Raw genomic sequence first — 72,089 nt, forward strand, 5'->3', positions numbered from 1 at the left:
TATTTTCTATTGGTGGAACCTTCTAATTAAAAGCCAATACAGATTCTAGTAACTCAGACTGGGTTGCAAGGCTTCAGACAAAAAAAATCCCTGTATTCAGAAATCCCTGCTAGCTGTCTGCAAGAACTTGTTTTGTGCAGAGGAGTAGCAAGTGTGCATCTTGAACTACAGACTGAAGTGACAGAGCCCAGACACAAGTTTACCAGCTTCAGGGAAAGAGCCAAGTGAAAAAGTTCACCAGAGATACTTGCCATTTATAAGCAATATCAGCTTGAGTTGCTGTTATTCTTATTCTTATATGATATTATCACAGTCCAACAGATGTCTGAGCTGGAATTTTTTGGTACTTCACTGAAAGATTTTTTTCCGAGAATAAAGGAGTCAGTGAAACATCACCTTATTATGTTGCATGTTCAAAGGAGGACAGCTGTTTGCAATTGTCCATCTGTTATCCTGTCGGACTTCCGGTTTGGGATTCATGGAGGTCTAACACAGCTCAGGGAGCTGAGCTGTCCGTGCCGCTGTTTGTAGGGGCGGGAGGGGCGCAAACTGCCCATAGCCCCCTGTTCTCAGGCGGAGAACAGGCAAGTATGCTCAAGACCTCGAGAGTGCATTGATCTCGGGTGTGAGGGGGGGTCCTACGCAACAAGCCCCCATCCACCCTTGAGGTCCCACTCGAAGAAAGGTAGCCAAGATCTCTGCAGCAGCTCTGGAGTCAATTTTTTGCACAAGACCTTCATGCCCAAGCTTCAACAAACCAAGAAGGGATTTTGAATCGATTGGACAATCGAAGCAGTGATTACAACCCAAGAGAAACATCTAAGAAGGTAAAGATTGCTATCTCTCAGTACAGGACAGATTACAATAAGAAATAAAGTGATAAAGAGAATTAGAAAACTGCGAGAGACTTGATATATAATTGAGAAAACTCTGGCAAATAAATTACTAAAAAGTGACATTTTAAAGAGAAGTTAGCACGGAAAAATGATTATTGTTTACATACCTGCGGCTAGGAAGAGATAGCGGACTGTGAGAAAGTTTTAATATCGCGAGAACTGCTGTGAAACGGAGAGGAACAGGAAGTGCGTCAGAACCATAAAGAGACTGGCGAGAAGCAGCTTGTAAACAACGGAAGTGGAATATCGCCATTTTGAAGAAGGGCAAAGCTGCGACTTCAAGGAAAACAGAAGTAGGCCATCTTTGACAAGGGTAAGGGTGGTTGCCTCAAAATAAAACCATAGAGAAAAGACGCCTGACATTTTGGATTGCGTAAATACTAGCTTTTGGAAAAACAACCTAAATTTGGACTTTTAAAAAATAAAAGAAAATAATAAAGTAGCGCCACTGAGTTAAGGAAAAGAGCAGACTCGTGGGAGCGAAGTAAAGCTAGCCCCACGATGTCGAAAAAGGATTGGCAAGCGGCGCTGGAAAATTTAGATTAAAAAGTTACAGAAGGGAATAAATAGATGGAGAAAAAAGTTACGGAAGGAAATAAAGAGCTTAAAGATATGATGCAAGAGATGGCGAAAAATTTGAAAGATTTTAAAGAGGCATTTAAATCGGAGATGGCAGAACTAGCTAAGAACATGGATCAAGTTCAAAAAGACTTGCAAGTCACACAGCAGAGAGTTAATGCAGTAGAAAATGCGGCTGACACCTTGGCAGACGTGCAGAGAATGATGAGAGGAGTGAAGGGAAGAATGGCCATAGCTGGATGTAAACAAATGGAAAAACAACTTAGATTTCGTGGAATCCCGGAAGTTTTGGAAAAATCAGCCCAAGAGCAGATTACAGAAATTTTGGCGGGTTACCTGGGTAAAGAAGAAGAGGAAATAGCAGCGCTTCTGGACGTGGCATACAGAATTAATTCAAAATTTGCAGCTCAAAAGAAGTTACCAAGAGATATGATTGTGCAATTTACAACTAGAAATACAAGAGAGTCAATTGTGAGTAAACAATTCCAGGATCCATTAGAAGTCGATGGGAAAGCAGTGAGAATCATGAAAGAACTGCCCAGATCGGTGTTGTTGGAGAGGAAAAAATACAGAGAGTTGGTCCAGATGTTAAAAGATTTGAAAATCAGATACAGATGGGAAATACCTGAAGGACTGGCTTTTGAATTTGGAGGAGCTAGGAGAAACATCAGATCTGGCCAGGAGATGGAAGCATTTATTAAAGACAATGAAAAAGACTTACCAAAAAGAGCAAAAATTTGATCATGGAGTGTAAAATTATATCTTGGAATGTAAACGGACTAAATTTAACTTGTAAACGTAAGACTATTTTCCACTGGCTTTTAAAACAAAAATGTAATATAGTGTGCTTGCAAGAGACACATATTAAAAAGCAGGTTGTAAAATATTTGAAATTTGCAAAACTTGGAAATGAATTTGCAGCAGCTTCCAAAAAGAAGAAGAGAGGAGTTGTATTGTATATAAAGGAAGAGCTGCAGCCAAAATTAGTTTTAAGTGATGTAGAAGCCAGATATATAGCAGTGGAAATAATTTGGAATTCAAAGAAAACCTTGGTGATTGGAATTTATGCACCTAATGGGGCAAAAGAAAACTTTTTCAAGGATTTACAGAAACAGCTAGATGAACTGACCTATGATCAAATAATTCTGGCAGGTGACTTCAATGGAGTTACAAACTTGGAAGAAGACAAGAAAACTAAAAGTGCACAGAAAAAAAGAGGACTTTTGCCAAAATCTTTTTTTGCGATCAAGGAACAAGAAAGTCTGGAAGATGTATGGAGGAGACAAAATCCTAAAAATAGACAATACACATTTTACTCTGCAAGACATTTTACATTATCAAGAATTGACATGATCTGGGCCTCCAAGGAACTAGTGGTATGGACTAGAGATGTGGAGATAATGCCTAAGGTAGGCTAAAATCACAATCCAATTATGTGGAGATTTGGAAAAAATACTAAAAGAAGAGGATGGAGGATAAATGAAGGTTTGCTGCAGACGGAAGAAAATATGGCGTTGTTACGAAGAGAAACCAAATTCTTTTTACAATACAATTTGAATAAGGATGTATCAACTTATAAGGTATGGGACACATATAAAGAGGTGATTAGAGGAATACTAATGGATCTGAATGCAAGAGATAGGAAGAGAAAGGAAGAAAAGAGACATGAAATTATGGAAAAAATTAAAGCCAAAGAGATTGTGAGGCCCCGCCCTACCCGCCGCCGCCCCCCCCTGCTCTGCCGTACCCTTGGACCCCGGTTGGGGTGGTGGCAAAGGAGTTCCCTCGGCCTCAGACTGGGCAGGGGCAGCAGTTGAGCCACTGGCTTCTGCCTCCTATCAGCTGCCTGGAGAGCCTATGGCCGTTTCCCCTCTCTCTCTCGCTTCCTCGCTCTGGCCGTATGCGCTCTCCCCGCCAACTTCTCCTCCTCGGCGTACTCGGGCTCTTCCCTTTTGTGCCACCGCCTCAACCCGCTTCTCCCCTCTCCCCCAATCCGCCACCGTGCTCCCTCCTTTCCCTGCCCCGTGCTCTGCTGTCTGTCCTGTCACTGGTGCCTTCCCTTGTCTGTTCCCACCCCTTTCCTCTCAGCTCGCCTGCCTCCTCCGTCTTCCTCCCTTCCCTGCGCTCCGCCGACCCCCTCTCCTTCCCCCTTCTCGTGCCAGTCTCTTCATACTGGGGAGCCCTCCCAACCTTCTGCTCCCCAATCTGGCTCCGCACTGCCCCGGGTGCCCGCCTCCCTTCCGCTGCTCGCACCCGCACCCTCCCCCTTCCCAGCCTGGGCCTGGCCCGCCCAGCCGCCATGTCTCCACTCAGCCGCCTCCTCGGCAGAGGCCTCTCCAGGTTTTCCCCGCCCGCCGCCGCCCGCGTTGTCGGGGGCGCCGGTCTGGTGCCCATCTGTGGGGGTGGCGGTGGTGGCGGCGGCAGCCCGGCATTCCCCGGCCCGGCCACTTCCTCCAGCCTGCGCCGCTCCCGGGCGCTGCTCCGCCGCCGCGCCCGTCGGCGCTCCTTTGAGCCGGCTTCCCCCGGGTCTTGAGGTGAGCGCTGGGGGTCTGGCGAGCGGGGGGGCCTTGGCGGGGCCTGGCCTCGGTCCGGGGGGGCCCTGGGAGGGCCCAGTCCACGGCGGGAAGGTTCCGCTCCGGACACACCCCCTCCCTGGGCCCAGCCTTCTGGTCTTCCGGGGCCTCTTCGGGGATCCGCGACATATAGTCCGCATTCACATGCAGCTGGCCTGGTCGATGCCTCAAGGTGAAGCTGAAAGGGAGCAGAGAGAGGTACCACCTAAGAATGCGAGCATTGTGGTCCTTCATCCGGGCCATCCATAGTAGGGGGGCATGGTCCGTGACCAAGGTGAAGGGGTTGTTCGAGAGGTAGAACTGCAGGGCGCCCACGGCCCACTTGACGGCGAGGGCTTCTTTCTCCACTGTAGCGTATCTGGTTTCGGCTGGCTGCAGCTTCCGGCTGATGAACAGGATGGGCCGTTCTTGCCCCTCTACCTCCTGGGACAACACCGCTCCGAGCCCCACGTCCGAGGCGTCAGTCTGGACGATGAAAGGACGCCTGAAGTCCGGGTTGTGGAGGACAGGGACGGTGGACAGGGCCCCTCGGAGAGTCTCGAAGGCCTGTTCCCGGGTCGGGTCCCACCGGACGGCGGTGGGTTGGCCTTTGCGGAGGCAGTCGGAAAGGGGGCTGGCCAGGCTCGCGAAGCTTGGTATGAACTTGCTGTAATAGCCAACCAGCCCCAGGAACTGTCACAGCTGCCGTTTTGTCCGTGGGCGGGCGCTCTGTTCTAGGGTGACCACCTTGTCGGGGACAGGACGTAACACCCCGTGGCCTACCCGATATCCGAGGTTGGTCAGCTCTCGGAACCCGATGCGGCTCTTGCGGGGGTTGGCCCGGAGGCCAGCTTGCTGGAGGGCGTCCAGGACTATGCGTAGGTGCCTTAGGTGTGAGGGCCAATCGGGGCTGAAGATAATTATATCGTCAATGTAGGCCCGGGCGAACTCTTGGCAGTGGGCGAGGATGTGGTCGACGAGCCGCTGGAAGGTGGCCGCAGCCCCGTGGAGCCCGAAGGGCATTACCTTGAATTGGAAGAGGCCCTGAGGCGTCGCGAAGGCCGTCTTTTCGCAGTCCTCGAGTGCCATGGGGATCTGCCAGTACCCCTTTGTGAGGTCCAGGGCCGAGAGGTACTGGGCTGTTCCTAGCTGGCCTATGAGGACATCGGCCCGGGGCATGGGGTAGGCATCGAAAGTGGCGATGGCATTTATCTGCCAGTAATCCACGCAGAAGCGCACCGAGCCATCGGGTTTCCCTACCAACACTATGGGGCTCCTCCACGCGCTGCGGGACGGTTCGATCACGTTCAGGCGTAACATTTCCTCCACCTCCCGGGCTACGACCTCCCATTTCTTCCACGGCAGAGGCCGCCACGGGGCCCGGGCCACCTGCCCTGGCGGGGTGGGGATGGGATGAGAGATGACCGCTGTCCTCCCCGGGCGGCGCGAGAAGACCCCTGGGACTTGGCAGAACACGGCTCGCACCTGCTCCTGCTGTTCCGCCCGGAGGTTGGGGTCCAGCTCAGGCTCTTCCACCACTGACACGTCGGCCGCCCAGGGTAGGTCTCCTTCTGAGAGTTCCAGGGGCTCCGGGGCCAGGTTGCGCTGTAGGGTCGCGGGGTTGTGCCACGCTTTTAGGTCGTTTACGTGGAGCCGCTTCCGATGCTGGGGTTCGGGGCCGCACTGGACCTCGTAGGACAAGGGCCCCTTGACCTTGGTGACCGGGTAAGGGCCCCTCCACGGATCCCCTGGTCCTGGCCCCATGACTCGGTGATGGATGAGAACCTTATCGCCGACCCAGAACTCTCGCGCTCGGGCCCCTCGGTCGTAGTAAGCCTTTTGGACTTCCTGGGCTGCCTGGAGGTGTTCCCGCGCCTCAGCTCGACAGGTCGCTAGGCGAGCCTGTAGTTCCTGGACGTAGGTGGGGATGGGCCGAGCTTCCGCCGCCGGCGCTGGTCTCCATCGTTCCTCCACCAGCCCCAGAATGCCCCGACGGCGGCGTCCGTAGAGGAGCTCGAATGGGGCAAACCCCGTCGAAGCCTGGGGAGTCTCCCGGACCGTGAAGAGCAGGGGGTCTAGGTATAAGTCCCACTGCTGGGGGCGGTCGTGGGCCAGCTTCCGCAGCATAGATTTCAGGGTCTGATTAAACCTTTCCACGAGCCCATCCGTCTGGGGGTGGTAGACGCTGGTGAAAATTTGGCGGACCTGCAGAGTCCGACACAGGTGCCGCGTGAGCTGAGCTGTGAAAGGCTTCCCGCAATTGGACAGGAGCTCCCGCGGCAGGCCCACATGGGCAAAGAAATGCAGTAGCGCACGTGCCACCCCGGGGGCTTTCATGTCTCTCATTGGGAGGGCCTCGGGGTACCGGGTGGCATAATCCATAAGGACCAGGATGTAGCGGGCCCCCCGCGGCGTCCGGGGTAGAGGTCCTACGAAGTCCATTGCCACTCTGGTGAAGGGCTCCTCGATGACCGGCAACGGGGCAAGGGGGGCCTTAACCGGGCGACAATGGGACAGCCGCTGGCAAAGGGTGCAGGCCCGACAGTTTCGTCGTACGTCCCTGGCCAAGCCGGGCCAGTAGAAGTGGGCTTCGATCCGGGCCATTGTGCTCTTGGCGCCTTGGTGTCCCACCCAGGGGTGATCGTGGGCGGTCTTCAGGATCTCGGGTCGGTAGGCCGCAGGCGCCAACAGTTGGGAAACCTCCCCCCGGGCTCCCTTCACCTTCCGGTACCAACGCCCCCCCTCCCGGACGACTTGGGGCCATCTTCCCGCCCGACGGGGGTCAAGGACGGCCCCTTCGCTTACCGCCACCATCCGGCGTAGATCCTCTAGGGTGGGGTCGTTGGCTTGGTCTGCCGCGAACCGAGGCTCCCCCCCCCCACTCCTGGCGGAGCTGCTCAGGGGCACCTGCCACCTCGGTCTCTGCGGGGTTGGCCTCGAGTTCGTCCACCTCTTCTCCGGCCAGGGCTTCTTCGTCCTCCTCCCCCTCGACCACCGGAAGCACCTCTCGCATGGCGTGCCGGAAGTGAGGGCCATCCCTTCCAAGTAGGACCGGGTATGGGAGAGCCTGCACCCGCGCCAAGGGGGTGTCCCAGGTGCGCCCCTGGTAAGTGACGGGTACCAGGACGACGGGGCACTCCTCGATATGGTTGTGGAAGCAGGCAATGGTGGCTTGCTGGACCACGGGGAGGTCCGGGGGCAGGAGATGGGACCGGATCATGGACACTGAGCTCCCGCTGTCGAGTAGGGCCGTCAGCCGCCGCCCTGCCACCCGGACATGTACCAGCATGGGTGGGGGCTGCGAGGTTCTGAGCAAGACCGGCAGGGCGGTGTCCCAGCCAAGGTCGCATTCCATGAGGGGGCATTCACGCTTCCAATGTCCCCACTGTCCGCAGGTGAAGCAGGGGCCTTTCTCGCTGGTTTCCTTCCCGGCTCCCCCTCCTGGTCGGGCTGCAGGGGCTGGGGTTGGTGTCGGCAGCGCCGGCCAGGGTGCCTGGGGCCCCACCGGTGCTCCCGGTGGGTTCCGCCCCCTGGCGCCGGGCAGGGGCCCTCGCACCCCGGGTCTCGCCGGCCGCCTCGAGTCCCTGTGGCGGAGCCCCCTTCCCCGCTGGGCCGGGTCTCCCCCCGGGGAGGCTCCCGGGTCTCCGCCACTATCACGTTCTCCCACAATACGGTGGCCTCCTTCAGGGTGCCCGGCTTGTTGTAGGCCACCCAGTTCCTAGCTCGGGTAGGGATCACTTGGAGGAGTTGCTCCAGGACCACCTGGTCGGTGATTCGTCGCCCCTCATCTGTGGTCGGCTTGAGCCAGCGGTAGGCGGCGTCCTGCAGGTTGGCCACAAGAGTGCGGGGGCGGTCCGTCTTTTGCAGGGTCAGGGCCCGGAACTTATGGCGATATGTATCCGGCGTTATCTCGTACCGGTCCAAGATGGCCTCCTTCAACTTGGCATAGTCAGCGCCCTCGGCCTTGGGCAGGGCCTTCAAGGCGGCCTGAGCCTCCCCTGTCAGGTACAGACCCAGTATGAAGGCCCACTGGGCCGGGGCCCATCCGGCGGCTTCGGCCGTTCGCTCAAAGGCCTCTAGGAAGGCATCAACGTCATCTTCCGGGCCCAGCTTGGCTAGTTGGAACGGTGGACGGGGGGCAGGGGCGCCGCCTCCTGCTCCGGCTACACCCGCTCCCGCCCCCGCCTGGGCAAGGACCTGTTGTAGGTCTCGCACCAGGGTTGCTTGGGTGTCCTGCTGCTGCCAGGCGAGGGCGGCTTGGGCGTCCAACTGCTGCTGGGCTACCTCGCGTAACAGCTGCCCTTGATGCTCTGTCAGCCATTGCCCAAACTGGGTGAGGTCCATGCCGGGGTTGGCGCTGCTGGACAGCGCGGTTGTCCCTGGGGCGCTTAAGGTGGCGGGCTTCAACAGCGAGCGAGGGCTGCGCCAACCTGCGGGGGTGGGCAGGTAAGGGCGGGGGGGCCTCACGGGGCTGCCAGCGCCTGCCTTCTCCACCAGTTTGTGAGGCCCCGCCCTACCCGCCGCCAGCCCCCCCTGCTCTGCCGTACCCTTGGACCCCGGTTGGGGTGGTGGCAAAGGAGTTCCCTCGGCCTCAGACTGGGCAGGGGCAGCAGTTGAGCCACTGGCTTCTGCCTCCTACCAGCTGCCTGGAGAGCCTATGGCCGTTTCCCCTCTCTCTCTCGCTTCCTCGCTCTGGCCGTATGCGCTCTCCCCACCAACTTCTCCTCCTCGGAGTCCTCGGGCTCTTCCCTTTTGTGCCACCGCCTCAACCCGCTTCTCCCCTCTCCCCCAATCCGCCACCGTGCTCCCTCCTTTCCCCGCCCCGTGCTCTGCTGTCTGTCCTGTCACTGGTGCCTTCCCTTGTCTGTTCCCACCCCTTTCCTCTCAGCTCGCCTGCCTCCTCCGTCTTCCTCCCTTCCCTGCGCTCCGCCGACCCCCTCTCCTTCCCCCTTCTCGTGCCAGTCTCTTCATACTGGGGAGCCCTCCCAACCTTCTGCTCCCCAATCTGGCTCCGCACTGCCCCGAGTGCCCACCTCCCTTCTGCTGCTCGCACCCACGCCCTCCCCCTTCCCGGCCCGGGCCTGGCCCGCCCGGCCGCCATGTCTCCACCCAGCCGCCTCCTCGGCGGAGGCCTCTCCAGGTTTTCCCCGCCCGCCGCCGCCCGCGTTGTCGGGGGCGCCGGTCTGGTGCCCATCTGCGGGGGTGGTGGCAGTGGCGGCGGCAGCCCGGCATTCCCCGGCCCGGCCGCTTCCTCCAGCCTGCGCCGTGCCCGGGCGCTGCTCCGCTGCCGCGCCCATCGGTGCTCCTTCGAGCCGGCTTCCCCCGGGTCTTGAGGTGAGCGCTGGGGGTCTGGCAAGTGGGGGGGGCGTTGGCGGGGCCTGGCCTCGGTCCGGGGGGGGCCCTGGGTGGGCCCAGTCCAGGGCGGGAAGGTCCCGCTCCGGACAGAGATACAACTTAAGAAAAGACCAGGGAAAAAGAAAATATATCAGGATATAAAAATCTTGCAGGAACAATTGACGGCAATGAATAATAAAGAATTGGAGTGGAATTTGAAAAAAATGAAGCAGAAGTCGTTTGAGGGTGCAAATAAACCTGGGAAATATTTACCGTAGCAGTTAAAGAAAAAAAAGGAGAAGAAAACCATAACTAAGATTCGAGAAGAGGATAAAACATTGATGGATCAATCAGCCATTAGTAGAGCCATTTTTAAATTTTATGCAAAACTGTACCAAAAAAAGGAGGTGAATAGAGATTCAATAGCGGAATATTTGGAGAAAATGAAGCTTCCAACAATTTCAGAGAAATGGAAAGAGAAGTTAAATAGGGAAGTGACAGAGGAAGAAATAAAAGAAGCCATACAATCAACCAAATTAGGGAAAGCGCCAGGTCCGGATGGAATAACAGCAAAGTTCTATAGAATGATGGCCAACGACCTGACACCGTTTCTAAGAGAGGTAATGAATGGAATTTTGCAAGGCCAAAAGATTCCTGATTCATGGAACGAAGCTAATATATCACTGATTTCGAAAGATGGACAAGATTTGACTAATGTTAAGAATTATCGGCCAATTTCGTTGCTGAATAATGACTATAAAATTTTTGCGAAAATTATGGCGGAAAGGTTAAAGGGATGGATGTCAGAATTTATTGCAGAAGAACAGGCTGGATTCCTACCTAATAGACAAATTAAGGATAATTTAAGGACAGTAATAAACGCTATTGAATATTACGATAAGCATTGTGATAAGGAAGTTGGTTTCTTTTTTGTGGATGCTGAAAAAGCATTTGACAATTTGAACTGGGACTTCATGTTTGCCACTATGGAAAAGCTGCAAATGGGAGAAAAGTTCATACAAGCAGTCAAAGGAATTTACAAAGACCAGTGTGCAGCGATTGTAGTTAATGACGATTTGACCAAAAAACTGAAAATAAGTAAAGGTACAAGACAAGGTTGCCCATTGTCTCCATTGTTGTTTATTTTGATCCTGGAAATTTTGTTGATCAAAATACGAGAGGATGATACAATTCGTGGCATAAAAATAAAGGAATTTTCCTACAAAGTCAGAGCATTTGCGGATGATGTAATGCTGATAGTTGAAGATCCAATATATAACATGCCAAAAATAATAGATAAAATAAAGGAATTTAGAGATTTGGCTGGATTTTATGTGAATAAAAAGAAGTCGAAGATATTGTGTAAGAATATGTCGAAGCAAAAACAGCAAGAATTAATGGAGATAACAGATTGCAAGGTAACTAATAAAGTGAAATATTTAGGGATTGAGCTGACTGCGAAAAATATAGACTTATTTAAAAATAACTATGAGAAACTGTGGCAACAAATAAAAAGAGATCTGATAAAATGGAATAAATTAAATTTGTCATGGTTGGGAAGAATAGCAGCAGTGAAGATGAATGTGCTACCACGTGTGATGTTTTTGCTGCAAACTATTCCAATTATCCGAGACTTCAAACAATTTGATAAATGGCAAAGAAAAATTTCAGACTTTGTGTGGGCAGGCAAGAAACCCTGTGTGAAAATGAAAGTATTACAAGATTCGAAAGAAAGAGGTGGACTGCAACTGCCAAACATAAGACTATATTATGAAGCAATTTGTCTGGCCTGGTTAAAAGATTGGATAACGCTAAAAGATCATAAATTGCTGGCTTTGGAGGGGCATAAAAAACTGTTTGGATGGCATGCCTATTTGTGGTATGATAAAGTTAAAGCGGACTCTATGTTTTTGCATCACTATATCAGAAGAAGCCTCTTCACAATCTGGAAGAAATATAAGGATTACATGGAAGATGGTATCCCCTCATGGGTGGTACCATATGAAGTAATAGATCCGAGAGCCATATATAATGAACAATGTCTAACGTATAAAGAGATAATGTCGATGGAATATAAAACGTTAAAAATAAAAACACAAGAAGAATTATCTTCCTACTATGGATGGTTTCAATATAGGCAAATTAGGGACCTTTATAATTCGGATTGTTTAAAAGGAGGAATAAGACTGAAAAATTCGGAATTAGAAGAAGTGATTTTACAAGAAGGTAAAAAAAGACATTTCAAAAATATACAAAATACTCTTAAAATGGCATATGGAAGATGAGACAGTTAAAGTCCAGATGGTGAAATGGGCAATAAACTTTCATAAAGAAATAACAATGGAATCATGGGAACATTTGTGGAAAAACACTTTGAAGATTTCAACTTGTACCAATATTAAAGAGAATGTATATAAAATGATGTATAGATGGTATTTAACGCCTAAGAAGATTGCGCTTGGAAATGCTAAAATGTCAGATAAATGCTGGAAATGTAAAAAACATGAAGGATCATTGTATCATATGTGGTGGACTTGTGAGGTAGCTAAGCAATACTGGGGAGATATAATCGAAATAATTAGGTTTTGCAAACCCAAATAAATAAGAACCCAGAATTGCTGCTACTGAACTTGGGAATGGAAGATGTTCCAATGCAGTATAGAACATTGTTATTTTACATGACTACAGCAGCAAGACTTCTATATGCGCAGAAATGGAAAGTGCATGAAATACCAACTATACAAGATTAGATTTACAAATTGTTTTACATGACAGAAATTGACAAAATGACAAGAAAACTGAAAGATCTGGATCCAGGAGAATACTTTGCAGGCTGGGGGAAATTGAAACAATATTTAGAAAAAAAATGGGATGTGAAAGGAGGACTGTGGCAGTTTGAGAACTATTAATGTGTGATTATATAAAGGGGAGAGAGAAGTAACTTTACCACTAATGGGGAAACTTAGTTATTAATTAATCTAAGCTAATATTATTATAATGAAGATTGCATTAAAAATAGATAGGTTAAACAGTGAGGTATAGATTGGATATATTAGAGAATTTGAGATATAGAAGAATTTGAATATGCTTAGAATAAAGGATATAATATATATAAGATTTAGAAGAATATAGTTAAAAGCAATTTAAATAATATGATGGGTTAAGGGTTGGAAAGCTGTTGGAAGTCTATAAGGAGGGGGGAAAGGGGGGGGTTGATATAATTTAGGTAATATGGGGAATTAGTGTAAAATTTATATAATCACCAATAAAATTTTTTCAAAAGCATCTGTTATCCTGTCTATGCCAGTATCACCTAAATGTTTAATTAGTCCTTTTGGAATCGCACCCAGTGCTGCTATCATTACTGGAGTAACCATTGTATCTTTCTTCCATAGATGCTGAACTTGATAGTTTGTTGTCTTTCCAATTTATTTTTCTTCAATTCAGCTGTTGCCTGGGATTGCTGCATCAATCAGGTTGATGGTCTTACTTTCAACCACAGTAATATCCAGAGTCTTATGTTCTAACATCTTATCTGTTCAGATTTTGAAATTTTCATCCTCATCCTCATCATCTGCATTTATAGCCTGCTTTTCTCATTGAGACTCAAGGCAGAGTTGGGTATGGACCTCATCTTAGAGAAAGAGGAATGGTCTCAAAAGGCCATCTTGGCAACCAAGGCAGTGGACTTCTGGCCATGGAAAATCTCATCTTTACAACAGTGTGTTTGAAGTCCTAATGCTCCTTTGCATCTGAATATGTAGCATAAATAGGCACAGGCTGGTGCAGCAGCTACAGTCCTAACAGCGCTTCACGTTTTTGCTCCTCCCCCATGGGGCCCCATTGATCAGATATGCTCACATATCACTTCCCAGGCACATATGCGCTTCAGATTAGAACTGAGGCACGCATGGAGATGGGGCTTAAGCTACAGTCCAGTACTGTTTTTTCAATCTGGAACGGTCCTAAGGTCCTAAGTGTTTGCCCTATTTGGGAAACTTACATGAAGCCTATTGGTACACACGGTTGCCTATCAGTACATGATTTCCTCAGTGGGGCAAATCGCAGCTCTCCAGTGTTTCAAGTCAGGAAAATGGTAGGGGAGGAAGACTGCAGCTCCCATTCCCCACATGCTGTAGTTCTGGTCTAGACTGGGCCCCTGCACACCTGGTAATTGAATTCTGTGCAAAGATCTTGCAGTGCCATCTGATCAACAAGGCCAGGTGGGATGAGAGAGGAAAATGATACATGTAGTTAGATGTCCTGTTTACCTGCCCAGCATAGGAATTACTAACCCCTAATTTCCTGCCCCCAAGGAACAGGGGAGGAAATGGCCTCCAGACAGTGATGAATTTCTCCTGATCTCTATGCTTAAAAACCATACAGACTAGGAGAAACAGTCTAGAGCATAACCCAGAAATGACATCATATCCTCATCAAACTCTGCCTTTCCTGGTACTGCTCCACAAACCTCCCAGCATTGGCTGAGGTAGTGTTGGGAACCCTACATGTAGTTAAGACCTAAGAATAAGAGCTGTGAGCCAGGAAGACCCCTAGAGATCTGTATGGAAAATGCAGGAGGGCCACTTAGTATCAATAAGTTTTGGACATGTTATAGTCCACCGGCAGTGTGGTAATACATCCAATAGTGGCTTAACAAAGGATTCCACAGGAGGCTTCGCATCGAAGCCTTCAGAGATGGATGCCTATTGAGAGAGCTCTGTCTCTCCTGAACTTAAAATCGTCTCAAAAAGACCTATAATGTCCAATTTAACCTACATATTATGGGCAAACAAGATACTGCTAAGAAGATTCCACCAAAAGCAGTGAAAAAACTTCCAAGATTTCTTTCCTGCTGCATCTCAAGTTGCATTGCAAGAAAACAACATTGAGCAGCTTAAAATGGCAGATGCACAAAAGAATGAAGTGCAGCTGACTAGATTGCAGCAAAGTATCTTAAAACAAATGGCTTTATTAATCCAGCCTTTAGCTGATCAACTAGCCAAAATTAAACTAGAGCTGAATAAAACGAATCAAAAAGCTGAAACTGCCTTAGACCTTGGCATTACGATCCAAAATGAAGTGAGAGACCTTCAAATATCTAACAAAACTCATCAAGAAAGAATCCTCAACCTGGAAACTGGAGCTCGTTAGCGAAATCTCAAGTTTAGGGGCCTTGATGAATCCCTAACACAGAATGAAGATCTTTTGACATTTATAGCAATGTAGCTGGCAACGCATTTTAACTTAGAAGACAGAGTGGATGAAAATAATGAAAGCATAGGCTCAAAAAAGAGTCAAAAAAATAACACCCCAAGAGACATTTTGGTAGAATTTCCAGATCAAAGAACCTGGAGAAAAATACTTGAAGAAGCTAGAAACAAGGGCTCAATCCCGTTTAAAGGAGTACCCATTTTCATCTATACAAACCTTCCTAGTGAGGTACTTACCAAAAGGAAGGAGGTCAAGTCTACAACAGAGGCACTAAAGGCAAGCAAATATCCAATATAAATGGATAAACTATACCAAGCTCCTTGTGATCCATCAGGGAAAACATCACTTAGCCTCTGCTATGACTCTCTTGCAAAACTTAAATTAAGAGACTCCAATGGAATTTGACAGTTCCACACAAAAAAGGAAAATGCCTCGACCTCCTTCCCCTCACAAAGGGAGCAAGATTCCTATGCACAACAACTAAGACTAAGACTGTTTTCAATATTTTCTCAATCAAGGGTAACATTACAATTTGTTGCTCCTGTAAAATCCCTGTCGCTGGGATTTGGGGGGAAGGGAGAGAATGGTCCTCTCAATACTGTTCTCCTGTTTTTTCTTTCACAGTTCTTTAGTATTGGTATTAACCAGTAACTGGTGTGTGAGAACAACACATCAGTCTTACTGTGTTATTATAACTAGTTAATCTGTGTTTGCATTATATCCCTCATCCATTATAGGGTAGGGGGAGTAGGGTGGAAAAAGTAAGTGGGGAAAGGTTGGGAGGGGAATAGGGGAAGGGATTAGAGGGCAAACAATCTAATTTAATAATTTTCAGTTTAATTGGTATATAAATATATAGCTTTAGCATTCTTAGTCAAGGGGGGGTTAATGGGGGAAAGTTGAGATAGAGTTTGTAATTTAATTAATTAATAATACTCTTTGAACACAGCTTTATATTTTATATCTCTTCTTAAATAGTAGTTATTATCACTGAAGTGTTAAACCTGTTCTACATTAAAAAGGGCGGGGGTTTTAAGTGAAAGGGAGGAGGGGAAAGGGGAGAAATTTATATAACAATTCTTTTTGTAATATAGTTTTTTAAAAAAATTATATTTTTTATTTTGTGTTAACATAAACTACATACAGAGGTTCAGCTTTCTTACTTTTTAACAATGACATCTATGGTGTTAGAAAAAATATGCAGTTAACAGTTACAAGCAGAGAATAAATCAGTTATATAAACAAGATGTTCAGTAGCAAGTAAAAAACATAAAGTAATCCTTGGATGAACTGTTCATAACCACTGGATCTTTGCTTAAGAAATGATCTAGGACAGGTAACCATTGTTCAGTGAATGTAGATTTAAAATATGGATTTTCTAAACATTGTATGTGATTCGTAAGTTTGGCCATAATAAAACAATCCCAAACACGTCTTAGCCAATTAGAGATTGTTGGAAGTCTTTTGTCTCTCCAGAGGGAGGCAATTGTATTTTTAGCTGCATGCAACAAAGTTGCTATCAAATTTTTTTGAGAAAATGGGAGAGCCACATCTTGCCAGTCATTGAGCAGGATGATCTCTAGTTTTAGAGGAACATGATTACCTGTTAGAAGTTTGATATAATCGGTTACATCAGACCAAAATTGAAAAATATATGGACATTCCCACCAACAATGTAGAAATGTGCCCTTATTACCACAATTTTTCCAGCATTGCAGGGAGCTATCTGGATGCATATGATGAAGTCTAGAAGGAGTGAAATACCATCTTGTCAGTAACTTTATGGATTGCATTCTCATGTCTTCTATGTTAGTAGTAAAAATGTAAGCGTGCCAGATATTTTTCCAAGTTTCATCAGAGGTGTCTATGTTACAGTCTTTCTTCCATGCATTTTGGTATGGCATAGTGCCAAGCCATTTAGATATAGAGATATAGATATAGTGTTTTGAGATGGTACCTCTGTTTGTTTTACTCCCATTTTTAACCATAATTTCAAAATCTGTTAAGGGCTGAAACATAGAAGAAGTGAAATCTGCATTATTGAGAAGATGTTGGATCTGAAGATATTCATACCACGTTACGTTTATATTAGCTTTTTCTTCTAGTTTTCTTTTCTCTAGTAATTTTTTGTTTTTGATTATGTCTATGAATCTTGTCAAGTTTCCTGACTTCCAATTTAGGAAAGTATTTTTGGGTTCTGCAGGTTTGAACCACTGTTGACCGGTGAAAGAAGAGAGAATAGAAATGGGAGGTAATAATTTGGACCTATGTTTGTCCCAAATACATAGCGTCGTTGTAAGAAAAGGATTAGTTTTTACAGGTATTGATCTAGCAGCTGGAGAATTCCAAATTATTTCCTGACAGGTTCTTGGAAAAGAGTAGTTTTGCTCTATGTTTTTCCAATCTAAACATACTGAGTTATCTAGCATTACAAGGATATTCCGCAGTTGAGCTGCTTCGTAATATGTTCTAAGGTCAGGTAAATTAAAACCTCCCAGATTTAGAGGTCTGCTTAGAATTTTGTGGGCAATTCTGGGTTTTTTGTTGCTCCAAATAAAGTTGGACAATTTTTTTGTCAAGTATTTAATGTATTGTTTGAGATAAAGATCGATATTGCCCTCAAATAAAACAAACATTTTGGAAGAACCATTGTCTTAATAACACCTATTCTTTCCTGTAGTGTTAGACTCTTCTCATTCCAGTTCCTGAATGTGTTTGAAAGAGTATGGAGCAATTCATCGTAATTACATTTTGAGATACCATCTATATCAAGCGGTATCTTGACCCCTAAATGCCTCCATGGTTTTGACCCACCTATATGGGTATTGCTTTTTAATAGTGTCAATTTGTGGTAGCGTGAGATTGATTGGGTAGATTTCACATTTTGATTGGTTTATGGATAAGCCTAATGCCAAACCAAAGTTCACAAGGATTGAAGAGAGAGCACTAAGAGAGGTGCTAGGTTGCGTTAGGTAAAGAACTAAATCATCCACAAATAAACTGATGTTGTACACAGCATTTCCTATTGGAATTCCATTAACTAGAGGGTGCCTTCTAATTAGAATTGCTAAGGGTTCTATCACCAAAGCAAATAAGAGGGGCAGCAAAGGGCACCCTGCCTAGTTCCACATGTTAGATTAAGTTCTGCAGATTGTAGCAGATTTGTTGATTCTCAACAAATGTCAGACTATGGAATCCCAGTTATCTAGAGTTCGTCTCCCCCCTTCTGCAAGAAGCACAAGGTTTCTTGGTTTCAAAAGGTTTATTGGAAGAATATGCTCAGGATACAGGTGTCCAAATTCCAAGGGCTTGAGGCCCTTGGCTGAATGAAAGGTTTGTTGAGAATGACACATGAAATGAAAGTAATGTTTCAAACACCCATTCCCAGCCTCCCCCCTTAGTCCTGTCTGCGAAGGCATGGGAAGACGAGGACATCAAGGTCATCGGCCGGAATGGGCTGATAAGGACTCTTCACTCCCATGGATATATGCGGCCTGGGCAGCACCTGGGCCTAGATGGAGAAACCTAAATAACTATGGATTATAGCATGTTAATATGGCCTGACTCTGGCTAGAGAACTGACAATTGAACTGAGACTCTGACACTATTGATTTTTAGTTGGGCTTTTGGGGAGTCATAAATTGTGTGGATGGCTGTTAAAAATTTTGGCCCAAAGTCCATGAGCTGTAGCAGAGTTTGTAAATAAGACGGTTCCAGTCTATCAAAGGCTTTTTCAATATCTAAAGCCAGAATAACTGCTTCTTCTTGTGTTATTTTACGATTGATAATATTTAATGATTTTCTTATATTGTCCATCATTTGTCTATTAGGCATAAAACCCGTTTGATCTTGATGTACATAATCAGTAATTATTTTATTAAGTCTAGACGTCAGAACTGCCGTAAATATTTTGGTGTCTTGGTTTAAGAGAGCTATAGGCCTATAAAAACTAGGGCTGGTAGGATCCCTATCCTGTTTTGGAATGACTATGATGTTCGAGTCTCTCCAGGAAGGCAGCATTATTCCACTTTCTAATATATAATTGCATGTTTTCATTAGTGGGGGTACTAGAATATCATTGTACTTTTTGTAAAATTCCGCAGGGAGACCATCTCACCCGGGAGTTTTGTTAGTTTTTAAGGATTTAATCACTGATATAATTTCTTGTGTGGTTATAGGCTGATCCATAAATTCCATATGGGCTATAGAGAGTTTATTAAAAAATATCATTAGATACTAAATAAGAAAAAATAGCAGATTGGGACGGGTAATCTGAACTATATAACTGCCTATAAAATTTTGAAAAGATGTCTATAATTTTCTGGGATTTGGTTTGAATGTTACCTTCTGGATCTCTAATGAAATTAATAAATTTTGATGTTAATTTTTGCTTTACTTTCAATGACAGTAAACGTAGAGTTTTGGGGAATTTCTTCCAATATTTTTGCATAAGAAATAATATATTTGTTTGAATTTTTGAGATTTCTAATGCCTCTAGTTTTTTCCTTTCTTCCATTAGTAATCTGTATGTTTTTTTAATTACATGTTTTCTTGTGTTGAGTTTCCAATTCTGTAATTCTTTTTATTAGCTAATTTCTAATACGTTCTTTCTTTTCTTGTAGGCCGAAGATTATGGCCTTTGTAGCATCCCAAACAAAATTGGCTGCAGTTCCACAATTTTCATTAAGCTCAAAATAGGACTGAAGACTATGCTCTATTATCTCATAGGCATTTTGCTCAAAGAAAAAAAATTATTTAACAACCATTGGGTATTTTTCAAGTTATTTTTTCTAGAGTTAGAATGCATTCATTCCAGAAATGATCTGACCATTATTTCATTCCGATTTTGGAACAGGTAATATATTCTGATAAACTTTCTGTAGTTAGTATGTAATCAATTCTAGTAAAAGAATTATGACGTTCCGAAAAATAAGAGTAAACTTGTTCACCAGGGTGTTGGAGCCTCCAAAGATCTATTAAGTTGAATTGTTCTAGTAAGATTAAAAAATCTGATTTTGATTTCCTGAAGTTTTTGGTGGTATGTCTGTGGTCTTTCTTTGAAGAGCTCCTATCTAATTTGTTATCTGCTATAATATTGAGATCCCCACCAATTAAAATTTCTCCTGCTTAAAATGATTGCAGTTTAGTTAAGGTCTCTGAGATAAAAGAAAGTTGATTTTGATTTGGGGCATAGACTGAGGCTAGAGTAAATTTCTTTGTGTATTGTACCCCCAACGAAAATATATCTGCCTAAGGGGTCTATTTCAGTAGCTTCACAATTAAAATGGACATTATTCAATATGAGTATGGCTACCCACCTCGATTTTGAGTTACCTGAAGCCTGAAATTGGTGAGCCCACCAAGTTGAGTTAAATACAAGAAAAGTTGTAGATTTGAGGTGAGTTTCCTGAATATGATGTCTGGTTATTGCTTCTTTAAAGAAGTTTGCACTCTTTTGCATTTAATCTTATTATTCAAGCCTCTGCATTTAAAAGAAATTATTTTAAGTGACATATATAAAAAGAAGTGTGGAATTATTACAAGCCAAACCACAACATTAATAACAACAGTAAATAGCCAACACTGTACAATATTTCTCCTAAAACTTTGAGCAGATGCAACAACCATTGCACCACGTCTCCTAGTAAACAATGTGGTAACCATTTTAAAAGGAAATGTCCGACTTTAAACTTTGTAATTCTTAGTGCTTAATTCAACTTTGAAAGGTATGAGGAAAGTATCAAGTATATAGTATAAGAGAGGTAGAGAAAAGAGAGAGAAGAGAAAAATAGAAAAGGAAAGAGAGGAAAAGACGAGAGAAGCACACACAAACTATGTAACTTTTGTGAGCTGCACGCTCACAAATCATCCTGGCCTACTGGACTAAATACTGGTAAGTTAGGGCAAAAATAACCCTATACCTGGGGACTGAAACCTCCAAAGGGGGCAAAAGAAACCAGGTATTCCACCCCACATCCTGCTCCCCTTATCCAGAATAATAGTTGAGAAAGGCTTATAAAGTGACTGTCAAGTAATTGAATAAATTCACTTTAAGTAACTCTCATTAAAAAAAAGTATTAAGTGTTCAAGCTGAATGCTTCTCTGGCATTTTGCTCCAGCATCCCAAAGTGGATTGCTTGAGGATTTTCTCTTTGCTGGATTCTTGTTACTGCATCTTCTGAGCATATAAGCTGAGGGCATGCAGGAGTTTGTAGCCACTTTCCAGGTCCAAAGCTTGATAGGTTTAACCCTGGTGTCGGATGGGAATTTTGCTGGAAGAAATCCATCGATAATGAATGTTTGCTTCCTGTAGTTTGCTTATTATCGGTTTAAGCTCTTTCCTGGCTTCCAAAGTCTCCCTAGAAAGATCTTGGAATATCTGGATATTTTTGGAGTGAAAATTTAAGGATCGACGTTTTCTGGCTTCTTGTAGAATTCTCAATTTTGAACAATGATCTAGAAATTTAACTCTAATGTCTCTACTGTTGCTAGTTGGGGGGTTGATCATTGTTCCAATTCTATAGGCTTTGATTATTCAATTCAATTCAATTCAAATACCTTTAACGGCATACAAAGATCTAAGATAGCAAACAAGTCACTATAAAATTACATAAAATATCAGAAGTCAATATATTTATACAAAACTTGTATGAATCTTAAGCACACCCACTAAAACTCTGCAAACACTTAAGAAATCGCTGTATCATTATCCTTTAACAGAAAACGACAAAGGGATCAATTGTCCTGGTGTTCAATACGTTTTGGCAACCTCTCAAACAGCATTCTCCGCAACTTATCATATAAATGGCATTCCAAAATTATATGCTAGATGGTATCTGAGCAGTTGGCTCCACACAAACAATGTCTTTCTGAAAAGGGGACTCGCTGATATCTCCCCTGAAGGACACTGGAGGGAAAGGCATTTAGTCTGGCCAACATAAAGGCCCTACGACAGCCTGGGGTCTCAAGATCATAAAAGTACTGTGGAATTCTGCCAACATATGTAGTCAATCCTAATGCAGCTGAGGAGCAAACAAAAGGTTGGGCTGGAAATAACTTCTGTTGCTCCTGATCTAGTAGATGCTGCTTAACACCATTCAGGATATAGGCCTCATCAGACATAAATAGGTCCTCCACTGCTAGTCCCATATACTTAAGTTTACTCAGTATTCCCACTGACCACGCCCAGGAATACTGATCCCTTTTCAAATATGTTAAAAGACTAGAAGGCTCGGCTCTAAAATAAATTTTGAGCCAAAATTTAAAGGTAGTGATCCAAGCCCTTGTCTCAATCAAAGATTGACCCAGTTCCGCACACAAAGCAAAATAGGAAACACAATTTGGGACACCCAAAATTTGCCTAAAGAGTGTTGCTTGGATATCCTCCACCTTTCTGTTAAAAGCTGAAATCCATATAGGTATACCATAGAGCATTTGAGCTAAAATTTTTGCTTTAAAAACTTTTATGGCTGCCGGGACACATTGGTTACCCCTAGAAAAATAAAATTGTTTAATTTGGGAGGCTGTGCACTTAGCCAACTTTATTGACCTCTCGCGATGAAACACCCAACTAAGATTGTAGTTAAAAGTAATGCCCAAATATTTAAAAAAAATTGTTTGCTCAATCGACCATTTCTGAGGGCACCAGCTTTTTGAAAAAACAACAACTTTTGATTTGGAATAGTTAATAGATAGAGAGTTAAGTTGACAATAATCATAAAAAGCATCCAAATATCTTTATAAACCAATTCTTGTACATGATAAGATGGTTGTATCATCCGTATACAGCAACAGCGGTACAGCAAGGTGTCCTAATTTAGGAGGATGGCCATTGATGAGTCCAAGGCATTGCGCCAAATCATTTATAAAAAGATTGAAGAGGTGTGGGGTCAGTAAAAAAAGGAAACGAGGGTCAATACCCATATTACTTAGCTTAGACCACAATTTGTCTCGAACAACAGAATCAAATGCACTTTTTAAATCTATAAAAGCCACATAAAGTTTCCTTTTCCCTGAGTTCATATATTTTTATGCAAGAAAAGCTAATAAACTAACGTGATCTAAGGTGGCCTTTCCCTTAGAGAAACCTATTTGTTCGATACCCACAATATTATTTGACTGTATCTATCCTTTTAGACACAATTCCAGATGTTTTGCATATACTTTGCCCAAAATTAATAATAGACTAATGGGGCGAAAATTCTCAGGCAAATCCATTCCTCCCTTCTTATAGATTGGAACTATTATAGAATTGAGCCAAGCGTCTGGGAGGATACCGTACAGATTAATCAGGGTAAAACATTTGGCTAGTGGTGGAGATCACCAATCAGCAAACTTCTTAATGACCTCCAGAGGAAGGCCATCTGGTCCTGGAGCTTTGCCCATTTTCAAATTCCTCAGCAATTCACTGACTTCATCCGGTGTCACTGGAGCCCAAACTGGTACATCGATAAGGCTGATGACTTCAGTACAGGGGGAGGGAGTAGATGGGTCCTCAAAGGTCTTAGAGAAATGTTCAACCCATAGCTGAGGTGGAATAGTTAGTTCACTAGTAAAATTATATTTATCATTAGCTGCTATTAATCTCCAGAAGGTTTTGTTATCTTTCCTTTTAATCAAGTTATACAATTGATCCCATTTGTTCTGGAAATAGGCTTTCTTTTTATTTATAATTAAGTCTAAATAGACTTTTTTATGTTCAAGATAAGTAATTATTTTCCCTTTTCCCCCTGACTGTTGACCTGCTCTAAACCTAGCCCTTAGTTTTCTTTGCTGGGTTAGGCAGTCCGAATCAAACCAGCTGGTTGCAGTTACCACCTGACTTTAGCTTTAGAATTACAACAATTAATCAGAGCGGAAAATTCTGAAAAAACAACCTCATAGTCATCAGAGTTCATAATCTGTTGTCTTAACCCAAGTATCTTCTCCATATCCAGAAGGTCAGCAATTTCCCTTTCCTGCCCTATGGACCACCTAATCTTTTTCAAGATGTTAGCGGAGCCTAATTCCCTTTGTGGTGACAGAGCCTCATTTGCCGCAAGGTCCAATCTTAGGAGCACTACTACAGGCAGATGGTCACTTTCAGCACGCAACGCTACTGCCACATTTTCGATTCTTGACAATAGTGTGGGAGTACCCAGGCAATAATCTTTCACGCTACATCCACGAGTTGAGATGAAGGTAAATTCAATCGCGGCAGGGAAATTTGAGAGGCCATTAAATGCTATAACATTATGAGTTACACAAAAGTCAATCAATCTATCACCAGTTCTGTTGATTACAGTATCCTTGGATAAGCGGGGTAAAGATAACTGGAGAGGGAGAACTTCTTCATCTTCAAAGCCAAATGATGAAATCCACTTCTGGTTGTTGTTTCCAATCCAAGCATTAAAGTCCCCAAAAATCATAAGCTAGGTTGTTTGGAACTGCCTTGTTAAAATAGACACATAATCAGAAAATTCCTCCCAAAAAACAAGGTGTTCAGCAACATCAGTGCTTGGGGGTAAGTACACATTGATCACAATTAAGGTCAAAGCAGAAGCAGTTACCAACAGGGCCTGGGCTATTAAAGAACAGGCGTCCAAAGGTCGTATCTTTAATGGGATATTGGATTTCATCAAAATTGCTAGGCCCGCCCTACAACGGCCTTTAGAATGAAGTTTAAAAGCTGGCAAATTATACACTTTAAAAGAATTTTGCTCTAGCCTGTCTTCTATCCTATCTTCCAGCCATGTTTCTTGAAGGAGTACACAGTCAAAGAGCTTTAAAAATTTAATAAAATCTGGGTCATACATTTTGCTCTTCCATCCAGCAATATTCCAAGAAATGAAGCGAATCATTCTCTCCTCCTCTTTGGTTGATAGTCAAACAATACTTGATATCATTTCCAGCATCTGACAATCATCATTAAATACACATCCATTCTGGCGCCTCAGGTATGGGACAGATTCTTGTAAAATTTGACTTGACTCCAACACCAACTCATCTTGGGAAAGGGGCACACATGAAGATCCCAACTGATCCTTTAGCTCCAAATTAGAGCAGTTGGCAGCGACCACTTTGGCAGGACTTGCCCTGACCTTGGCCCTTGAGTTTGCTGATATACCCTGCTCACCCGAGGCTGTGGGCCTTTGTAGCCAGTTCTTTGCAGCATTAGATCTTTCATTGGGCACCTGTTGTTCTGCAGCAGCGGGCCCTCCAAAAAACTGTGAGTGATCATTGGCCCTTGAGATTTCATGCTTGCCATACATTGAAGCAAGAGCAGGCTGGATAATCTGATCCTCCTTGCTCTCACTAACCAGCTGGGAGCCTCCAGTGCAAACAGGTTGTTCAGTTACAGCATTCAAATCCCTCTGCACCTCTTTCGAATCAGGGGCTTCTTCCTGACAGAGCATATTTCTCCCTTTAGAGGATGACTCTGCCAGCAGGGCTACAGTTCTTACATTAAGGAACGAATGTGCCGGAAAAAAACCCTTTAGCCACAAGAGTTCCTTAGCTCTTAAAATTAAAGCTAGAATGTTCAAAGACCCAAAGGTAAGTAGAATTTTTTTGCGATTGCGACATGCCATTAAGATGTTCAACAAGCTCTAAGTCAATTTCATGGTAATGTAACTGAAGAAGCTCCTTAAGGTGCATCTTCACCAAATGCTTGGTTCCCCAGCTTATACGCCTCCCTCTGTAGGGGCAAATTGTCAGGCACACCTTGTTTGATTGGAAGACCAATTGTTGGGTATTCTTCTTGCGCATCGCCCCGCTGTCTGAACCCAGACACTTCCCCTGGGGCTTTAAACTCTTGCCATCGGGCGGACAAGCCCATTGCTGGCTTGATCGTTCCAGGGAAACATTTCCCAACCGTGCTTGTTGCCACTTATCAAACCTCTCAGATAATAACTTTATTTCTGAGATGAGATCATTAATTCTCTCTTCCATGCTGTTCATATTCTTAAACAGACATTCAACAGTTCTAGCAATTAGATTAAGAAGATGTTCAGCAGATGGAGATATTCTTTCTTCATTCAAACTATTCAATTGCTGGCTACGCTGTAACTTTAAAACCCCTGCCCCTATTGGAGGCTCGGCGTCTTCTTCACTCCCTTTATCAAACAAACGTATTGGATCCCCATCCCCTTCAGGGATATCTTTTTCTAGGGGGGAGAAGCGATTTGATGTTTCAAAAGCAAATTCTGGGTAGGTCTGCTCAGGTTTGTTATTTTTTAAGGGGGGGAAATCTCCCATCTTCATTTGCTTGCTAGTAGGCAAATGGGATGACTCCCCCATGTCTCTTGGCCACTTGCCCGAAGCCATTAAGCACAGGAGTTCTTTAGAGCACAGAATAACACCGTTCAGACACAAAGACTGTGAGGGAGAGTTGTTAAAAGAAAGTTTAAAAAACCAAAACCTTAGAATCTAGCAGTCTTCAGAGCTCCTAAGCAGCCAGTTCGACAGAAAACTATCCAAGCTCTCAGGTTTAGTAAGAGTAGCCTCCTGAGCTCTCTTGCAGCTCCTGCTGCTTGAATGAGATGCTGTTAAGTTAAAAATGGCTTTGATTATCACAGGTACTACTCCTTCATCAAGCTTGAGTTCTGTTGCTAGCCATTGGGCCAGGAAAATTGATAATTCAGTTGTCTCCTCATCATTCTCACCAAACCTGTGGAATTTCACATTATTTTCACACATTCAGATCAATCAATTTATCTCTAGCCCATTTTTCTTCTGCTTGCAACACTTGGACTTCGGATTGAAGCGATTTGCCAATCTCAAATGCTGCATCAGCAGTTTGGGCTACGTGTTGAATAGATTCTTTAATCTCTATTTGTTGTTGTAGCAGCAATTTTGTCTTCAAGATGATCAATGTTAGTATTAATGTCACTCTCGATTACCTGCAGCTCTGTTGTAGCATGGTCTTTAATGACGGCCGCCATTTTAGGATCGTCCCCGTGGCACATGCAGGAGCAGTTCTTATTTTCTCCCATTGAGAAAAGGAGCATTGGGGTAGCTGGGGCTGGCGTTGAGAGTTTTCTCTTTGTCCCTCAGGTTTTCCCCATTATTCAAAGAGTTCAGACAGTCAGCTGAGGGTTGATTTCAGATCAGGGGGGAATGGATAGTTAGAGCTCCGACTTCAGACATCCACCATTACTGAGCACTGCGCCCGCTCCCCTTTGTAATATAGTTAATTAATTTTTTTAGAATTGTTGAATTGAATCAGAGGTATTAATAACTTGTTCAAAAAGAAAGAATCCTGGGGGCGTGGCGTCGGCGCAGAGGAAAATGGACGCTTGTTGCTAGAGCTCCATTCCTCCCCAGCACAAATCCCTGCTTTAAAGCGTCACAACTAAACGAAAATCACTCAGAGTATGAAAAAACAGTCGAATGAAAAGAAGAAGCAAAAGGTAAAAGCTGTTAAAAACTTACAGAAGTTTTTTTTCGAGTCAGGAGGCAGCAACAAAGCTGGTTAAGAAACAGGAAGGGGGAGACAAAATGGCTGCCGCAACTAAATGCACAGAAAATAATCAACTCTCCCAACAGCAGAATGTTGTTACAAGCTTAATCCAGCAGATGGAGCAAAATCTCCTTGAGAGAATGTCAATGCTATCACAGCAATTCAAAGACCAATTTGCTGAAATGAAAATCGAACTGAGTAAAGCAGTGCAGGATGCTAAATCTGCTATTGATATCAGCAGTACTGTACAGACTGAAGTTAAAGAAATACAAAAAACAAATGTAAATTTTCAGGAAAGAATAATAAGGCTGGAAATGGCAGCGAGAAAGAGGAATATCAAATTTAGGGGTTTCCAAGAAAATATAAATGCCAATGAAGACCTGTCTGATTTTTTAGCTTCATGGCTACAGACGCAGCTTCAGATGGAGGAGGAGGAAGATATGAAAATAGAAAATGCATACAGAGTGGGGATAAGAAATAATGCAAAGAGAAAATTTCCTAGGGACATAATAGCTACAATCCCGAATGGAAATATCAGAAAAAAGATTTTTGAAACAGCCAGAGCCAGGGGAGGGCTGGACTTTAAAGGTACTCAAATATTAGCTCTTACAGACTTATCCCCAGAAGTACTGAACAAAAGGAGAGACTTAAAAGGCATTACTGAAGCTTTAAGAAATGCTAAAATCAACTACAATTGGAGCAACTTAACTACACTACAGGTCAAACATAAAGACAAAATCTACAGAATATCAGACCAAGAATCAGGAACAGCATTTTTAAATGAAGTGGGAATTGAAACCTCAATGGACGTAGAGAAGAATTCACAAAAAAGAAGAATGCCAGTAGATTTATCACCGCATAAGAACAGTAAAATTCCAGTCCGCTGGAACTAACTGATGGAACTTTATATGGAAGAAATGAAACACAGGTTGTGAGAAAATGGAACAACAAAAAGAATTTCTAACAGGGATTTGGGAGGGGGAGGAATAGGATGGTATAGCATCCAGCTCTTATAGTTATTTTCTGTTCTCGGGTTGGTAAAATACCAATAACCTGTGAGGTGTGTAATCACAGGTTAGAGAGAACAGGATTGTGTGTATGTTAAATAAGAGGGGAGGGAGGGGGAGGAGAAGGGAAGAGGGAACAGAGGGGGAGGGGGAGGGGAACAAAGAAAAGGGGAAAGGGAGGAGGGAGATTTAATAGGAGGGAAGGGTAAATTGTAAATAAAAAAGAGAAAACTAAATACATATACAGAACTATAAGTACTAGTCTATAACTGTAAAGGAAAGTTTGGATAATATACTAGGTGTTAATAAGTGTTTAAATATAGATACTGTTTTTGAGATAAGTATAGTTTGGAAAACTCAGTTGGTGTTATAAAGTGGTTTAATACAAATATTTTTTTTGCGCTATAAGTGGTACTTAGTTACAAAATAGGAAAAGTAGTGGTGAAAACATAATTAAACGCAAGAATGAGTCATAACATTAAAGTTATATCTTATAATGCACGAGGACTAAACAATCCAATTAAGAAAAAACGTATCATGGCAAATCTAACAAAATTAAAACCAAATATAGTTCTTTTTCAAGAGACACACTTTAGATATAATGACAGACAAGAATTTAAAGAAAAATGGATACAACAGCAAATACATGCAAAAGGTACATCGAAGGCAAGAGGAGTCTCGATACTTATATCAAAAAATACAAAGTTTACAATAAAAGCAATATATCGAGACCAACTAGGGAGATATCTCTTTATTAAAGGGCTTATAGAAGAGAAGATGTACACAATAGTTTCATTATATGCTCCAAACACAAATCAATTGGCATTCTTGGAGGCAACATTTCATAGTCTCAATAAATTTCAGGAAGGGGATCTGATAATCGGGGGAGATTTTAACTACATAATTAACCACGCACTAGATAGATCACATCTTAACAATAAACATTGCAAAAGAAATAAAAATAAAACTTATATGGAAAAACTTATAAATAAATTTCAGCTAGTAGACATTTGGAGACAGTTACATGACCAAGAAAGAGATTACACTTATTATTCACCACGACATAAAGTACATACTAGAATAGATTACATATTAATATCACATGGACTAGTTAAAAAGGCAGTAAATCCAGAAATAGGAAATATTGTGTGGTCAGATCATGCTTGGACAAGCTGCATGTTTTCCATTAGAAGTGACACTATAACTACAAAACTTTGGACACTTAATAAAGTCTTACTCAACAAAGACCAAACTAGCAAAAAGATAGAGCAATTTATAGCCCAATATTTAAAAGATAACAATGAAAAGGATACATTGGCTCATATGAGATGGGACGCACTCAAAGTAGTTTTAAGGGGCCAAATTATCTCTTTGACAGCTCATTTAAATAAACAACAGAAAGAACAAAAAACAGCAATTATAGATAGGATAGGACAATTGGAAGCGCAACATAAAAAAACAGGGAGTAAAAAAACTTATCAGGCACTACTTCATGAACGTAAATTATTAGAAATCATAGAATCCGATCAAATAAAAAGAAATCTTTTATATTTAAAGCAAAAATACTGGTATAATACACCCAAAAATTTAAAGATTTTATCATGGAAGGTAAAAGAAAAACAAATGTCAAAACAAATAATAGCAATAAAAAACACGAACGGAAAAATAGAACACAAGCCCAAAGACATAACACATGCCTTTAAAGAATACTATAAAAAACTCTACACATCAAAGAATCCAACTGAAGACCTGATTAAACAGTATTTTCAGAATCATAAACATTTAAAAAAACTTGCAGAAACGCACAGACAAATATTAGAAAATCCAATTACAACACAGGAAGTTAGAGAAACAATACAAAGACTAAAAAACAACAAGGCAGCAGGACCGGATGGTTACCCTCCGGAATTTTATAAGAAATTTCTTAATAACATTCTAAATTCTTTAACAGAGGCATGCAATGCACTATTAAACTTGGGACAGCAACCTCCGTCTTGGAAAGAAGCATCGATTATAGTAATTCATAAGCAAGGAAGAGACCCAAAGGATCCAGCTTCATACCGTCCAATATCATTGCTTAATCAAGATTATAAAATTTATACAGCAATAATGGCAAAAAGGGTAAACACATTTATTACAGAATATATACACCAAGACCAAACAGGTTTTATCCCTGGAAGGGACCTAACGGAAAACATATACAAAACACTTAACATTATATCAGCCTGCAAACAACAACATTCAGCAACATTACTGGTATCATTAGATGTAGAGAAAGCGTTTGATTCCTTAGAAATAACATACTTAATTGAATTACTGAAAATTATGGAATTTGGCACAAAATTTATAAATTCAATCAGAACAATCTACACCCAAGCTAAAGCACAAATTAAAATAAATGAAATGACTTCAGAGACATTCATACTTTCAAGAGGGACAAGACAGGGATGTCCTTTATCTCCAACCCTGTTTGCACTTGCTCTGGAACCTCTGGCAATTTCAATTCGGCAACAGGAGAAAATACAAGGAATAGAGATAGCATCTAAAACATATAAACTTAATATGTTTGCAGATGATATGTTAGTTTTCCTTATTAACCCTGAGAGTTCATTGACTTACCTACATGAGGTATTAAAGGAATTTGCACAAGTGTCTGGCTTAAGAATAAATACGTCCAAATCCACTATACTGCCTTTAAACATTTCATTACAAATGAAGGATTTCTTATCCTCTAAATTTAGCTATCGATGGGCAGACAAGTCATTATCATATTTAGGCATAAATATTCCAGCTGACTTAGATCAGCTAATGCAATACAATCATTATCAAAAGATCAAAGAAATTAAACAAGAACTGGAGCAAAGAAATAGACAACAGTACACTTGGATAGATAGATTCCATATTATAAAATCTTTTATTCTCCCCAAAATACTTTTTCTTTTACGAGCAATTCCTATAACGCCACCACAAGCAATTATTAAACAATGGCAAACAATATTAAACAAGTTCTTATGGAATAAAAAGAAATCAAGAATCTCGTTTGCCACTTTAAGACAAAAAGTACATCAAGGGGGTTTTAGTTACCCTGACTTAAAGATATATGCAGTTGCATCTAGATTAGTTAATGCTCTACAGTTGCTGCAAGATAAAAAAGAACTGGATTGGATACAAATATTGATCCCACTGTACTATCCCTACACGACTCAGGAAATAATATGGAATAAAAAAAGAAACCAATGGACAAATATAAAGCAAAATAAATTCTTAGTAGACATCCTCAAAACATGGGATACCCAAAAGGGAAGACTTCTCCCTAATATCTCTCGATATGCTTCATTTACAATGCAAGATTGGTTTCCCCCAGGTAAAAAGCAGCAGATAAACAAATTCTGGAAACAAATTAAACTAACAAGATTGATAGATATAACAACAAATAAGAGAATTTTGACAAGGACAGAACTTGAAGAAAAAACAAACCAACAAATCCCATGGTTTACATATTTTCAAATTAATCATATGGCATCTCAAATACATCTTGTAGAGATCCTTAAAGGAAAAAAACTGATTTAGAGATATTATTAGAACAAAAAGATTATAAACAGAAAGGACTCTTATCTAAGATTTATAACATCTTATTAGAATCAGGAAACATAAAAAGACATATGTATCAAAAAAAGTGGGAACAAGAATGGGAATTAACAATCTCATCAGAACAATGGGGGAAAATCTGGTCATCGAAATTATTCAATTCGTCGATAATATCTACTAAATTACAAACATTTAAAATAATATCCTATTGGTACTACACACCAAAGAAATTAGCACAGCTAACAGCAAAGTACTCGCCATTGTGTTGGAGGGAATGTGGGGGTACAGGGACCTATAGCCATTGTTGGTGGACGTGTCCAAAAATAATGGCCTTTTGGGAAGAAGTAATAGAGATCATACATAAAATAACTACCTATTCAATACAACTGCAACCAACAATAATATTTCTAGACTTATGGCAAGACAATAAAGTTCCACAAATTAGAAAAGAACTCATAAGTAGTCTATTTGTAGCAGCAAAAACAATAATCACAATAAAATGGAATGCTAAGGCAGCACCAAATATAGACCAATGGCTTAGTAAGGTGTGGGACCAAATGATTATGGAAAAAATTACAGAAAGAATTCAACAATCCTCAGAAAAAGAAAAGACCACAGAATTTTACAGTAAGTGGAAGCCATTTCTTGACTACATTACAACAAGCAACATACAGTCTACGAACACAATCTACCAGTCATTAATAGAAATATAAGTAATTGAAAAACAACAAAACTTTCATGGATCTATATGAGGAAAACCATTTAAAGAAAAAAAAACTTTAAATGTTAATAGTAAACTTGTAAATAAGTTATTGTTATGTGAATGTAAAAGTAAGACTTGAATTGGACTATGTGCTTGATAACCTTTAATAAAATTTAATTAAAAAAGAAAAAAGAAAAAAGAAAATCCTGTTAAATTTTGCAAAACTAAAACCAGACATAGTTCTTTTACAAGAGACACACATTCACCAAGACAAAATGAACAAAAAGCTACGTAGATACAACACCAATTCCATGCCAAAGGCTCCTCCAAGGCAAGTGGTATGGCAGTTATAATAGCCAAAAATGTAAATTTTTCATACAAAGCAATATTAAAAGATCCCAAAGGGAGACATATCTTTGTTAAAGGGAATATAGAAAATCAGACCTATACACTTGCATCAATATAGGCACCTAATTCCAACCAACTGGAATTTATAGAGGAAGTTTTGAAAGCTCTAACAAAATTCCATGAAGAAGCAGTTATTGCAGTGGGAGATCTTAATTATATTGCAAATTATAGCTTGGACAGAATCTGCTTTAATGCAAATAGACCAAAGACATTTGCAAATTTGATAGGAATAGAGATGGGTATGTGATGTATCATTGAGAAAATAGAACTAGAAGACAAATTACATCAAACAATTTCATGGTATGCATATTTCAGCTAACCCACTTCACATATCAGATAAAAGCTAAAAATATAATGAGTAGTCATAAAACAGACTTTGAGGAAATATTAGGTGCAGAAAAACTCACCCAGAAAAGATTAATTGCTAAAGTATACAACATTCTTATCCAAGCAAATAATTTAAAAAACTTACCATCACACCCAAAATGGCAGCAAGATAATTATACCCTAATATCAAATAAAGATTGGGAAATGATCTGGGCATCAAACCTACTCAATTCTCACAGAATCAGTACAAGAATACAGACTTACAAAATAATCCATCGATGGTACCTAACCTAACCTCACAAAAATTGTCCAGAATATTTTCAACCAAATCTCCATTATGCTGGAAAAAATGCAGCAAAGTAGGAACATTTGCTCACTGTTGGTGGCAATGTGACTACACAGAGGAATTTTGGAAAAAAGTACTACACCTTATTACCTTAATAACAAACTATAAAATACCTCTTAAACCTGAGCTTATTTTCTTAGACCTATGACGTAAACACTGCACCGACCGACCTCTTCCTGGCTTATCAGATGCCAGCAGCTCAGCCTATCAGAGAATGAAAGTCCTCAGTGTCTCCCCCCACTTCCCGCAGACATTCATGGGCCACAGTTCAATTCCCACCCCTCTGCCTGAAGTTACATTGGGGGGAGGAAGGGGGCAGGGAGGCTGAACGGGGTCTGCTTGATACATTTGTGGGAATGTGTGAGTGGAAATGTGTGGCAGGGTGTAGAGGGAGGGGCTAATGATGACAATGTCAGTCAGGCATGCAAACACAGGAGTTTGTTTTTCAACTCATTTTATTGAACTGGAAAATGTGCCATTGTTTCTAGGTTGGAAAGGGAGCCAAGGCATTTCGCACAGCCCTCCTTGCTTCCAGGGGCAAGGCTGAGATGCAGACTGCTGTGAGATATTGGTTCCTGGGCTGGATTCGGCTGTCACTTGCAGAGGATTGTGGGTGGAGAAGCAGACATGCTCAAGACGTGCCTGCAAGAGAAAGACACATGTGGGCTTTGCCTCGGTCCATGGCCGAGGCAAAGCCCACACTCCAACATCTGAGAAGATACACATAGTAGAGAGCAGCAGCAGCGGCAGCGGCAGTGACCAGCTGATGTGAGACCCTCTGGCGAGGAAGCGCTCTGTCTTGGGGTGATTTTACCTTTAAGGGAGAAAATTAACAGATAGTTAAAAACACCTGGTCAAGAGTAGTTTTCGGGGCAACTGCCTCTGGGGCAGGCCGGGGCTGCTGCAACCGTCCTCTCCCCCACCCCAGCTAGTGGTCAGGCAGATTCAGGTGATGGGGAGGCCAGCACAAATCACCGAGCCGGCTTAGCCACCGCCCCATTTCCTTCTTACCAGTAAATGCTACCTCGCCCCTTACTGAGATGGAACCAGAGTTGGATAACCTGCAAGGAAACATGAGTGGCTATTGTTAGTTAGCAAGACATTCTGGACTTTGCCCTTCTTCCCTTCAGCGAGTGCAAACTTCTCCCACTTTTCTCGCAAAGTCCCCAAAGTGCACTCAGTGCCTGCTACCGTGGGCACCCTCTCTCCCGCCTTGTGTTCAAAGTGCCCAGGGCACACGGCAAACGAGCAGAGCTTTCAGCCATGTGCTCACTTACCTGAGAGCGCGGGCAGCGCTGGCCGGATGTTTTGTAGGTTGCGTCTCCACGTGATTGGGTGTGAGGAGGAGGGCTCGTCCGTGCTGGAAGTGCACGTGGATTGGCACTCATGATAGTTCCCATCCTATGCTCCTTCGGGCCACAGGGGCAGGGCGGGGTGCTCGGAGAGGGGGCCGAGTTTTCGCCATTCAATGGGCGCCTATGGGCTATGCCTTGTTTTTTCATGGCGAAGCTTTTTTGTGCCACTGTGAGTATTCCTACTTCTGGAAGGGCTTAGGGAGTGAACTATGGCCCCACCCTCTGCCCCGCCCCCTCCTGCACCGACACAGGGCCCTACACCGCTTCTCCACCTCCGCCCTGATGCCTCTTGCTCGCGCCAGCGCCAGCCCAACAGCGGTAGTGCGCCTCGTGCCACTGCCGACGGAAGGGCATTTACACTCATGTAGGAGCCAGTTCCGCCATCGCAAGCCTTAGTTCGGTTCCTATTCACTTTCTACGCCCCCCTTAGGATTGCACTGGCCATGTATGTTGTATGCTGTTTAGAATTAAATAAAGTTAAAAGTTTTTTTAAAAAAAGGATTCCATCTGAGGCCGACACCTCCTCTTGCCTTACCCTGTGTCCAAGAGCCAGAGCAACTAATACTCCTTACCTCCCTGTTTCCCAGTGCATGCATGCCTAGTGGTAGGTGCTTCCTGAATTTGCGCACTTCACAACAGGGCAATGTGGCAGTGGTGGCAGCAAGACAATGCCGTGGTGGCAACAGAGGCTGCCATTTCCCAAAATCTACTCTCTGAGGCCACTACCTCACCCTGCTTCATTGCAGAGCCAGCCACGAGCATTCTCACCAGAGAGCTGACAGGATGATGGTCTGTGTTTAGGACAATGTCCTCCTGCATCATGCACAGTTTTGTACGGAGGACATAAGCTTAGCCATGTTTCAGTAAGTATACAGTGTTTTAGAAGTCAATTGCAAGGATACATGTAATGAATCCAATGTAAGTCCTCCATTGCGGCTAATATAAATGTTGGTGAGGAAAGAGGGTAGCTATTAAAAAGCATGCCTGTCAACACACCAGGCTGGAACAAATGGGGACAGGCATGCTTTTTAATAGCTACCCTCTTTCCTCACCAACATTTATATTAGCCGCAATGGAAGTCTTACATTTTCATTCATTACATGTATCCTTGCAAAACCTTTGCAGAACATTGTTTCCCCCATTTGTTTTATGAATGCCCTCAGTGGCAAATTGAATTTTTAATAGATGTCTTCAGCAAAAGAACTCTTGCTCTTTTCCTTGTGTTCGGTCTTGTGCCAAACTTGCACTTTCATACCATTTCCTTGCTTCAGACCACAACCTCTTGGGCCTCCTAAGCACTTTGTTAATCAACTACCTTCCATTTGAGCAATTCAAAAATAATTAAAACAATGTCTGTGAAATGAATTGCATTGTGGGGTTGTTCCTTTCCAGCCAGTGCAAATCCAAGGTCTAATTACTCTTTCATTGAATATATGGCTTTCCATGTTTGAAAGGCAAGAAGCTAGGACCATTTGCCCAACTCCAGGGCCTCTCACTTTAACTGCAGAAATCCAGTTTAACTCTGTCCACAGCACTCTTCATATTATGGATCAAAGAATTCATGCAATGGGACCAGCCACAACTATAATTTCAGGTTCTGCAAAGGTTTTCTGCAAGAACAATCCAATTTGTTACTACTCTACAAATAGAAAGAAGAATTCCCAACCAGAAAAAATTGAGAAGACAAAATGTCAGAATATGCAGTAATGGCAAAATTGATTAACTATATAAACAGAAGACCGATTAAAGAATTCGAAGAGAAACAGAAAACTTATTTAGCCTATAATAGGAAAAAATGAAATAAAACAAACTAGCTCTGTAAATCTCATTATGACAATGAGTTCTGATTATTAGAGGCCTTAGAGATGTTGTTTGCTTTAAGCTTTACATTTTTGAGATGGAGGATAAACATATTAAATAATGCAAAAGATAAGTATATATGTTTTTTAATTTGATTAATATAACTATTATATTAAGCCTGCTTGCGGGGAGGGTGGAATATAAATATGATAAAATAAATAAAAAATAAATCATAGCCAGTACAGAAATATTGTTAGGATAAATATCTTAATAAATATAAAGGTAGTGATAAGATAAGAGTAAGAATTAACATTGGTAAAATATACGTATTATTAATCATTAGTTGTTTTCATAATGAGGTTTTCCAAGATGAAGAGAGAAAGTATGTTTGAGTTTTATATGCATTGTTTATCTGAAAAAAATATTTTAAATTTTATATGATTTTTAACTGTTAGCCCTTGTTTTGTAATTTGTAGCCATGGTTTTGTAATTTTTTCTTTTTAAATCTTGCTCCCCTTCCCTTTTCTTTTCTGTACCCCTTTATCTGTTTTAAAAAGAAAAAATAGATTATTAAAGAAAAAAAGAAAAAGAAAAAAAGAAAAATCCAATTTGTTAAGAAAAATATTGGTGGGAGGATAAGTCCTCCTCAGATTGTTAAGAGTGATGGCTGAAGCTCCCTCTCCTTCCTACACTGTGGTCCTCATCCAAGTCAGGCCCTGGCATATCTGAAAGCTCAGCACTCCTGGGTCACATCAGCTGAGGATAGACCTGAGGAAAATGTTATGTATAGTTAGGACCTGAATGTGAAAGCATCACCTGATGGGCTCATGCATGTAGGTGCTTGCTGCTGGGCACAAAATGCTTCACACACCGCTCTATGATCAGATAGTAAATGTTGCTGAAAGTCTGAGTGGCACTTATCCTACTATATAAAAGGCTGTGTATTCAAGACAACTCACTTCCTAACCTGATGTGCTACCAGAGGGCGCTGCTGTGGAGGGAAGCCCAAATGAGGCAGCCAGACCTCCGGAGACTATGCCATGGCAGGAAGCCCATGCTGAAATCAGGCACAGAGCAGGTAGCAATGCCTTGTCATGTTCAAATGTACCCGTTTGCCCATGCCAGTATTAAGTGCATGGTCCAGAGATGCTTTAGTGTTGTACTGTATCTTATGTAGTAACTGATAAGAACATTCCTTAGCTAGAAATAACCACTTTCATTTTCTCAGCCTCTCAGCTGTGGACAATCTGTTCTTTTGATATTGTTGAGACTGGCTTTGGATGTTGCATTACCCGGTGCTGCTTAGTGTGGGAACTCCAGAAATATTTCCCAGACTGTTTCTATACTTGTGATCTAGGGGGGAGGAGGTTAGGTGATTATATTGTCTTGCAATCGACTGAAGCTTTATTCCTTTCAATAAGAAGTTAACAGGCAACTGCTTTTTTACTTCATGTACTCCTATGGACCTGTGCATGTGTACAAGACTGAATTCCTGAATAAAGATCATTTAGCTAAGGACATGTGTAGTGCTGAAGTGATCCAGCAATTTTCCTGCCACAACCTGACATCCATAGTCTGACATGCCCCCCCCCCCGCCTTTACTCAGCTGGGGTTTGGAGCAGGTGGCAATGACTGCCCCAGCCTTCACCCAGCTGGAATCAGGAGCAGTGAAAAAAGACAAAGCACCCTTGGAATGGATACAAGCAAGGAAGTGAACAACACAACCAAGGGACAAAGCAACAATTTACCAATTTATACTAGAAAGAAACAATGTAATAGGCACACCTACAAACAAGCTTATTAAAGTGAGTAGGTGCAAAGCAGCAATAGATTCTTTGCGAGTACATTGAAAACATACACAAAGCTATAAACCACTAAGGCAAACAGCCAAGTGCAAACATAGTAACTCCAATGCATATTCATGTGGAATTAGGTGCAAAACAGTCTGAATAATCCAACAAGGTAACTGGAAGTAACAATAAAGTCCAATAATGTATAATATTTTCACTAGGCTTAACTTGTTGTCCTTTCTTTTTCATAGAAGAAATTAAAGATGGCAAGCTTCCAAAGCCTGAGGACCCAACAAGGAACCAGTCCTCAAGATGCTTATTTCCGAGGAGCTTGCTTCATCAGGGGTCAAACAGACCTTGCCATCAACAACCACGCTGGCACATTGCTATTTTCTAGCAGCAGCCGGACGTGCCCTTTCCTGACCGTGCGCACAAATCTAGGTTTTCCACTAAGTAAATAAAGTCGAAATTGAGTTGGATAGTTCTTTATGATTATATTTTATAAGATCTTTAAGGTTTAGTGGGATTTTAATGCCTAGGTAACTTAAATATTCCTTTACCCAATTATATGGGTAATTTTTTAAAATATCACTTTCTTGTTCCTTGGTCAGATTGATAGGATATATCTCACACTTTGATTGGTTTATTGTAAGTCCTGAGACAAGTTCAAATTCATGTAGCACTTTATTCAAAGCAGCCAGAGAGTTTTGGGGATCAGAAAGAAACAAAATCATGTTCATCTGAAAATAACAATAGTATATATTCCCATATTTATACCTTTAATTTCTAAGTTTTGCCTAATTTTGATCACTGAAGGTTCTATCGCAATGGCGAATAATAAGGGAGATAATGGGCATCCTTTTTTTAAAAAAAAAATTATTGATTTCGATAAGAATACATACATATACCAAATGGAAAGACAAATTACCACCAACCCTAGAATTATGGATGACAAAAGTTTGGAACCATATGATAATGGAGAAAGTCACTGATACACTATATCAAAGAGAACATTTTCCTTTAGGTACAGACTTTTGGGGAAAATGGTTCCCATTCTATGAATACTTAGAATCCAAAAACTTAAAACCTACTTCTCCTTACCTTTACTCATAGTTGTATTAATTGTTATTACCCATAATTGTGCATAGCTGAATTGACTTGTCTTGTTAATGCTGTTTCTATTGTATATATTTTAGTTTTGTTACTGTTCTGGTTGAAATGTAATAAAAGGTTGTTGTTTTTTAAAGAATACATACATATACACATAGACATCACATCAGGGGATATCAAACACAACCTCATAAGAAATCAAAGACGCTAATAACAACAAACTATATATTATATTCATTTTCCATCTCTACAGTTCCTTCCTCTTTATGTCTTGTTTTCCTTATTCAAAACCTAGTTTTCCTGCAAGGCTACCTACTTGATTCTAGTAAGTATTCTCTCCTATCTTCATATCCTATACTTAATTTCTTGTTCCATATTTTGATTTAACACATCTATAAAAGGGTGTCCATCTCTTCTGCAGATCACCCCTACTTTGTTCTTTTATCAGATCTGTTAAGACCTCCATTTCTGCTGTTTCTAGGATTTTTTCTATCATTTCTCCTTTCAATGGTATCTCTAGCTTCTTTCAATACCTCGCATATATTATTCTTGCTGCCGTAATTACATGAAGCATCAAATACCAGTTTTCCTTCTCTACCCCCTCCGACATAATATTCAATGAGAACAATTCAGGTTTGAAAGGTATGGTCATGCCTAATACTTCTTGAAGTAACCCATGTATCATCTTCCAATATTTCGCTGACTTTTTACCTGACCACCACATGTGATAGTACGTACCTAACTTATCTTTACATTTCCAACATTTATTGGATGTATCCACATACATTTTAGCCAGTTTCTCCGGTGTCACATACCACCTATAATACATTTTATACAAATTTTCTTTGAGTGGAACAGCGGAGCCCAGCAAGTTTTAGCTTGCTGGGTCACTGTTTTCTCCTTCACCCAATGAAGGGGAGATGGGGAAATTGCCCGTCTCCTCTCCATCAGGTGAAGGAGAAAAGGGCCGGCCAGCAAGTTTAATCTTGCCACGCTGCAACTCCTTGACCTGATGGAGGGGAGATGGGGAAATTTCCCCATCTCCCCTCCATCGGGTCAAGGAGTTGCAGCACAGCAAGTTTCAGCTTGGTGGGCCTCTCTTTTCTCCTTCACCCGATGGAGGGGAGAGGGGGAAATTCCCCCTCTCCCCTACATTGGGTGAAAAAGGCAGCGGCACCCAGCAGCTTTAAACTTGCCGCACTGCAACTCATTCACCCAATGGAGGGGAGGATTGGGGAAACATTTCCCATCTTCCCTCCATTGGATGAAAGAGGCAGTGGAGCCCAGCAAGTTTCAGTTTGCTGGGTCTCCCTTTTCTCCTTCAACAGATGCCGCCACCCCACGCAGAGGGTAGGACCCAAAGCAATGGGCTTAAATTACATGCACAAAGGTACTGGCTGGATATTAGGAAAAACTTTTTCATGGTCAGAGTAGTTCAAAAGTGGAATCAGCTGCCTAGGGAGGTGGTGAGCTCACCCTCACTTGCAGTTTTCAAAAAGATGCTGGATGAATACTTGTCAGAGATGCTTTAGGCTGATCCTGCACTGGGCAGGGGGTTGGACTAGATGGTCTGTATGGCCCCTTCCAACTCTATGATTCTATGATTCTATCTGCCTGCGTCTGTCCCACTTCTCTGTTGGCAATGGCGGGTGCTGGTGCCTGTGTCTCGGGCGGGTCTCCCGTTCCTCTCCCTGCCGGGCTGTCGCCGGGACCACTGCCTCTGGGCTGGTCTGCGGTGGTCTCCTGCCCCTCTTCTGCCGGGGGGGTTGTGGGCGAGTCGGGAATGGCGGGAGCATCTGTACCCCAACATATAGTTTGTTCCAACTCTGGATTAATAAATTCAATTTTGTTATCCAGTTTGTATAGTTGTGTTTGAAAAGGTCCTCAAGGTCTTCTGGGATTAAAACTCCTAAGTGGCGCCAAGGTTTTTCTAACCATTTGAAAGTAAATGAGGTTTTAATGGCCTTGCAGGAGGAGGCATTAATATAAATAGTGTATATTTCAGTTTCAGCTGCATTAACATTTAGACCTGAAATAGTGGCAAAAAGCTGTAAAATATTGTTTAAAGTTTTGAGAGAGTCTAGAGGATTTGTTAAATAGATTGCTGTGTCATCTGTGTATAGACAGGTTTTATGGAGTTTTGTCACTATTTTAACACCCTGAATTCCAGGGTCAGCTCTAATAGCTTCTGTTAGTCGTTCTATGGAGAAAGCAAAAAGCAAGGGTGACAATGGGCAGCCTTGCCTACTGCCTCTTGTGAGTGGGAAGTCTGATGAATTGTAGCCAATAATTCTGACTTGTACCTTGGGATCTTCATATACTGCATCTATGGCTGTAAGAAAGCAGTCCCCAAACTCCATATGTGTTAATATTGTTATTAAAAATGGTATTTCTAAGTGATCAAATGCTTTTCTAATATCCACTGCCAATATTATAGATTCACAGCGCAATCCTAAGAGGGGGGGAGTGAATAGGGACCAAACTAAGGCTTGCGCCAGCAAAACTAGCTCCTACATGGGCATAAATGCCCTTCCAGCAGCAGCGGCATGAGACGTACCACCGCTGCTGGGCCGCCACCGCCAGGAGTAAGAGGCATCAGGGCGGAGGTGGAGAAGCGGTGTAGGGCCCTGTGTCGGTGCAGGAGGGGGCGGGGCAGAGGGTGGGGCCATAGTTCACTCCCTAAGCCCTTCCAGAAGTAGGAATACTCACAGTGGCGCAAAAAAGCTTCGCCATGAAAAAACAAGGCATAGCCCATAGGCGCCCATTGAATGGTGAAAACTCGGCCCCCTCTCCGAGCACCCCGCCCTGCCCCTGTGGCCCGAAGGAGCATAGGATGGGAACTATCATGAGTGCCAATCCACGTGCACTTCCAGCACGGACGAGCCCTCCTCCTCACACCCAATCACGTGGAGACGCAACCTACAAAACATCCGGCCAGCGCTGCCCGCGCTCTCAGGTAAGTGAGCACATGGCTGAAAGCTCTGCTCGTTTGCCGTGTGCCCTGGGCACTTTGAACACAAGGCGGGAGAGAGGGTGCCCACGGTAGCAGGCACTGAGTGCGCTTTGGGGACTTTGCGAGAAAAGTGGGAGAGGTTTGCACTCGCTGAAGGGAAGAAAGGCAAAGTCCAGACTGTCTGGCTAACTAACATTAGCCACTCAAGTTGCCTTGCAGGTTATCCGACTCTGAAGTTCCATCTCAGTAAGGGGTGAGGTAGCACTTACTGGTAAGAAGGAGATGGGGCGGTGGCTAAGCCAGCTGGCTGATTTGTGCTGGCTACCCCATCACCTGAACCCACCTGACCGCTAGCTGTGGTGGGGGAGAGGATGGTGGTGGCAGCCCCTGCCTGCCCCAGAGGCAGTTGCCCAGAAAACTACTCTTGACCAGGTGTTTGTAACTACATGCTCATTTTCTCCCTTAAAGGTAAAAGCACCCCAAAGCAGAGTGCATCCTCGCCAGACGGTCTTGCATCAGCTGGTCACTGCTGCTGCCGCTGCTGCTCTCTACTATGTGCATCTTCTCAGATGTTGGAGTGTGGGCTTTGCCTCGCCCATGGACCGAAGCAAAGCCCACATGTGTGTCTTTCTCTTGCAGGCACGTCCTGAGCATGTCTGCTTCTCCACCCACCCACCCACCGTAATCCTCTGCGAGTGACATTTGGATCCAGAACAGGAAGCCGTATCTCACAGCAGTCCTCATCTCAGCCTCAACCCTGGGAGCAAGAAGGAGGGCTGCGCGAAATGCCTTGGCTCCCTTTCCAGCCTAGAAACAATGGGACTTTTTCCAGTTCAATAAAACGAGTTGAAAAACAACCAAGTTCTGTGTTTGCATGCCTGACTGACATTGTCATCATTAGCCCCTCCCTCTACACCCTGCCACACATTTCCACTCACACATTCCCACAAATGTATCAAGCAGACCCCGTTCAGCCTCCCTGCCCCCTTCCTTCCCCCAATGTAACGTCAGGCAGAGGGGTGGGAATTGAACTGTGGCCCATGAATGTCTGCGAGGAGGGGGGAGGCACTGAGGACTTTCATTCTCTGATAGGCTGAGCTGCTGGCATCTGATAAGCCAGGAAGAGGTCAGTCGGTGCAGGTGGAAAGCTGCTGCCAGGGGGTGGGGGTTGTGTTTGCAGAAGCAGGGATGGGCTTGGCATGAGGAGGGTCTGTCAGTTCACTCTGGGGGGGCATCTCCCCAGTACTGGGACATGGCTGTCAAGGTCCGGCCCCTGCTCTTGCTTTGTAGAGATGCAGTGATGTGTTCAAGTTGCGTGGCAGCAAGTCTGAGTGTGCTTTTCATTCCCCTCATTTCCAAATGGCGTCCCCGGCTCCCACGTGGTTCCCAATGGGAGTTGCTGTCACTCATTGCCAGCCCCGCCTCCCCCCACCTGCTTCTCTGGAACCTGAGGACTAATTAGGGTTGCCAGTCTCCAGGTGGTAGCTGGAGATCTCCCATAATTACAACTGATCTCGAGGCAACAAAGATCAGCTCCCTACTGTCTGGCCCTACTTTTCAGGGAGGGGGAACCTTTTTCTTTTGGTGGTGGCAGCAGCAGCGGGTATGTGCAGGTGCACCGAGCTGCAACCACCAGCCTGGCCCTCCCCATTGGCTGCGCCGCTGGTTGCCCCTCGCCTGAATGCCAGGGGAGGGGTGTGGCCATTGGCTGGTGTGAGCAGGGTTGTCAGGGGAACAGTGGGTGGGACCTCCCAGGGGCCGCTGCATCTCGCCTTGCCATGCTCAGGCGCCAGCGGGACTATCCTGCAAAATTCCATAGGGTGCCGTCCAGCACTGCCCCATTTACACCGGTGCATGAGCGACAGCACTGCCTGGGGGGTTAGGATTGGGCTGCCTATCTTTGTATATTTACAGAAATTGGTGATATTTATTGTTTTTTAAATATTGTCTGTGATGGTTCTGGAGGGGATGAAACCAGATTGATCAATGTTAATATATTGAGCTATTATTTTATTCAGTCTAGAGGCTAAAATGGACATGAAGATCTTGGCATCTTGATTAATTAATGAAATGGGACAATAGGACTGGGGTTTGGTTGCATCTCTATCCTTTTTATGTATAACTATGATTCTGGACTCTAGCCATGATTTAGGTATTTTGCCTGATTGTAGGATTAAATTGCATGTGTTAGGGTTAGTTAATGGAGTTATTAACTGTTCAGAAATTTTTTTGTAATATTCAGCTGGCAGGCCATCCCTTCCTGGTGTTTTGTTATTTTTGAGGTTTTTGATGGTTTCTAGTAGTTCTTGATTTGTTATGGGTTGATCTAGAAATTTTTGGTGTTCTGCTGTGAGTTTGTTTTTAATGGGATATTGTGTCAGGTCTGTTGCCCACTGTCCCTTCCATATTGTTATTCCGTATATGTTATGTTGCAATAGCCTCTTGCACCTGCTCCCTGTTGCTTTCCAGATCTCGAGACGAGCAAGCTCTTATCTCGGATGGCTTGCCGCAGCGGCCTTGGGACAGCTCCTTCCGTCCCGCTACTGATTGTGTTCAGCCAGGAGGGCCAGTGGGGGGGAACATGTAAAAGGGTTGATATAATGTAACATATTCTCACTGCGTCATTCTTAACAAGAGACCTGTGTACAGCCAGACACCTTTAATTGCTTATGTGTAACTTATGGACATATGTACCGAGAAGCCTGTGGTATCTCAATAAAGACCTATTTACTCAAGAGAGCTTGGATTTCTTGCTGCAAGGGTCGGGAGTCACCTTCAACGTATCCTGTCTTCCATAGACTGACATATTGTTTCAAAAAGAAAGAAATAGAGTTCTCTTGAGGATTGTCTGTACGGTATAAAATTTTGTAAAATTTTGCAAAAATTTGAATTATCTCTAGGGGGTCCGTCAGAAGTTAAGGTATTTTGATGGTTTCTGATGGTGTTTATATGTCTAGCTGATTTTTTAAAATTAACCCTACAGGCTAACATATTTTTGTTTTAAATAAAGAATGTTCTTTTGTATTTTAGTGCACTCCAAGATTTCTAATTTTTTGCGGAGGGCCTCCAATTTCTGTAAGGTTTTTTTCCCAGGAGTCTTTAAGCTCCTGGAAGGTCTGTCTCCCCTGGGGCTTCCCTTCGTAACTTCAAGAGATCAATTTCTGATTCTCTTGAGCTTTCTTGTAGGTTCTGTTCTTCTCTTACATCCTTTGTTCTTATTTTTTTTCTTCCCTTCTTTTTTGAGGTTCTTTCCCTGTTTGTCTCTGGGTATAGAATCAATCTTAAACCTCTGACCCTTATATGTGAAGAGCAACACCTCCGGTATCAGCCATCTCTGTAAGTAATGGAATTGTAATTCAGGAGTGAAGACAGAAAGAAGTAGTCTCTTCTTTTTTGTCTCATTCTCTTTAAGTATCTTCATTCCCTTTTATATTCAGAGTTATATCTCTCATTAGTCTCAAAATTGTATCCCTTACCATTCTTTTTGTAAATCTAACATGTACCTCCCTTGGTACACCCACCCACCCATCTCTCTCCCTACTCCAAGCGTTTATTTTTTCTCTTGTAGCACAGCCCGCTCTCTTTTCACATAGACTTACAGTTTATTTCTCAGTTTCCTCCTAGTTGTTTGTAGAGATATCCTTCTTCTTTCTTTCTTTTTTGCTGTTCACCCCTGCCAGCGTTCACAGCTTGCTGCCATAGAAATGGCGCCCATGGTGCTCCATGCTTCAGGGCTAATTCCTGAAGTCCCGGCTACCAGCTGTCATCCAGAGCAGTTCCTCCATCTAGCCCCTGCTTCAGAGACCCCTCTCCTTGGGGCCCCCCTAGAGCTTGAGTGTCCCCAAACCCCCAGGTCACCGGGTTTACCTCTCCTTCAGGAGCAGAGCTCCATGAAGGCACCAACCTTCGCCGCAACAGAACCGGAAACTCCCGATAATGGGCATCCTTGACAAGTCCCTCTCTTTAGTGCAATGGGATTGGATTTCAGACCATTAATTAGTAATTGAGCCGATGTATCAGCATATACTGCTCCCAAAGAATCCAAAAACTGTGGATGGGGAACTTCTCAAGGCCCCTCTAGCTCATCCTCTTTCATTTACCCCGGACAGCTTAAGCAGCACTTCTTCCAATGGCAGGTGGAACTGCGTCCCCTCTACCTGCTCCAAAATGAAGCCTCAACAGCCACCTCAGCCCATTTTACTAGTCAGAAGCTGAACACCGACATTTAAGGGACCAAGCCTTGAAAAAGAGGACATCTGGCCTTCCTATTGTACGGGATTTGTTTGGTCAAATACAATTTGGCTTCTTCTCCAGTGTAAATTGAGTGAAGGTTTGAAAAATGTCCTTCTCTGAGGAGAAGTAGGCAAATAGTATGCATATGTCAGACAGAATACACTAACAAAGTTTTCCCCTCTCATGGGACTGCCTCTGAGTCTGTGCAACCTTTCATTGACATATGTACAAACATTAAAGTGTTGTGCAAAGTATTTGGTATCCCTGTGAGAACCATCAGGCTGCTATTCCCTTGCCTCAGCTGTCTTATACAACCACCAGAGCCTCTGCAGACAGAGGCTTATACTAGCTTGCATAAATGTCCTAACCATCTCAATTAATACTTCATGAATAGTCCGGGCCTGCTATGGGGATGCCAATTTTTGACATGAAAGAGGCCTGACATTCTGAAAATTTATGTCTCCTCATCCTAGTTCTCACTGAGGTGATAAATCTGTCTCAGCTGTTCAATTGGGGAGAAACTAAGGCTCAGTGGAAGAGCCTCTGCTTTGCACGCAGAAAGTCCCAGGTTCAACTTCTGGCATAGAATCATAGAATCATAGAGTTGGAAGGGGCCATACAGACCATCTAGTCCAACCCCCTGCCCAGTGCAGGATCAGCCTAAAGCATCTCTGACCAGTATTCATCCAGCCTCTTCTTGAAAACTGCCAGTGAAGGGGAGCTCACCACCTCCCTAGGCAGCTGATTCCACTTTTGAACTACTCTGACCGTGAAAAAGTTTTTCCTAATATCCAGTCGGTACCTTTGTGCATGTAGTTTTAGCCCATTGCTTCGCGTCCTACCCTCTGCTGCCAACTGAAACAGCTCTTTGCCCTCCTCCAAATGACAGCCTTTCAAATATCTAAAGAGAGCAATCATGTCCCCCCTCAACCTCCTTTTCTCCAAACTAAACATTCCCAAGGCCCTCAGCCTTTCCTCGTAGAGCTCAGTCTCTAGACCCCTGATCATTCTTGTCGCTCTCCTCTGCACCCTCTCGATTTTGTCCACATCCTTTTTGAAGTGAGGCCTCCAGAACTGCACACAGTACTCCAGGTGTGGCCTGACCAAGGCAGTATAGAGAGGGGCTATGACCTCCTGCGATTTCGATGCTATGGCCCCTTTGATACAACCCAGGATTGAATTAGCATTTTTTGCCACCACATCACACTGACTGCTCATATTCAGTTTACAATCCACTCTTACCCCAAGATCCCTTTCACATAGACTACTGCCCAGAAGTGTATCCCCCATCCAGTATTTGTGCTTCCCATTTTTGTGGCCCAGATGTAATACTGTGCACTTGTCTTTCTTGAATTGCATCCTATTCACAGCTGCCCACTTCTCCAGAATATTCAGGTCTTGTTGAATTTTAATTCTATCTTCTTGGGTGTTTGCTACCGCTCCCAATTTGGTATCATCAGCAAATTTAATGAGCAGCCCTTCCACTCCTTCATCCAGATCATTGATAAAAATATTGAAAAGTATCGGGCCCAAAACCGAGCCCTGCGGCACCCCACTGGACACCTCCCTCCAATCTGTTGAAACGTCGTTAACTACCACTCTTTGAGTGCGGTCCTCCAACCAGTTCCCTATCCACCGAACTGTCCTATAGTCTACTCCACAGTCTTCCAGTTTGCCCATCAGAATGTCATGGGGGACGTTATCAAAAGCTTTACTGAAATCCAGATAAATCACGTCAACAGAGTTCCCCTGATCCAGTAAGCTGGTCACTCGATCAAAGAAGGAAACCAGGTTGGTCTGGCAAGATCTGTTAGGAACAAGACCATGCTGACTTCCCCGGATCACTGAGTGGTCCTTCAGATGCTTACAGATTGATCCCTTTAAAATCTGCAACAGAAGTCAGACTGACCAGCTTGTAGTTTCCCGGGTCATCCTTCCTCCCTTTCTTAAAGATTGGGATAACATTCGCTCTTCTCCAATCTTGTGGCACATCCCCAGTCTCCAGCATCTCCAGTTCAGGCAGTAGGTGATGTGAAAGACTTCAGCCTGAGACCCTGGAGAGCCATGGCCAGTCTCAGTAGATAATACTGACTTCACTGGCCTGATAGGCTGATTCAATATAAGGCAACTTAAAATGTGTTCACATGTCTGAATGCTTAATTTAATAAAATCCCCGTTCATAGAAAAGTAAATGTCAAGGAGAAAGATGTCCCTGCCTGTCCCTGAAATGCTAGTTTTCACCCAGCTGGGATCAAGAGTGGAGCAGGTGGCAATGTCTGCCGCGCCTACACCCAGCTGGGATCAGGAGTAGAGGGGGTGGCAATGCCCTCCCCTCTTCACCCAACTGGGATCAGGACTGGAGCAGGCAGCACCGAACACCCTTCACTCAGCAGGGATCAGGAGTGGAGCAGGTGGAAATGCCTGACCCCCCCTTCACCCAACTGGGATCAAGAGCAGAGCCGGTGGCAAGCCTGACCCAGCCAGGATCAGAAGCATGAAGCAATGCTCACCCTCCTTCACCTGGCCAGGATCAGGTGTGGATTAGGTGGTAATGCCTGTCCCCCTTCACCAGGCAGGATCAGGTGCAGAGCAGGTGGCAATGATCACCCACCACCTTCACTTGGAAAGGATCAAGAGGGAAGCAAGTGGCAGTTCCCACCCCAGCCTTCACCCAGCTGCAATCAGGGACAGAGCAGGATGCAATTCCCAACCCCACCTTCACACCCCCCCCCCAGGATAAGGGGGCGTGAAGGTGGGGCAATGCCCACCCCCTTCACCCAGCTGGAATCAGGTGACAATGCCCATCCCCACTTCATCCTGCCGGAATCAGGCATGGAGCAGGTGGCAATGCCCACCCCCATCACCCAGCTAGGATCAGGAGCAGAGCAGGTGGCAATGTCCAGCCCCCGCCATCACCCAGCTGGAATCAAGAGCAGAGCAGGTGGCAATGCCTGCCTCCCTTCACCCAGCTAGAATCAGGAACAGAGCAGGTGGCAATGCTCCCCCTGGTTTCACCCAGCCGGGATCAGGCAGCAATGCCTTCCCCCACTTCACCCGGCAAGAATCAGGCATGAATAGGAGGCAATGCCTGTCCCCATTTACCTGGCTGGAATCAGGAGCAGAATGGGAGGAAATGCCTGCCCCCCTTCACCCAGCAAAGATCAGGCATGGAGCAGGTGGCAATGCCCATTTCCCTTCACCCAGCTGGGATCAGGAGCAGAGCCGGTGGCAATGCTCCCCCTTGTTTCACTCAGCTGGGATCAGGCAGCAATGCCCTCTCCCAATTCACCTGGCAAGAATCAGGCACGGAACAGGAGGCAATGCCTGCCCCCCTTCACCCAGCTGGAATCAGGAGTGGAATAGGAGGAAATGCCTGCCCCCCTTCACCCAGCCAGGATCAGGTGTGGAGCAGGCAGTAATGCCCACCCACCCCTCTTTCACCCAGCTGGAATTAAGCAGGGAGCAGGAAAAATGCCTGCCCCCTCACCTGGCTGGGATCAGAAGCAGAGCAGGTGGCAGTTTCCAACCCCCCGCACCTTCACCCAACTGGGATCAGGAGCAGAGCATGAGAAAATGCCCGCTCCCCATTCACCCAGTCAGGATCAGGCACAGAGCAGAAGGTAATGCCCACCCACTCTTCACCCAGCCAGGATCAGGCATGGAGCAGGTGGCAATGCCCTCCCCCCCCACCTTTACCCGCCTGAGATCACATGCAGAGCAGAAGGCTATGCCTGCCCTCCGTTCACCTACCCACTTCCTGCCTTCAGCCAGCTGTGATCAGGAGTGGTAGCAAGCAATGAGAGATACCTGCTCTACAGATAAGCATGAAGGTGAAAAACACATGAGCAGGGAAAATACCGATAAACAATTAACACCAAGGATGAAAAATAAAGCCAATATGTATTCAGTATAATAGAGCAAAGCACTCCTGTGAGTCAAAACAAGCCATCTAACAATGAAAAAACTAATCACACAACATCCTAAATAGGAAAGCATCCAACTTGTATTGTAAATAGTGATCAGGAGTGGAGCAGGTGGCAATGCCCACCCACCCCTTCACCTGGCTGGGATCAGGTGTGGAGCAGGAGGCAATGCCTGCCCACCACCCAGCCAGGAACAGTCATGGAGCAGGTGACAATGCCCATCCACTTCGCATGCGTGGGATCAGCCATGGAGCAGGTGGCAATACCCACCCCTTCTTCACTCAGCCAAGATCACCCACGGAGCAGGAGGAAATCCCCCCCCCCTTCACCCAGCTGGGATCTGGCAAGTACAGGTGACAATGCCTGCCCCCTTCACCCAGCCAGGATCAGGAGAGGAGCATGAGGCAATGCCCACCCCCTTCACCCAGTCTGGATCAGGTGTGGTGCAGGCAGCAATGCTCCCCCTTCATCTGGCCAGGATCAGGCGTGGAACAGGTGGAAATTCCCGCCTCTTCACTCAGCTGGGATCATATGCAGAGAAGGTGGCAATACCCACCCCCCGCCTTCACTTGGCTGGGATCAGTCGCAGAGGAGGAGGCAATGCTTTCCCCCCTCCAGCCAGGTAAGCGGTGGCAGACAGTGAAAGGTGGGAGTGGGGCATCCTCTGTCCCCATTGGAGGAATGGGATCCCTAGCAGGTTCTCTAAATTCTCAGCTTTCATTTATTTAAAAAAATAAGTCACTGCCTCTTCCTTTGCACAGATATGACTTCTTCCTTATATCTTTTTGAAATGAAAGTTGAGGATTCAGCTACACCTACTTTTACAATGATATATTGAAAAAACAATATGCTAGTGCCAATGTTTAAAAAAAATAAAAGTCCCCTGGCAGCAGAGAAGGAAATGACTGTCCTGGGGACAGGATCAGGGAAAATGGCTGTCATGTGGGCCTGAAAATCCAAATTTTCCTACCACATAGCGAGCTTTGTTATGATCTTTCCCAAAACTTTGGAGCAAAGTAGATTTGAGAAAGATCATAGAAAAGGTGGAGAAACTCCAGGAGGTGCAAAATGTACCACAATGCTGTGGGGAGAAAAAACTGGCTTCCAAGAGCATTGAACTTGGAGCAGGTAACTCATGTGGAAATGGCCTTCATTCATTCATTCATTCATTCATATTCATTCATTCATTCATTCATTCATGTAAAACATTTATTTTTTTTTAAAAAAAATTTTTATTGGATTAGAAAACTCTATAATATCTATTACAATCAATTTCCATTAAATATTCCAGTTCTAACCTCCTCCCTTCCCCCCCCTTTTGTTGACTTCCAACAGTTTTCCAACCCCTTATCCATTTTTCCCCCTACTCATTTCAAACTTATTTTATTCTATTAAACATATACTTTCACTCTCTTCTAAGCTTCTATTATAACACAGTGCTATCTCCATGTAAAACATTTATTAACTGCCTTTCTGCACTCAAGGTGACACACAGTAGCCATAAGAATACATAAAAAACCTCAATTTAAGATCACTATATAAAATTATCAATAAACTAGTAACAAAGCCCGTTGTGGGGAAACAATACAACGGGCTATAGAAAGGGCAGTACAGAGGGGAACTGAGTCTAAGGAGACTATATAAAGCAATCTTTCATTACCAATAATAATATTTATCAAATACCAAAATAGTGAGTACAATTATACATACAATATAATGCTTTTATCATGGAAGCAATTTCACACAGTTCATTGGGGTCAGTTTCACACAGTGATGAATTGTGTGAAATTGACCCCAGTGCTTTGAAATAGATTGATGTTAGGGATGTGCGTTTCGGCTTTCTGAATGCCGAAAGAAAGCCGAAACAAAAGTGTTTCGGCTTCTTTCGGGTTAGCCGAAACGTTTCAGAGAAAGCCGAAAAGTTTCGGCTTAGCCGAAAGAAAAAAAGCCGAAACGTTTCAGCTTCTTTCGGCTTTCTTTCGGCTTTTCAATGGGAAAATGCCTCCGTCTTCCCGGACGTCTGGGGGAGGCATTTTCCCACCGAATAAGCCCAAAATTGGTGGAGACCTTCCTCTAACCCCTCTCTAAAAACCTTCCAAGGTTCAGACCGATTGGACTTTGGGGGGCCATGTTATGGCCCCCCAAAGCAGGTCCCCCTATCCTCCCATAAGAAAGCGAAGGAGCAGCATATTGTTAGCATGCTGCTGCTCATCTTCTTCATTATTTCCTATGGGGAAAAAATGAAGAAGCAGGCTTCCTTTGCCAGGGGTGGCATTTTGCATGCAAAATGCCCCCTTACCCTCAGGGGCCCTTCTCCCACCCTTCCTCCCACCCCCACCAAGGCTCAGCCTGCTCCCACTTGGGGGGGGCATTTCATGGCCTCCCCAAGTAGGTGCTCTGCTCTCATCTCTACCACTGACAGCTGGGGGAGGCTTGTCTTGCCAGGGGTGGCATTTTGCATGCAAAATGCCCCCCAGCCCTCAGGGGCCCTTCTCCCACCCCCCACCAAGGCTCAGCCTGCTCCCACTTGGGGGGGCCATTTCATGGCCTCCCCAAGTAGGTCCTCTCAGCCCCTAAAGTCCACCCCTTACAGCCCCACACAAACCCAATTCCCCCCCAGCTGCCACACACAGACCCAAATCCCCACATTAGCCCCTCACAGACTCAAATCCACCCCCACCTGCCCCACACCCATAACCCCAGGAACAGGCTGGCAAAGGCCAGCCCTCTCCCTTTGTTCCCTATGCTGGGAACTTCTAAACTCTCTTTCCCTGGGCAATTCTGCACAGCCCAGGGGTGCCACAATGGTGGGCACACTTCTGAGTGCCAGCTGGTCCCTGTGAAAGAGCACCTGAACCACAGACACCCTCCCTCAAATTCCCCCACCACCTACAGAGATGGCTGGCCAGCCAGCCCCATTGTTCCCTATGAAGGGAACCAACTGCACAACAAAGAATAAAACACGAACAACACAAAATAAAGTTTTTTAAAAATTATTTTCTCCCTTTCAAAGTACAAGTAGGCAAAGCATTATGACACATTACACCAGCAGTCCCCCACACAGAAAAATTAACACAACTCACTTAACATCAGAGAATCACAAAACACGATTCCTGTCAAAAACACTTTATTTCTTGAACAGCTTTAGGTTACACAGCAGGGGGGCACACCAAAGGGCATGGCAGCCGTATCTTACACAAAAATAACACAACTCACTTAACATCAGAGAATCACAAAAGCACAATTCCTGTCAAAAACACTTTATTTCTTGAACAGCTTTAGGATACACAGCAGGGGAGCACACCAAAGGGCATGATAGAAGTGTACTACACAAAATAATACAACCCACTTCACCGTTTTTGACAGCAGTTGTGTTTGTGTGATTCTCTGATGTGAAGTGAGTTGTGTTATTTTTATGTAGTACACTGCTTTCATGCCCTGTTGTGCCTTCCTACTGTGTAACCTAAAGCAGTTAAGGAAATAAAGTGCTTTTGACAGCAATATTTGGGGGGGGGGGTTTAGAGAGGGGTTAGAGGAAGGTCCCCACCAATTTTGGGCTGATTCTGTGGGAAAATGCCTCCCCCAGACATCCGGGAAGACGGAGGCATTTTCCCATTGAAAAAGCCGAAAGCCGAAAGCCGAAACAAAGCCGAAACAAAGCCGAAACAAAGCCGAAAGCCGAAAGCCGAAACGGCTGGCCGTTTCGGCTTTCGGCTTATTCGAAAGAGATTCTTCTTTCGGCTTTCGGCTTTAGCCAAAATTTTTTGGCTTGCACACCCCTAATTGATGTTCATTGTAGATTGATTGATATTTATTACTTTGCACTTAAAAGAGGCTGGTGAAGAAGCAGTGCGAAACGGGATGTCTTAAATGCTGGTGCACCCGTTGCGAACCCTCTAGGAGCACTACCACCCATCGGTTGGGACCTCCTTGTCCATGACGGCTTGTTGCCTGCAAAGCACAAAAGACGATTGGTGGATGACTATGGACTATTCTATATAATAAGTAGTTTGTTGTGTGAAGCATTGGTTATACTTTAAGATATTTGTAGATTGGTGGCTTACAATTGATTACTTCCATGATATTGTATGTATAATTGTACTCACTATTTTGGTATTTGATAAATGCTTGGTGATGAAAGATTGGTTAATATAGTCTCCTTGAACTCAGTCCCCCTCTGTATTGCTATATATTGGAGACTATTCTCCTCTTGTTGGTATTCTGTATCTAGAAAGGGCAGGACAGGCGGGACAGGCATTGCCACCTCTGCCATACCCTGATTGGGGCAGGGAAGGGCAGGGCAGCCAGGCTGGGCATAGGCCCCTCCCCAGCACCCCAATGGGGGGGCAGGCACCTTAGAGCGCTCTTGTGGGTTGCTAGAGCTGCAGGAGTGGCAGCTGCCTAGTTCGGCCTGTTCAGGTCAAACTGGGTGGCTGGAATAGGGTTGCCAGCTCCAGTTTGTGAAATTCCTGGAGATTTGGGGGTGGGGTGGAGCCTAGAGAAGACAGGGTTTGGGGAGAGTAGGCCCCTCAACAGGCTATAATGCCATAGAGTCCACCTTTCCAAGTAGCCATTTTCTCCAGGGCAGGCAGGAGAAGGCTAGCAGGCACCAGGAGCACAGCAGGGGTGAGGGTGGATGAGGGGAGAATACAGGGAAGGAGAACAGGCAGGAGAAGGCTGGCAGGCACGGGGCCTGCAGCAAGGGTGGGGGGAGGGGAGCAAACAGCATGGTGTGCTCCTGCTCCTGCCAGCTGCCCTGTTTGGCCTCATTCAGCTGGAGGTGCAGGAGGAGGGAGGAGAGCAGGCAGCGGGATGTATTCCTGCTCTGACCTCCTCAACAAACCCTGTGGCCAAGACTCACCTCTTATCCCTGCTAGGGGTGCACGAGAGGGTGCCAGCACAGTAGAATCAAGGTGAGTCATCTCAAATATGCTTTCTCTTTTATAGGTATAGATATTAACATTAATTGAACCTAGTTCTAAATAAAAGAGTGAAGAGGCCAGGTGCACTTCCCTGGGCACAACTGCCCTGTTCCACAACTGCCACTAAAAAGGCCCAGTCTTGTGTCCCCACCAACAAAGCATCTTTGGAAAGTCAGGAGAGCCTCTCGTAATCTGGACTCCTGGGCAGCAACATATGGTAGAAGATGGTCCCTCAGATACCCTGTTTTGGGGGGCGGGGCATCGTGAGTGTACATGCGGGACGCGTGAGGATCAGGCTCCTGGATCCTCTCTATCCCCGATCGAATTACCAGCACTTTAAAATAATCCTTACAAGCCATAAATATGGGCAAGACAGGAGGCAGTAAAAATAAAACCTTGGAGCCGATTTCACAATCAGTAAAAACTTTCTTTTTGGCAGGAGAGCACAGAAACGGCACCGCGGCAGAACCTCATTCTGCAGCCAAAATGGCCACCGCCATCGCAGAGGACCCCAACAACAAAGCAACCCAGGTACAAGAAACGAATATAAACAATAAAATAGATTAACTGGAGGATAAAATTGCTAATAGAATAGAGGAACTTTTGAAACCCATGAATGATCAGTTAACTGCAATAACTGAGTCTCTCCAGCAAGTAACTCGTACTGCAGATTCTGCCTTAGAGCTCAGTTTGTCTTTACAAAAAGAAACACGCACTCTGCAGGCTAGCGAGAGCTGGATGAGAAATAAAATCATGGACCTGGAAAATAAATGGAAATATAACAATTTAAAACTTCATGGATTTTCAGAATCTGAAGAAGGCTCAACTGAGTTAATAGCCTTCCTGTCTGGGTGGCTGGCCCAGGAGTTGCATTTGGAAGACAGCGTGGCGCCAAATATTGTATCTGCGTATAGAATGGGCTCCCTCCGCAACTTAAGAAAGAACACTAATAGAGATATTATTGTCAAATTTATGGACTCGCGCACTAAAGAGAAAATTCTTCAAGAGGCCAGAAAAAGAGGCTTTTTCCTTTTCCAAGGAAAGAGAATTCAAGTTTTCCAGGACTTGTCAAGCAAAACCCTTTTGCAGAGAAGAAAGCTTAAACCCATAATCACTCACTAAACAATGCAAACATCAGATGGGTGGCCTCCTCTAAACTCCAAGTAATACATCAGGGAAGAGCCCTTCATGCAACAGATCTGATATCTGGTACAACTCTACTTAAGGAGATGAATTTATCTTCACTGAATTTGGACAATAATTCAACTAAAGATGTCATTGCACAGAAATCCTCTGCTATAACAAGATGGACCACAATACCAACGAAACCAACTGTCTGAGAAAGAAAGCACATACATGCAAAAGAATCCTGTCTTCAACAGAGACCATCATCTCCTGGAATCTTTACCTAGTGCTCCTGCCTGCTCCTCTTGCTCTTGCTCTTACATATCTTTTTCTCCTCTATCCGTAGCTTCAAATCTTTCTATATCTATAGTTCTTACCTCTTTTCTGTTTCTTCGGTCAGGGGAGGGAGGGGAGGGGATTCCCAGTTGTTTAGGACCCTCCAGAAAAGGGGAGAATTTAACAAGCCTCCTTATTTGTGTTGGCACGGGCAGCTTAGCCCTGTCCCTCTGGAGAGATTGTTCCTTCACACAAAGGAGCTGCATTATGTTAATCGGTGTTTTGTTTTTGTTCATGGGGGTGTGTTGGGATGTTTTCACCGATGTTCTAGTTCTGTTTGACAACACAAACTATGCACTGTTGGAAGAACTATACAGGGTAGTTAAAAATATGTTTTTAACATGTCAGGTGGTATCTTATTTCCTCTCACGGGGTTATATCTGCCAGGAATATCACTTTATTTAATATGTAACTCATGACAGATAGAATCAAAATTATTACTTTAAATTGCAGAGGTTTAAACAACCCTATAAAACTTAAACGTGTTACTACAGCATTAGTGAAGCAAGGCGTAGATATACTGTTTTTGCAGGAAACCCATTATAGGAAAAAATGCCTCAAGTATTAAAATCTAACCATTTTAATATGCATTTTCAAGCCCCAGGCTCATCCAATACCAGGGGGATAGCGATTTTAGTCTCAAAGAATGTTAGATTTCAATGTGAGGACTCAAAAATAGATCCTAGGGGATGCTACATATTTGTCAAAGGGGCTCTGGAAGAAACAAAAATAACCTTGGCATCTCTTTACGCTCCAAATGACAAACAAATTGATTTTCTTCAGGAAACTATCTAATTTACGGTTATTTGCAGATGGTGAAATTTTGGTAGGGGGGATTTTAACTGCATAGCAGATTTGAACCTAGATCGATCCCAAAACAACAGGTTACAGCAGAGAAACAAAACACGTCGATCGAATCTTAATTTGTTATTTGACTAATTTGCATTTAATGACGTGTGGCGCTCTCAGCATGGTCTAGAGAAGGACTTTACCTATTTCTCTGCCCGCCATCAAGTTCATACTAGAATAGACTATATATTAGCTTCCCCCAAAATCTATCATAATTTAATCTGTTCCAACATAGGCAGTAAAATATGGATGGACCGTGCCTGAGTGGAATGTTTTTTGACTCTACCTGAGAAAATAAAACAAGACACTCAATGGGTACCAAACAAATCTCTTTTATTACACCCAGCAATTAAAAAAAAAATGAATTAGAACTGGAAAATTATTTCAAAGAGAATACAGCAGATGAGGTCTCTCAAGCAATAATATGGGAGGCCATGAAGGCTGTAGTCAGAGGTAAAATCATCTCACTAGCTTCATTCTATAAAAAGGAGAGAGAGAAAACTAGATCAGAAATTATATCCAAAATTCATGCTCTTGAAAATAAACACAAAAAATACTGTAATAAGAAAGTCTATAACCAATTGATTTTGGAAAGGAAAAAACTAGAGGCACTTGAGACATCTTCCATACAGAAGAACCTACTGTTCTTAAAACAGAGGTACTGGCACAAAACCCCTAGAATGTTACGCCTCCTAGCTTGGAAAGTTAAAAAGAAATTTTCTTCCAATCAAATTCCTTTAATTAAAAGAAATGGTAAGTCTGCACTTCCAACAACAAGGAAATCTTAGATATATTTCGAGACTTCTATTTTAATTTATATAAATCAAAGAATCCATCACCATCTGATATTGAGGACTTCCTAAGCTCTCTTACAACCTTGAAACAAATCACTCCAGAACACAGAGATTTCTTAGATCAACTGATCTCTCAGGAAATCACAGAGGTCATAAAAAACCTCAAACTAAATAAAATTCCCGGCAGAGATGGCTTCCCTACCGAATTCTATAAAAAATTTATTCATATTTTAGTTGAACCCCTCAGCCAAACCTGTAATGCAATTCTTTTACAAGGCAACTTTCCCAAAATATGGTACGAAGCTACAGTTATTGTAATCCCCAAGACAGGGAAGGATGCCGCCCTCCCATCTTCTTACCATCCCATATCATTATTAAATCAGGATGCAAAGATCTTTACAGCAGTACTAGCTAATCGTCTAAATAAAATCATAAGTCATTACATTCAATCTGACCAAACTGGCTTCATACCAAACAGGAGTATCACAGATAATGTGAGAAAGACTCTTAACATTATCAATCATTGCAAAGCCAACCAAATAGAGTCAATCTTGCTCTCACTAGACCCAGAAAAAGCCTTCAACGGCTTAGAGACCAATTATTTAACAAGATTGCTCTCCAAGATGGGATTTGGCCATCCTTCTATTCAAGCAATCAAATTATTGCATGCCAATCCTAAGGCCCAAATAAAATTAAATGGATTGAAATAAAAAAGCTTTGAGCTCGCAAGAGGAGCCAGACAGGGATGACCGCTTGCCCTGCTGTTGCTTGCCCTGTCCACAGAACCTCTGGCTGAGACTAGATGGCACAACAACACCGTCAGTGGCATCACTACTGGGAAACAGACTTGCAAAATTTCCCTCTTCGCAGACAACACGGTCCTTTATCTGACTCATCCAAGCGCCTCATGACCAGCCCTGGAAAAAATTCTGCATAATTTTGGTCACATCTCAGGTCTTAAAATTAACAAAACCAAATCAGAAATTTGCCCTATTCATTTAACTCCAATCACTCAATCAGATATAGCTTCTAATTATACATATCAATGGACCCACAAACGATGGACTTACATAGGCATTAAGATCCCCATTGATTTACTGGATATAAAAGAAGCTAATTTTAAACTGTTGCAAAAAAAGATTAAAGGCAAAATTAAAGACTGGGCGGAACTGAATCTGTCATGGGCAGAAAAGATTAACTTGGTCAAATCTATGGTTCTCCCGCAATTTTTATTTAATTTCCTCATGCTACCTATTAAACTTACAGATCAAGATTTCCAAAATTGGCAAAAAATTATAAACAATTTCATATGGGATGGCAAACGTCCTAGGATAAACTATTTAACCATGAAAAGGTCTGCAAAGAAAGGCGGATTGTCAGTCCCAGACTTAAAACAATACTATATAGCTGCCCAGCTTGCAAACATTGTAATGCTATTAAATCCTGTAGAAGATTCAAGTTGGCCTGAAATTGAATCATCACCTATTTACCCACATGATTTACAAGATATAATTTGGGCTGAATCTAAGAATAGACCAGCCTAAACTTGTACCAACCTCTTTCTAGAAGCCACCTTAGAAATATGGGACAAGCTAAGGCAATGTCTTGCTCCAGCCATCTCTCGCCATTATCATCTTTCATAGAGCAAAATTGGTTTCCACCTGGCATGGATTTAAATTCTTTTATGCTCTGGAAAGTAATTTAAAAAATTATGGGATTATCCTGAACAAAGCACAAATAGAAAAGGACACAAAACGTTACAATCCCATGGTTCCAATATCTTCAAATCAGGCACTTGATATAAAGTCAGCCACTAGTTACTTCATTAAAGCATGAACTGACTGACTTTGAATACTTACTCAAACTAACACAGTCTCATAGGAAAGGTCTAATAGCCAAAATCTACGCTCTTCTAAACTCAAGGGAAGACCAGTTCACACTAAAATACCAAGCAAAATGGAGCAGAGACTGTAATGCAATCTTATCTGACGCACAGTGGTCTTCCATCTGGTCAGGAAATTGCTTGCTATCTAAAGCAGTGAACATCAGAATGACATCCTTTAAAATAATGGCGAGGTGGTACCTGTCTCCCACTCTTCTTCACCACATCAATCATGAAATGAATTCACTATGCTGGAAACAGTGTGAACAAAATGGAGACTATGGTGGTCATGCCCTAAAATCCAGTTGTTCTGGCATCGAATCTTACAGAAAATCAAAGCAATAACAAACTATGCATTACCCAAGCACTCTGAAGTAATCCTGTTAGGACTCTGGGAGGATCGGATGGTCCCTTCCATTAGGAAAAACCTGATATTTTTGTTGATTGCTGCAGCAAAAATGCTTATAGCCTCAACCTGGAGGCAGGAAAAAACACCAAGTGTATCACAATGGCTCAGAAAACTTTGGGATATTTTTATCATGGAAAAAATAGCAGACCATCTTAAAGGCATAGATAATCCACAATATCAATCTTCCCTTCTTGAACAATGGCTACCCTTTTTAACCTACTGTCATACCTCCAATCAGTTACCTAACGTAGATTTTCATACACTCAGCTTCTTTGCTATAATGTGATTTTTTATACTCAGTGTATTGTTTTCAATGTTAATATTAGCTGTTTGTTAAAGCATTGAGTTTTCCACCTCTTCCAAGTTTTGCTCACACTCTGTATTATGCTGCTGTTGTATTTTGTTATTTGAAGTTTTGGAAAAAGTTATATAAAAACGCAAAATAAAAAGTTAAAAAGAAAAGATATCCTGATTGCAAGCCATTGTAGGACTTTAGGCTTGGGAATGGATTGGCAGCCAGTGTAGTTGCTGTAATATTGGGGTCACGTGTTCCCGGTTGTTGGCTCCAAGTCTAGCCGCAGCATTCTGCTCTAGCTGCAGCTTCTGAACACTCTTCAAGGATAGTCTCATGTTGAAGGCATTGCAATGGTCCAGTCAAGATGTAACTAAGGCATGGATCACAGTGGCTAGATTTGTCTAAACCAGGAATGTAAACATCTGTTGCACTAGCCGAAGTTGTGCAAATGCACTCTGAGATACCACAGCCACACTGCTGTATCATGCAGTACTCCTAAGCTGTGAATTGCTGATCAGCATTTCAGGATTAAGCTTACTTCATTATTATTATTATTATTATTATTATTATTATTATTATTATTATTATTAATGTCATTTGCAGTCCGCCTTTCTCATTGAAACTCAAGGCAGATTACACAGTGTGAGATTAGTACAGTCAATAGCAGGAACAGTTCCATGAACAATGCCATTGGGTAAATAGATACAAGTTCACAAAGACATGGCATTAGCGGGAATTCAATACAACATAGTGGTGAGGTCTATGGTTCCTAACTCATTAGTGGGTCATCTGAGATCCCCTTCTAACAATACACCCCTCCTATCTGAGTAAAAAGCCTTTTTGAACAACTCAGTTTTGCATCATTTGTGGAAAGTCAGGAGAGTGGGGGCTCTCCTGACCTCCTCAGGCAGGCCATACCACAGGATAGAGACCACCACAGACAATGCCCGTGTATGGGCTGCTGTTGAATTCACTGATGTGCAGGGTAGCACTTGCAGGAGAACCTGTTCAGAAGAGCAAAACTGCTGGGGAGGAGCATAGGTCACTGAGGACTCAACATTCTCCCTCCAGTTTATCCTCACAACAATCCTGTGAGTTAGGTTCAGCTGAGCATGTGTGACTAGCCCAAGGTCACCCAGTGAGCTTCCATGGCCAAGTAGGGGTTTGACCCTGGTTCGCCCGGATCCTAGCGAAGATTTGAACCTTGTTTTTATGTTAATACAGCTGTGAGTGGCTCTGAATTCAGTCACAGCAGAGATGAGACAGGAGGCTGCCTATCTCAACCAGGCCCCAGCAGTATCTTCCCCCACAGAGGACTGTAATCTTTTCCCTTGCAGACAGGCACAGCTCAAGTTATTTTCCCATCCTTGCTTGAGGCAACTTACAGCTAAGGTACAATTGTTGCTTGTTGTTACCATGCTCCCATCTAAGTTCAAGCTGAATTCCTGCAGAGATGCTCCAAAATGTCCCTTGCTTTTCTGCCAAAGCACGCGTGACCTACTTATAAGTATCAGCAGAAGGCCAATTGATTGTGACTGATTCTCAGATTAAGTGCTGAGATGTTTACTGTTTGTTTTGTGTTGTGACTCTACAATTTTCATTTCTAAGAAAGAAAAACTTCCATGCTGAGCCATGCCCAGGCAGAAGAGAGTGTTTACTACTGCTGCCCCCTGCTGGCAGTTTGGAGACACTGCAAGTTCTTTCAATGTCAGCATCAGGAACTGGTTATGGCTCTGCGATTGAGCTCTGCTTGTGTTAGAAAGTGCTGTTTTTCTTTTAAAAGGACAGCTCCCCTTTTTTCATATGATTATGATTAGAAAGGCTTTCCACGAGCAACATGTGACAGACGCCGTGAGTCAGGCTCAAATGAGCTGTGTGCCATAGTTTCTTGGCTGAAATGAATGTTAAACAGCAGAACATTTGACACAGGGAAGAGACGCATGCAGAAATAATATGGGAGGTATGACTGACTAGATTGAGCTGAACAAACATGTCATAATAAAACCAAAAAGGAAAAGAAAGCAAAATATGAAACAGGGCTTGACAATCTCTGCCCCCCAACAGGCCTCAGGCTCTTTCTCTGTGGCCTATTGCTTTCCTTGTGTTGGACTTGGCCTGGGGGGCTCTTTTAAATGACAATTTGGAACTGCACCACGGGATGCGATTGGCATTCACATGCATGCTGTACTCCACTGCACCTGCGAAATTGCCTGGTGTGTGCATTATCCTTCTTTATCATAACATGGACAACCGCATACAACTTGTCAGAAAAGGATCCTCATATTTCTTGGATCATTTTCTTCATTGTTGAAATCTTGGTGAACAATCTATGGTAAACTTCCACGGAGGCAGGGGGAGGAGAATAGATACGCTGGAGGACGGTTGGGATTCTGGTGGAATCCCATGGACTTCAGTTTGGGGGAAAGCACCTTTTCCCGTAGAACTGCACACTTTCTGTCTGGTTTCACTTTTTTTAAAAAAAAGCTCAAAAATATGACGCAAAATATAAACAATTAATTTTCTTTTTTTCTCCTGAATTTTAGATTTTTAAAAATTAAATTGTGAGATAAATTGTAAATTGTGAGATGAATTGTAATTTTCAGTATCTCAAAAAGAGCCTATCTATATTTTGTGATTTCAATAATATACATATTTATTTTTTACTCCATGAGTTAAAAACGTGGAACCTGTAACCAGTCAGTGGTGCTATAAATATATATAAGTATTTTTATTTTTATTTTTATTTTTTATAACGAGGGATACAGAATAAAAGGAAGGGGGGAGAAAAAGTCATATATTTATAAATTTAACACATTGCGGTGGTGCTATAAATATATATTCATGTATCTAAAAATATTTCTATCCTACTTACTCAATTCTCGGGCAGCTTTCATCAGCATTTGAAAAAGAAAATCCACCCTTGCATACATTTTAGCCATTTATGCCAAGTTTTCCTCAAGGTTTTATGAACAGGTTTTCCTCAAGGTTTTATGAACAGATTCCACCCTTTATGAACAGATTCACCACCCTTCAGGAGATCAAGGAGGGAGAGGATTTTATTGACAACAGCCTGGGGGCTCTGCACAGCCAAGAAGAGGAAAGTCAAGGAGGAGGAGAAAGAGTCGATCTCCCTTCTGAGGCTACTCTCAGATCTACAGTACAAACCCGAAGGCGTCAACGAAGAAGATACTCTGGTCCACTTGAGCTCAAGAATCGCTTTGAAGTGCTAGAGATGGTGACAGAGGTGACAGTGGAAGGAGAACCGCAAAGATCTGGAAGAGGGAGTGCAGAAGACATGGGGCCACATGGAAGTGGGAAAAAACGTAAGGTGGTAGTCGTCGGGGACTCCTTGCTCAGGGGTATGGAACGCCATGTCTCTGGGCCAGATCCCCTATTCTGAGAGATGTGTTGCTTGCTGGGAGCCAGAATTCAGGATATTACCGACCAGCTGCCAAAACTCCTCAAGCCTGCTGATAAGTACCCATTTGTGCTGATTCATGTGGGAACGAACGACACAGCTTCGAATACTGTTGCAAGAATTAAAGAGGATTATGAAGCTCTTGGAAGGCAGTTGAAGACATTGGGGGCTCAGGCGGTATTCTCTTCTATCCTTCCAGTCACAGGAAGAGGAACGCGCAGGGAACGGACCATACTTGAGGTGAATCGTTGGCTGACGTGGTGGTGCCGGCAGGAGCGCTTTGGGTTTTGGGACCATGGGATAGGTTTTCTCAGAGGTGGCCTTCTAGCACATGATGGGCTTCACCTTTCAAGGGCAGGGAAGAAAACGTTTTGAACGAACCTGGAGAACTTCATCAGGAGAGCTTTAAACTGATGCCACAAAGGGCAGGGGACGATCAACATGGTGACTTCAATGATGAAATGAACACAGTGGGGACCCACCTGGGTAGGAAAGGTCAAACAAAGGTACAAGGCTACAAGTGTCTATATACCAATGCCCAAAGTATGGGTAATAAGAAAGAAGAGCTTGAGCTTCTATTGCAAACAGAGGGCTATGATATAGTAGGAATTACTGAGACTTGGTGGGATGATTCCCATGACTGGAATGTGCTAGTGGATGGGTATGAGTTGTTCAAGAAAAACCGGAAGTGTAGAAGAGGAGGTGGAGTGGCGTTGTATGTGAGGAGAGGGCTTGATTGTCAAGAAGTTATGGAGAATGGGGCGGACAGCCCGGTGGAAAGTATATGAGTAGAAATAAGGGGAGGAAGGACAAAGGGTATTATTGTTGGAGTCTGCTACAGACCACCTGACCAGCGAGAAGAAACAGATGCTGCCCTCTTTGAACAGATTGGTAGAGTATCCAGACATCAGAACCTTGTAATTATGGGTGACTTCAACTTCCCCGATGTGTGCTGGGAGACAGGCTCAGCAAAGTGTCATGAATCACGCAATTTCCTGACCTGCCTGGCCGATAACTTCCTTTTTCAAAAGGTGGAGGAAGCTACAAGGGGTTCGGCCATACTGGACTTGATATTAACCAACAGGGAAGAATTGGTAGATGAGATGAAGGTGGTGGGGACCTTAGGGGGAAGTGACCATGTCCTCCTTGAATTCCAGTTGCTGTGGGGAGCCAAGGAAGTTCATAGCCAGACTCGTAGGTTAGATTTTCGTAGGGCCAACTTCGATGAACTCAGAGGCTTGATGAGAGTCATTCTGTGGGGGAGTGTACTGGAAGGGAAAGGAGCGAGTGAAGGGTGGGCCATTCTCAAACACGAGCTTTTGCAAGCCCTCACTATCCCAGCAAGACGGAAACATGGTAAGGGCTCCAAGAAACCGATGTGGATGCACAGAGAGCTCCAGAATAAGCTAAGGGAGAAAAAGGAAATGTTCAGGAAATGGAGAGAAGGACAGACCTCTAAAGAGGAGTATATGAGGGTTACTAGGTACTGCAGATCAGCCATCAGAGAGGCCAAAGCTCAGTACGAGCTGGGTCTGGCCAGGAGGGCTCGCTACAATAAGAAAAACTTCTGCAGATATGTGAGAAGCAAACGCAAGGTAAAAGAGGCAATTGGACTGCTGTTGGGAGTAGATGGAGAAACTCTGATGCAGGACAGAGAAAAAGCAGACAGGCATAATGACTTTTTTGCCTCTGTTTTCTCCCTGAAGAACTCAGGCACATCTAGAGATAGTAGAAAATGTGGCAGGACACGTGAGTGGCTAATTGACATTGACAGAAAGGTAGTGGAGAGGCATCTGGCTGCACTGGATGAATACAAATCCCCTGGGCCGGATGGGGTGCACCCAAGAGTGCTGAAAGAACTTTCCAGAGAACTTGCAGAACCCCTGTCCATCATCTTCAAGGCCTCCTGGAGGAATGGGGATGTGCCACAAGATTGGAGAAGAGCGAATGTTATCCCAATCTTTAAGAAAGGGAGGAAGGATGACCCGGGAAACTACAGGCCAGTCAGTCTGACTTCTGTGTCTGGGAAGATATTAGAACAGATTTTAAAGGGATCAATCTGTAAGCATCTGAAGGACCGCTCAGTGATCTGGGGAAGTCAGCATGGTTTTGTTCCTAACAGATCTTGCCAGACCAACCTGGTTTCCTTCTTTGATCGAGTGACCAGCTTACTGGATCGGGGGAACTCTGTTGACGTGATTTATCTGGATTTCAGTAAAGCTTTTGATAAGGTTCCCCATGACATTCTGATGGGCAAACTGGAAGACTGTGAAGTAGACTATAGGACAGTTTGGTGGATAGGGAACTGGTTGGAGGACCGCACTCAAAGAGTGGTGGTCAATGGCGTTTCATCAGATTGGAGGGAGGTGTCCAGTGGGGTGCCGCAGGGCTTGGTTTTGGGCCCGGTACTTTTCAATATTTTTATCAATGATCTGGATGAAGGAGTGGAAGGGCTGCTCATTAAATTTGCTGATGATACCAATTGGGAGCGGTAGCAAACACCCAAGAAGATAGAATTAAAATTCAACAAGACCTGAATATTCTGGAGAAGTGGGCAGCTGGGAATAGGATGCAATTCAACAAAGACAAGTGCACAGTATTACATCTGGGCCACAAAAATGGGAAGCACAAATACTGGATGGGGGATACACTTCTGGGCAGTAGTATATGTGAAAGGGATCTTGGGGTAAGAGTGGACTGTAAACTGAATATGAGCAGTCAGTGTGATGTGGTGGCAAAAAATGCTAATTCAATCCTGGGTTGTATCAAAGGTGCCATAGCATCGAAATCGCAGGAGGTCATAGCCCCTCTCTATACTGCCTTGGTCAGGCCACACCTGGAGTATTGTGTGCAGTTCTTCTTACAGCCAGTGAAATCCTGAATGGGATTGAAACTGCAGAGAATTGCTTATGTTTTTGTCCAGTCATTCCAATCTTTGCTGATTCTTTACCCTGCTCCTCAGAGAGCCTCAAGCTTGATTTTTGCATACAGGAGAATGACTTGGGAGTGAGAAGATGGACTGTCAAGATGATAGAACAGACGACACCACTTCAAACTGAAAGGAAGGACCACATTTTGGAATGTTCCCTGTGTAAAAAGCTCCCTACAAGTAGAAAACCAGCATAGCAAGCTGGGGGAGGGAGCTTTCTTTCCTCTCTGCTACTTTCCTATTTATAGGATGGGGTTTTTATTTGAAGGCACATCCAAAGGTGAAATCCATTACCTGCATTCCAAACTGGTATAGCCTATTATTGGGATTTAGCAAGTGGTCTACGCTCAGTCATGAAAGAGTTAAATTGTTGTTGCGTTGCTTAGTCAATTACTTTGTATAGGACCATTTAGCTGTCGAGTTAAGTTTCCCACCATAGAAAGGGGGGTCTTTATGCTTAATGAAGATCTGGGTGGGCTTCAATATTGGGCAATGTTTATTGGGGGCAGCTAGAAACATATACTAAGGTTTTATTTCTCTTTGTTCAGTCAGAGTGTGTGTGTGTGTGTGTGTGAGTTAGTCTTAGTTCAGTCTAAGTCACTCTTCAAAATGTAGTAGCCAGATAGCTATTCTTTATTTTCTCACCAATGTAACCTTTTTACCCTGATATGTAGTAAAGTATTTATCTAGAAAGAAACACAGAAGTCTGTTCTTATTACATTCTAATGCACAATAATCTACTCTGCTAATCAAATTCCTACACCTATTCTATCATCCTAACATTCTACCACTTCATTCTTTCCCAGGCATCAGTCTCAACAAGTAATGAAGAAAGGAGAGAATTGGAGAAGTGGCGATGTTAGGCTGGTATCAGCTCTGAAAATACCAGAGAATTAGGAGATGTTATTGGGAGCAGGAACATTGTGGGACTGGAGAAAAAATGATCTATCTAGTTTAAGGTTCTTGACCTTGGCTCTCAAAGGTCTTTCCTGGTTGATCTTTTATCTGGAGATTCCAAAAACTGAACCTGGGACCTTGAGCAAGTGAAATATGTGCTCCTTCAATGAGCTATGGACTTCTTCCTGCAATTTTGCTCTACCAACCTGTCTCCCCACAACCTAAATTGAGAAACCATGGTAGTTTATTATTGGCAAGCTATTATAGGTTCAGTGCATGTAGCCACTAGTGCATGCATTGGGGATTATAGCTGTAGAGAATAACAGAAGCTTAAAGCTGTATTTTTCTAGGTACTCTATGTGTATGATAGCAAGCTCACATATTAAAATTATTCAATGACATACCTTTACTTGTCCTCAGGATTTGGACACAACATATGTCGTTCAAACTGTAGTTATAGATGAGAATTATACATTCATAAACCTTGAAATGTATTGGGGGGTTTTATGTGGCCCTCATTTCGGAGGCATCTAATTTCATTGCTGTTGTGGCTGATGGGATATAACAATGCTACAGCTATAGAAACAAAGATGATCTCCTGAAAGGACTTTATGTTCTATTGTTTTGGCTGAAAGCAGGGTGGGAAACCTGCCATTTAGTTTAAAAAATTATTTTAAAAAGTTATTATAATAATTTTGTTTTATATATATATATATATATATATATATATATATATATATATATATACACACACTGTTATATATATATATATATATATATATATATATATATATATATATATATATATATACACTGTTATATATATACTGTTATATATATATATATATATATATATATATATATATATATATATATATATACTGTTATATATATACTGTTATATATATATATACTGTTATATATATATATATATACTGTTATATATATATATATATACTGTTATATATATATATATATATATATATATATATATATACTGTTATATACACACACACACACACACACACACTGTGGTAGAATGCATTTGCATTGTGTGTGTGTGTGTATATGTGCAAATGCATTCTACTACAGTTTTACATACCACATGAAGTTGAATGAACCATAAACACCAGTGTATCATAATGTTACATTTCTCAGTGAATCAGATGAATTATAAATAATTATCCATAGATGAAGTAATTTAATCTTTTTTTTTAATCTAAATAAGTATTTTATTTTAGAGTAATCTAAAATAATCAATTAAGTATTATTGCCAGTGAAACTCCTCAACATAATTGCCAAGAGTTTGCAAAAGTCCATTATAACTTCTTCTTTTTTTAACAATTTTTTTATTTTTTTAAAAAAAGCCAAACAAACAAACAAACAAAAACAATGTACAGAAGTAAAATAGAACAACAACAAAGCCTTAGTGAACTATATACAATTATATGCATAGATGTGAAAGTTGTGAAATGCTTTAGTTTTTATACAGGAATAAGGAAATTAGATAATAAACGTCATGCCAATATAGTTAAAACAAAGACAACTAGCATTTTTTTTCCAATTATTTGATAGTCGTTGCTTCAAATCTGAGTAACAAAAAGTAAATGCTTGGGCGGAGAGTGATTTGTATTGGAAATGAATTCAATGAATGGTAACCATTTTGCAATAAAATCAGTTTCTTTCAAATAGTGTTCACTCTGGTATAATTCGTCTTGTATTTTTTCTTGTATATAGTGGTCCCATATTTTTTCTAACCATTTTTCTGCTGTGGGAGTAATTTAATCTTAGATTAATCAGTGAGATTACATAATCAATGAGATTATGTACCCCATGAAGTCGAATGAACCATAAACACCTGTGTATGATGTTACATTTCTTAGTGAATCAGATGAATTATAAATAATTAACCATAGATGGAGTAATTTAATGTTAGATTGATCAGTGAGACAGTTGGCAATAAGAAATAGTAAGATGTAATAATACAGTAATTATATAATTCCCACTCTTCTCACTTCAGCCATCATTATCTACAATAATACCTGTATCCCTTACCTCAACACATACCTTTCCTTCTGTAATTAACTTCTTCAAGAACAAATTTTCTTTATTCATTTTCCTATTTTATTTAATCTCCTCTGCCCAAAACTAAAAAATTAAACTGTACTTTTATACCAATATCTTTAAAGCATGTTTTTCAATGTTGTTCATTGCCGACGACGAACACGAACAGAAGAACAGTAACGAACATGTCCCGTTAATGAACATGTTTAGTATTCGTTGTTCGTGGGGGCCAGAACGGCCCTCGTTGAACTTAGAGAGCCCATATTCACAGGGAGTGTTCAGCAGTCTCTCCTCCAGCCATCAAAAAAGTTTGGTCAAGATTGCAATACGGATCTTGGAGTTATACATTCCCAAATCTGACGCCCCCAGGAAACTCCCATTCGACACAATTGGAGCCACCAGTTGACTTTGGCCCCATGTACAAGCGGTGGACTTGAAGGTGGGCTGCCTCCCCTCTAGAGAGTGGGGGTGTGGCCACTCACCGGTGGCACCCCTCATGTGCCAGCCCACCAGGCCTCCCAAATGCTACTTTCCGCCAAGGTATAACGGTGGGTGATATCGGCAGCCGCCAGGTCTCATCTCAGCTGGATGAAGGTGGGGGGCATTCCAGGGAGGACAATCTCCCTTCCCCCATACACAGAAAGCCCAGGGCCTCAGGAAGGGGAAAATACCCTGAGGAGGAGCATCGGGCAGGAGGGGCATAACGATTAGGACTATCACTACAACTGCACCCTTATAGCAGGCATGGTGCCAGCAGTTCATTGTCAGGGTTTGGGGTCCAGGGGAACAGAAAAGGACTTTGCCAAAATGTCAGCCCTTGGCAGGTAGAACCCCCAACTTCTTCACAGCAAACACACAGGTGTACTGGTTAAAGTAACTTTATTAGAGATCCATCAAGTTCAAGGTGCTCAGGCAACTGAATTGGCAGAAGTGACATAGATGGGGTAAGTAGTGTTAGTTATAGAGAAGGTTCCCACCATCAGAATAGAGACTGTTAAAGTTTTGGATGTGAAGGAGCCAGGGGGGAGAGAGGAGAAGCTAGGTTTACGCTAGACAGAACAAAGAATGAAATTATCTCAGTTCCCAAGAAAGATACATTTTGAGCTGGCCGCAGCCAGCCTTCAAGGACACTTGCTGGAGGCAGTGAGGAAAGAGAAAGTAAATAGTGAGATAGTAAATTGTGAGATAACCTACTGCCTTAACATCAATAAGAAACTTCTCATGCCCTCAGTGGACCAGTACATTACACGGAATACATTCATGGCAGATATGCAGTCTGGCATATATGACAGAGGCTCAGATGGGAGATTGACTCTTCCTTCTTCTCCTCTTCTCCAAACTAAACATTCCCAAGGTCCTCAGCCTTTCTTTGTAGGGCTCAGTCCCCAGACCCCTGATCATCCTCGCCATTAACCACCACTCTTTGGGTACAGTCCTCTAACCAGTTGCCTATCCACCAAACTGTCCTATAGTCCAGTCCTCCAGTTTACCCATTAGAATGTCACGGGTAAACCCAGACTTGGTGGCAAAAGCATTGGTGCAAGATGATCCTCAGACCCTGCTGGGATGGATTCAACTTACCTGCAAGATCAAGAACTGGGACCAAGTTCTC

The sequence above is a fragment of the Eublepharis macularius genome, chromosome 7 (assembly GCF_028583425.1).
Source record: "Eublepharis macularius isolate TG4126 chromosome 7, MPM_Emac_v1.0, whole genome shotgun sequence".
Lineage (NCBI taxonomy): Eukaryota > Metazoa > Chordata > Lepidosauria > Squamata > Eublepharidae > Eublepharis > Eublepharis macularius.